Genomic DNA, 71,160 nt, shown 5'->3' on the forward strand with positions numbered 1-71,160 from the left:
CGTGGCCTACCCCATCCACTACAAGCTGAGGCGCCATTCGGCTTACGCGGCTGTGGCCAGCCTAGGCCTCTGGGCCTGCTCCTTTGCCCATTGTAGCATTGTGTACATCACTGAGTTTCAGCCATACAACAATACAGAGCCAGACAATGCCTCCCATAAGAACTGCTACAAGAACTTCACAGATCTCCAGCTCGCCATCCTTCTCCCCGTCCGCCTGGAGCTTGGCATCGTCCTTTTCCTGGTCCCGTCCTTGCTCACTTGCTTCTGCTACTTCGGCTTCATGAGGATCGTGATCTCCTCGCCGCACATCCGCAGGAGCAAAAAGCAGCGAGCCGTGGGGCTGGTGTCGGCCACGTTAGCCGTCTTCATCGTCTGCTTCTCGCCTTACAACATCTCCCACGTGGTGGGCTTCATCCAATGGGAAGATCCACGGTGGAGGGATGAGGCCTTGCTCCTCAGCACCTTCAATGCCAGCTTGGATCCAGTCATCTTCTACTTTTCTTCCTCTGCAGTGCAACGTTCATGCTGGGGCTTCCTGACCCGGGTAGAGAGGGTCTGTGCCTTGCCTTCAGTGATCCGCAAGGTGTTCTATAGAGAGAGTGAAAAACTGGGGCGAGCAGGTCCCCAGGAGCCAGTTTGCTGTTCCAGGTTATGACCATCTACATCTATGGACATGCCCAGAGACTGAGACTTTCTTTGAGGGCCAAGCAGATACTACAACATTTGCTTTAAATCTGACAGAAATGGCTCCAGGCCCCCGAAACTGAAATCTCAGTATCATGCACCTCTGCGGTTTCTGCACCTCTGAGGCTAGCTGGACTGTGCCCAGAGAAGCTCCATAAGTCCTTTTCCATGCTGGGTTGAGGAATCATGGAATTGTAGAGTTGGACATCTAGTCTAACCCCTTGCAATGCAGGAATCTTTTGCCCAACATGGGTCTCAAACCCGCAAACCCGAGATTAAGGGTCTCATGCTCTACCAATTAAGCCTCTCCCCTCTTGGTTCTTGAAGCCTAGAAGTAGCGATGGGTGAGAGGCACTTCCCTCCAGTTTTATTTCGAATATGTTTTGAAGAAAATAAGTTTAATTTGGTGAGTGCATGTGGGATACAAGATCATTCTGACTCTAGGCTCCACTGTCATGAGCTCCACAAGGCATGGGGCTCTGCCTTCTCCATCCACTGAGCTCCTATGCCACCAATGAGCTTCCCCCCATGTCTTTCTTCTTGTCTGTTTTCCCCAAAGTCAGCCAGTGGTGAATGTGGTCCTAGGTCCTAGGCCAGGCATAGGCGAACTTGGCCCTCCAGATGTTTTGGGACTACAACTCCCATCACCCCTGACCACTGGTCCTGTTAGCTAGGGATGATGGGAGTTGTAGTCCCAAAACATCTGGAGGGCTGAGTTCACCTATGCCTGCCTTAGGCACTGCTCTGATAGTTATGGAGGAGACAAATAAATCAGGAGCCATGAGAAATGTTCCCATAGCTCCTGATATCCTGGATGCTGCTCCACATGTTCCTAGTGGCATTGTGGAGATGGCTCACAGCAGGGCGAGGTGCTTGGTGATGCCCGGCGGAGACTCGTACTCTCCAACTGTTTCCAGAAAAGGGATGATGTGACACTGAGCTCCTATTTTCCTTGCTCTGCTGGAGAAGGGGCATATATGTGCTTTTCGGCACTCAGACTCATTTCTGGAAAATGATTTTCTGAAGAAACAAAGACTCTGTTCGCTGCCTCAAAGAACGCCAAGTGTTAAAACTGTAGAGAATCATGTTCCATGTTTATTTTGCATGTTAACCCATCAGTGCCAGAAGAGGAAATACGATTCTACAGTTCATGCCTTGGCACTTTCTTTCTTTTTTTCATTTTTTGTCATGTTTGAAGCTGCTCTCAAGATGTGTGAGAAATCTAAGAGGCCCTCTGGGCAGCCAGGATGGTCCCAATGTGGCCTGTTAACACCTCCCAGAGGACATGCGAGGAAGCCCATCCTTTTTACTGAATGCAAGTAATTTGAAGTGGCAAGATGCAGTGAACCCATGTAACACAAGCAGGAGTTGCTAAGGAGTGTGGGAATGCTCAGGGTGGCAGGAGAGGATATATTGTTTATTAATATCCTTCCTAACTTGTGCTAGCAAGTCCCTGTACTTAGCAGAGTTTACTTTCCCCTTCTAACATGCAGCAGATAGCTGGTTGCAGGCTTGTGTAAGCCTCTCACTATCATACAATTCAGTATTGAATTGTATGTTCCTGGTACGTTCCCTTTTATCCCTCTTAAAAGAATAAAGACATGACAGTCTTATTGAAAGTCAATAAAATAAGTTTACTCACATTCAGTTCACAGTTGGATTCCTGAAGACAGACTTAGTTACAAATATGTACATGTGGATCTACCCCATATTGAGGGGGTTAATTCCAGTGACTGCATACTGGCTTAAGGAAGATGGAAAAGAGAGAGAGTGGTAGCATGCCTTGTTCTTTTGTTACCTGGACAGGTAAGGTCACACCCACATCTAGTCACATGCAAAGGAAGGATGCTCCAGCCAGGAGGAAATAGGAAGTGTTTGACTGGCTGGACCAAACATTCTCCCGCATGTCTTCTCTAGGAAAACAAAGAATGTTGTATTTGACTGCTCCCAGTGGATTACATCCCACAAGGATTGATGGTTAATGTTAACCATAATGAATAAACCATAGCTAAAACAGACATGGATTATCATAAAAAAAAACAAAAAACATGACCAGCAAGCTTTGAGAGTTTTTTTTTTTTGAAACCTTTGCTGCTTCTCACTCATAGCTCTGTTGTTTTGGGGGCAGTGATAACTCCTTAACTATTGTTCAGTGAAAAGGCCAGGTTTACATGTAAAATGAACTTTATGAACCAAATACAACCCTTGGTTAATAGTTACTCAACCATTGCTAAGCTACTGTGCTAGGTTCACAAAAGCCATGGTGAGGACCAGGGGTAAAACATGGATAAAGAACAGGACTGGTCTACAATTAGGCAGAGTGGGGCAGTTGCCTCAGGTGGCAAATGCTGGAGGTCCACCAGCCATTGTCCCATAAGGGAACCTGTATTTTCTGTGTTTGTGCTTAAGAGCGTTACTTTTTATTGTAATAATGTGGGTCTCCTTTATAAAATAAACAAATAATGACCCCAAAAACATCCCAACTCAAAGCCATTTTTTTTCAAGGCCTCCTTAAAAGCCAGAACTGATGGGGTTAACTATATCCTTCAGGAAGGTGTTCTACAGATTGGAGGACACCACCAAGAAAGCCCTGCTTCAGCTCATCAATCTGAATCTGAACTTGCAGCACAAACAGCAGTGGCAAACCTGAGGATGACTGGTCTCTCTCCCTCTTAACAGTATAATTAATTCAGCCAGAATGATGAGCTGTAAGGGCTGGGTCAGGCTTGGAGAGATTTAGTTCACGGGGATATATCTCTGCTTCCCCTGAAGTTTAAAGTACCTAATTACAGTGGTACCTTTGGTTCTCAAACTTAATCTGTTCCGGAAGTCCATTCCAAAACCAAAGCGTTCCAAAACCAAGGTGCACTTTCCCATAGAAAGTAATGCAAAATGGATTAATCCAGACTTTTAAAAACAACCCCTAAAAGAGCAATTTAACATGAATTTTACTATCTAACGAGACCATTGATCCATAAAATGAAAGCAATAAACAATGTACTGCAGTCACACAATCAATCAATCAGTAGTTGAACTGGGTTCCACACAGTCACAAAAACAAAACAAAAAGGGCCGCAAAAACAAAAACGCAAAATAATTAGCAAAAACAGGCAGACCTCAGTGTAACACTCAAAACAGAAGTGTGGCACTTAAATCGGAAGCATAACACTCAAAATGGAGCACATTCGGTTTCCAAAAAAAGTTTGCAAACCGGAACACTTACTCCCTGGTTTGCAGTGTTTGGGTTCCAAGTTGTTTGAGTGCCAAGGCGTTTGAGAACCAAGGTACCACTGTAGTGATTTGACAGACACCGCTGAGCCAGGATAGAGGTGACAGACTAAAGAGGTTGACACACACAGAGACCTTTGGAAAACAGCCTTTGGAAGCCAAATGTTTATTATCCTAGAGATCATAACCCTTTCATGGCGATGCAGAGTGGCTCAGGGAGTGATGCATAAGCACATCAGAGGGTGAATATGGGGGTAGCAGTATTTCCTCTTTTTTGTTTCTTTAAATTGCATTTAAGGCAGTCTGTTTGGATGGAACTGGCTGGGACCAGGGCAAGGGGGTGGGGAGCTTGTGGCCTGAACCTCCTGGCTTTCTTCCTTTACACCTGGAAGCCGATTGAAGTGACCAAAGGTGAAGGATAGAACAAGGGTGGGTGAAGAGAGAAGAGGGATGATTTCTAGCTTCATTGATTCCCTTTATCTCTCCTCCCTTCCTGAGCCTCTCTCCCATTGTACACACACAATTCAGCTGTCGCAACCTCCAGGGGAGGTTAAGAAAATGCAATTAGCTGATGTTTGCAAAGCACTTGTAGCTCTTAGATGAGATGGTAATGTGATAAAGGCTGTACTGTTCTCTCCGGGAATAGAAAAAGGCATGGGCACCCCGGGGATGGAGAGGGAGCCAGCTGCCCACATCTGCAACACAGACAGACATGAGGGGGGACCACAGTTAGGGATACTTGGTGCTACACTTTGCACTTTGAAACAGAGGTGGAGGCCTGGAGGCTGTGGCCCTCCACACCTCTCTTTCTGGCCCTCAGAACTCTCCCTAGGCCATGCCTCCTCTCTAGGTCAAACCCTTCACCAGCCCTGCTTCACACCATCCTTGAGTGTTTTTGTCTGGCTACAACATGTCATTGAACTGTGATAATGCCTCTCACTTGCCTGGATGGAATTTGTGTGTGTGCACAGTAACTTGTAGGGACGCGGGTGGCGCTGTGGGTTAAACCACAGAGCCTAGGACTTGCCAATCAGAAGGTCGGTGGTTCGAATCCCCGCAACGGGGTGAGCTCCCATTGCTCGGTCCCTGCTCCTGTCCACCTAGCAGTTTGAAAGCACGTCAAAGTGCAAAGTAGATAAATAGGTACCACTCTGGTGGGAAGGTAAACGGCATTTCCATGCACTGCTCTGGTTCACCAGAAGTGGATTAGTCATGCTGGCTACATGACCCGTAAGCTGTACGCCGGCTCCCTCTGCCAATAAAATGGGATGAGCGCCGCAACCCCAGAGTCGGCCACGACTGGACCTAATGGTCAGGGGTCCCTTTACCTTTACAGTAACTTGTGGCTTTTGTGCGGTTGGAAATGTAGCGTCATATCTAGCCACTTTTGCTTCTGGCCACACCCACAGCTGGGATGCAGACCCCAAGAGGGAATTTGGCCCCCTGGGCTGAATAGATCCCCCCCATACCTTTGCTTGACATTTTATACAAAAGCCACCATCCCCTCTCCTTGAGACTCCTAAAATTGCCTGGTAAAGTTGGTTGCATCATATTAGAGTTGATTAAAATATCATTGGTTTGTCCAGCATTTGGGAGCCCTAATATTTGACTCTGGGATTAGGCAACCACTATAAGCTATCAAGAGTCATGTTTCCAAGCCAGGAAACTCAAAAAACCTTGAGGAACCTTACATCTGTCCTAAGCTTGGAGCATAATTTCATCCATTGTAACAGTGACTCTCATCAGGTCCTTCATTGCAAGGTTGCTTGCGTAATGTACAGAAGAGTCTGGCATAAACCAGGGCTGGTGAACCTGTGGCCCACCAGATGTTGTAACATCTGGACAGCCATGGCACCAACCCTTAAGAATAAACATGAAAGAGGAAACCCACTTAGGCTGGCTAGTTTGCATGCTCTGCCACATTCCCAACAGCTGTCAGGAGGAGAGATGTTAAGCAGGAGCCTGGGCTGGATAAGAATATTTTTAGCTCTGGTGGTCAGGGCAGCAATTGCTGATTGAAGAAGAACCCTGATGAGAAAAAATATGGGAATGTGAAAACTTCCAGGAATGTCCTTTCATCCTCCTATTAATAAGATGAGGGATGAGCAAATCATCCTGGAAGGAAATGACAAGACGGATGTTTTAAACAGGAATTGAAGACCTGTGGCTCTCTGGATGTAGTTGGACTACAACTCCCATCATCCCTCTTCCCCTCCCAGAGCTAGCCAATAGAAGTTGGAGTCAAGCAGCATTACTTTAAATTCTGGGGAAAGAATGAAAACACAACATTACTTTTCAAAGGGGTGGCCATTTTTGGTCTGCAGCAAAATAAGGGAGTCTTAAAATAAGGCATCTTAATAATGAAGGCAGCAGCCTTAACCCCAGTTACCTGGGAGTAAGCACCATTGCATTCAACAGGACTGACTTCTGAGTAGGCATACTTAGGCTTGAGCTGTGACAATTGTATTATGGCATAAGGTTCAATATCATCAGACACATGAATAATAATCCTAAATTAGAAGACATAATCATGTTTTGGGGTGGGAATAGCAAAGAGTGAAGCCAGAGGATAATGAAATACACAAAGGACTGGGATAATTCTGTAAAAGGAAAAATGTTGCAGTGAACCTTAACAAGGGAATCCCAACAGCAAAAGGTTGCATCCAACTCTGTTTCACTAAGAGTAAACCCACTGAAATGACTGAACCTAGTCATGTCCATAAATTATTCTGCAGATGACTAATGTTTGGATTCCACCCGGAGAGACTTGCAGCACATTATTTATTCACTGACTTATTTATTATGGCACAAACGTTTGTGGAGTCAAGCCCACTTTGTCAAATACTAGGCAGTGTGGAAGATAACGCAAACATCCTGGCACTGGCCAGCTGATTATCTAACGTAAGAGATAAACTCGCAATCTCAATTCAAGCCACATGTGATTAATTTAATTTCCTGATCATTTGGAACTTAGCAGCTTCACACACGGCAGTCTTCCTTGGAAGATCCACTGTTAAAGTCTGCTGCAGACTGCCCAGTGAGGCTGAAAAGCTTTCTGAGCATTGCCAAATCTGATATGTGCCCATTTATTCTGCTTGTCCAGCGAAGAATGGCAAAGGGCATTGCCGGCAGATGATGGCATGAGGGACGGACAGACACATTCAGTTCTGGCGACAGGACTAAGTTCATCTCATTTCTACCAGCCTTTAATAGCCATGTGCAAAACCAGATCCACACAATACATTTGCAGCATTATGATATTACTTTAAACAGTCATAGCTCCCCCTCCCCAAAGAATCCTAGGAACTTAAAGCTGCTGAGAGTTGTAATGAGAACTCTCTTCCCCTCACAGAGCTACAGTTTTCCAGAGTGGTTTATCAATCTCTCTCCCCAGAGAACCCTGGGAATTGTAGCTAAGTGAGGGGAACAGATGTCTCTCAAGAACTCTCAGTCTTAAACTACAGTTCACAGGATTTTCGGGGAGAAGCCATGACTGTTTAAAGAGGTGTAATAGTGCAAATGGGACGCGGGTGGCGCTGTGCTCTAAACCACAGAGCCTAGGACTTGCCGATCAGAAGGTCGGCGGTTCAAATCCTCACGATGGGGTGAGCTCCCGTTGATCGGTCCCAGCTCCTGCCAACCTAGCAGTTTGAAAGGACGTCAAAGTGCAAGTAGATAAATAAGTACCGCTCCGACGAGAAGGTAAATGGCGTTTCCATGTGCTGCTCTGGTTTGCCAGAAGCGGCTTAGTCATGCTGGTCACATAACCCGGAAACTGTCTGCGGACAAACACTGGCTCCCTTGGCCTATAGAATGAGATGAGCGTGCAACCCCAGAGTGGTCCATGACCTGACCTAATGGTCCGGGGTACCTTTACCTTTACCTGTGCAAATGGGGCTTATGTTATTATTCTTTTTAGAGTGTACAAAGTAGTTTCAGGACTGCATCTTTTCCTCTGCTCCCTTCTTCCCCTAAAAGAGATTTCTGTTCTTTCAGATTTGTTTTTTAATGGTCCATTAGTCACTCGCAGCCCTGAGCAACTAATGGACAGGGCTGCTTGCTGTTGCACAATTTGATGGCAATTTAACTAGTCCCCCTGGGAGCAATGGATGGTGTCCCATCACTCTTGAGAACTATATGGGTGGGGGTGGGACAGGGGACATGTGTATGACAGTAGAAGAGAAAGCGGTTCCCAGAGAAGGAGTGCTGGAAGACGTAGAGCACGAGCACCATGCACAATTAAACTTGGGTCCCAGGTTCTCTGCACCAGCTCTAAAGCGATCGCAATTCCTGAAGGTTTCCTGTTAAGCAGACTATTTGTTTTTCTAGTAGCTCATTAATGAAACCAGAGCTAAACAGCGACTTCTCTGGAAAATGCTTGTGTACCTCTTTAGGATTCAATGTCAGGTTGAGCGATTCAGCACTGTGTCTCTGAACGTGCTTTTCCACCCCCTCTAAACCAAGTGTCCAAAGCGGATTGTGTAAATATAATCTAGTTCCCAGGAAAGACAAACAACCACATCCTAATAAAGTTTATGTGTTTTGAAGGAGCTGGATCCATATTATTCTGCTCTATATTGTTTTGAATATCCTTCATTAATTTCTACTGTCTCTAAGGTAGGGAAAGACTCCTTTAGATCAGCTGGACTGATCTGGCAATTTCAGCTCCCTCAAGTTGTTATTTTCCTAGTCTTAAAGTCACTTCTACACCTTTCCACATCAGCTTGGGAATTTGTTTTCTTAAAGTCCTCATGAGAACAAAATTGGGTGAAGGAAGCATAAAACTGGATGAAACCAGAAGTCATATTTGAAAGAGAAACCACAGAGATTTATTCATCTGCATGTGAAGACACATAGCTAATTTGCAATTTCACAATTTACATTCTGGTGAGTTGAATTCTTCCACCCATGCTGCAATTGGACAGTCTACTTTTTTTAAAAAATAAATCACCACCTATATATTCACCAGTCCCTATACGTTTAAATGAAAACATTGTAAACACAGCTACAAATCTTCTCCAGCAGGTACACGGAGAAGTGCCTTGGCAACATGACTGGCACTAGCCAATAGGTGCTGTCCACAGCTGGATTTTGCTACAAATATGCAGAGCGATAAATCTCTCATCCACACTGACTTCAGCCCTGGAAATGAATAGGTATGCTTATCTGGAATGCTGAGGAGGTCCTTCCAAACTGGCTTGATTCTTCTATAAAAACTATATCTGCCTCTGCCCTTAGAAATAGCCCTTGATGTCAGATCTTAGGACCTGATGTTGCAGTTCTGTAGCCTGACCTACCACAGATCTTCTCGAATGCTTTTTGCAACAATCTATGCACCCTGTGGAAGAGAAACAAAGACAATATATGGTCAGGGGAGCAAGTACCCATATGTGCTTTAGAACTGAGCCAAAAGCACCAAGAAAAAAATGCTTTCTGCAAACTACTGTATTTTTCGCTCTATAGGATGCACTGGACGATAAGACGCACCTAGTTTGGGGGGGAGGAAACAAGAAGAAAATAATTCTGAACCCTGGAAGCCAGAACAGCAAGAGAGATCTGGCTTTTGGGATAGCCTCTTGCTGTTCTGGCTTCAAGGACAGCCTGTGAAGCCTCCACAGGGCAGCGGGGTGCCTTCACCCCGCTGCCCTGCGGAGGCTTTGTGCAGCCATCCCCAAGCTAGAACAGAGAGATGGAGCGCTGCGCAGCGCTCCATCTCCCTGTTCTGGCTTTGGGCTTAGCTACACAGCCTGCAGTTGCTCCATAAGATGCACACACATTTTCCCTTACTTTTTAGAAGGGAAAAAATGCGTCCTATAGAGCAAAAAATACGGTATGTGGGCATTGCTGAAAGCCATCTCCCCTCCTTGCCAATTTCCCTCCATGCATGTGCTGTGAAAGGTTTGCTAATTAATTGTGACCCCCCTCACTTCTCAGTTGTCTTCACTTGCCCTAGTGATGTCCTCAAGTCTAGCTATGTATTTGTGACCTCATTCCAGAGGTGCCAGGTTGCTGAGGTGACTGAGGAGGCCCGTCGAGCGTTGAACGTGCATGACGTTATGCACGTAACATATGCACGTAACATATGTCATGATGTTGTATCCTCCAGAGGAGGAGCTAGGAGCTGAAGCTGCGATGCTCAATGTGTGTCACATGTAACAGCACATGTGTGTGTTGCATTCTGGGTCCCCTCAACATTGAGAGGGCCTGGCCCCATTCCAACAAATATTAAGGGCACCGGACACCCCAGCCTCCTAGAGGTGTTGCGCCTGCCTCATTCTGTTTATTGTGTGTGATCCCTGATGGAGCAGGATTGCCCACCAGAACTATTAAGGAAGGTAGAAAGAATCATAGCTGGAAAAAATTGTGTCAATGCAGTATACTCAGGGAAATAAAGAAGAAAACTCAACAAGGAGAGCAGTCATGCTGTCAGAGGAAAACCAGATCACCTGATAGACCTAAGCTGAGTGCATGCTGGGAGATATGAGGCAAGAAAGGAGAGAGGGTTGTCACATACCTGGTGCAAGAAGGGCGATGGTGATGCCAAAGATCACCCCAATCTTCAGCAGGTTCAGAACTTCAATCACCAAGGGAGGGGAAGAGAACCGAGTCTGTGGTTCTGGAAGGAGGAGAGTATGATTGGTTAGAGTAGAAACTATTTGTGTGTTCTGGATGTAGGATTTGCCTCTGAATAATGGAAAGCAACAAAGGTCTGTATAGTTTAAGCTATGGTTTTCCCAGTAGTGATGTATGGAAGTGAGAGCTGGACCATAAAGAAGCCTGATCGCCGAAGAATTGATGCTTTTGAATTATGGTGCTGGAGGAGACTCTTGAGAGTCCCATGGACTGCAAGAAGATCAAACCTCTCCATTCTGAAGGAAATCAGCCCTGAGTGCTCACTGGAAGGACAGATCCTGAAGCTGAGGCTCCAATACTCTGGCCACATCATGAGAAGAGAAGACTCCCTAGAAAAGACCCTGATGTTGGGAAAGATTGAGGGCACAAGGAGAAGGGGATGACAGAGGACAAGATGGTTGGACAGTGTTCTCGAAGCTACCAGCATGAGTTTGACCAAACTGCGGGAGGCAGTGGAAGACAGGAGTGCCTGGCGTGCTCTGGTCCATGGGGTCACGAAGAATCGGACACGACTAAATGACTAAACAACAACAACAAACAATGGAAAGCAATTTGGAGTTGCAACTTTAAATGCCCCTTTCCCCAAGGGAAGGCAAATTAATGATAAAGTGATGCACCACAGGGAGAAGCAGTTACCAAATAATGGTACAATGAAAATCCCTGTAATAGTCTATAACAGAGTTAGGGAACATCTTGAGGGCCACATTGCCTCATAGGCAACCTTCCCAGGGCCACATGCTAGTGTTGGGCAGAGCCAGGGGCAAACATCAGTGGAGTAAAAGGTGGGACACTTTCTTTTATACCATGTTTACACACATACCAGCACACACCACCCAGGCCAGTGAACAGCATTATGCCACTTCAAGCCTGGCAAAATCACTTCAGGTGATTCACAAAGCAGGACTAGTGAAAAGGAGTGTGCCCTGAGTTCCAGATAGGGCTGAAGGGCTGAATTTGGCCCTTGAGTTTGAGGTTGCCAACTCATCCTTGACAATAAAATCGAGGATTCTGATTCTTGGCACTTTTATGCTAGTTTTAACTTCTGGACAAATGACTTTGCCAGATGAACTGGCACATGAGTCATTATTCCTCCTGTTTTCATTGCCGCGTGTATTCTTTCTTTTAAACATTTTATTTATTATTTTTATCTTTAAAAAGTGCTGTGGTGATGGATTTTAAGGCTATTGCACCAAGTACAGTCTGCTAATAAAAACAGTTTTCAGAACTGGAACTGTTAAAAAAAAACAACTTGTTTGAGGAGAACATAAATTAGAGCTTTTGCAAGCCAGTTTGAATCGGGTGTAACCAGGGCTTCTTTTTTCAGCCAGAGCTCACAGGAGCTCCGCTGCGGCACCTCTCAGGTGGGCACCATTGCCATTCTAAGAGAATGAGGGAGAAGTTCATGGTGAGCCCTGGAGCCTCTTTTTCTAGAAAATTAGTACTGGGTGTAACTCAGGGCCAGTTTTAGGTTTGATGGGCCCTAAACTACTGAAGGTAATGGAGCCCTTTATATGCCCAGCTGTCCTTTGTCCACAACAAATTGTTGCTGTTTTTTGTGTTGAATATATGCTATATAGGTATCTAAAGACATTTGCACATAACATGCAGAATGTAGGCACCCTATATATAGAAATGAGCAAACGAGTGATATTTTAGGGAGCAGGCTAGCAGGCGGGGCCCATTACTTACATCATAGGAGCCTACACAACACAAAAGACTATTGCTGTATGTAGGTTTTATTTTATTTGTTTTTTATCTTATATTTTGGAAATGTACACCCACGTTTTTCCCCTTTAAATTTTTTGGGGCCTCCAAGAGAGTGGGGCCCTAAGCTATAGCTTGTTTAGCTTATACGTAAAGCTGGCACTGGTGTAACTGCTTGAGAAGAACCACAGTCCCTAATACAGTGGTACCTCTGGTTACGTACTTAATTTGTTCCGTAGGTCCGTTCTTAACCTGAAACTGTTCTTAACCTGGGGCCTCCCACTGCCGCTGTGCCGCTGCTGCGCGATTTCTGTTCTCATCCTGAAGCAAAGTTCTTAACCTGAAGCACTATTTCTGGGTTAGCGGAGTCTGTAACCTGAAGCGTATGTAACCTGAAGCGTATGCAACCACTGTATCCTGTTCTCCAAGGCAAGTGAGCTCCGAACCTTCTGTACATCCTCAAACGACCACAAGGAGGCACAAGTGCCCTGAGCAATTCTGGCTGCTCCTTACCCACTCACCATAAGAGTACTGAACGCTTATCGGCTCGGGCACCGATGGGTGCTCCACGCTGCAAGTGTAGCTCGCCCTCTGGTCAGGATCAGGCAAACCTAAGAAGCTAGAAGCCTGGGAGAACCTGGTGGGATCTGTACAATCCTGCTGGGAGGAATTCAGCTGGAGTCCAGAATGATACCATGTGAGCCTCACCGGAGCAGGGTAGAAGCCTCCCGTTCTGCAAACGAGGGTCCATTTGGATTCAGGCTCAGTCTGGAGTTGCAGGAAAACGACCGGCTGGGTGGGGCGAGCTGCGGGAGGCAAAGAGAGAAGGAAGGCAGTTGCCAGCAGCACAAGAACACTCTCAGCTCCAGCAGTTTCTAGCAACAAGTACTGTATTCAGAAGCAGCTTAGAGAGTGGATGACTTTTCCTCTCCGTGCCCAGGAACAATGAGATGCAAAAAGAGGATTTTTGGAAGGGAACGTGAACCCCAGCAAAGGGCATTCCGTGGCATCAAGGCTGGAAGAGAGAACTTTAAGAGGGCAATGATTGTTTCATCATAGCCCTTGTTTATAATAATAATAATAATAATAATAATAATAATAATAATAATTTAAAAAATTATTATTTTACCCCGCCCATCTGGCTGGGTTTCCCCAGCCACTCTGGGCGGCTTCCAAAAATACACTAAAATGTCACATATTAAAAACTTCCCTGAACAGGGCTGCCTTCAGATGTCTTCTGAATGTCAGGTAGTTGTTTATCGCTTTGACATCTGATGGGAGGGCGTTCCACAGGGCGGGCGCCACTACCGAGAAGGCCCTCTGCCTGGTTCCCTGTAACTTGGCCTCTCGCAGTGAGGGAACCGCCAGAAGGCCCTCGGAGCTGGACCTCAGTGTCCGGGCAGAACGATGGGGGAGGAGACGCTCCTTCAGGTATACTGGACCGAGGCCATTTAGGGCTTTAAAGGTCAGCACCAACACTTTGAATTGTGCTCGGAAACGTACTGGAAGCCAATGTAGGTCTTTCAAGACCAGTGTTATATGGTCTCGGCGGCCGCTCCCAGTCACCAGTCTAGCTGCCGCATTCTGGATTAGTTGTAGTTTCCGGGTCACCTTCAAAGGTAGCCCCACGTAGAGCGCATTGCAGTAGTCCAAGCGGGAGATAACCAGAGCATGTACCACTCTGGCGAGACAGTCTGCAGGGAGATAGGGTCTCAGCCTACGTACCAGATGGAGCTGGTAAACAGCTGCCCTGGATACAGATTTGACCTGTGCCTCCATGGACAGCTGTGAGTCCAAAATGACTCCCAGGCTGCGCACCTGGTCCTTCAGGGGCACAGTTACCCCATTCAGGACCAGGGAATCCTCCACACCTGCCCGCCTCCTGTCCCCCAAAAACAGTACTTCTGTCTTGTCAGGATTCAACCTCAATCTGTTAGCCGCCATCCATCCTCCAACCGCTTCCAGACACTCACACAGGACCTTCACCGCCTTCACTGGTTCTGATTTAAAAGAGAGGTAGAGCTGGGTATCATCTGCATACTGATGAACACCCAGCCCAAACCTCCTGATGATCTCTCCCAGCGGCTGCATGTAAATGTTGAAAAGCATGGGGGAGAGGACAGAACCCTGAGGCACCCCACAAGTGAGAGCCCAGGGGTCTGAACACTCATCCCCCACCACCACTTTCTGAACACGGCCCAGGAGGAAGGAGCGGAACCACTGTATGACAGTGCCCCCAGCTCCCAGCCCCTCAAGACGGTCCAGAAGGATGTCATGGTCGATGGTATCAAACGCCGCTGAGAGATCCAGCAGAACTAGGAAACAGCTCTCACCTTTGTCCCTAGCCTGCCGGAGATCATCAACCAGTGCGACCAAGGCAGTTTCAGTCCCATGATGAGGCCTGAATCCTGACTGGAAGGGATCCAAATGGTCCGCTTCTTCCAGGCGTGCCTGGAGTTGTTCAGCAACCACTCGCTCAATCACCTTGCCCAAGAATGGAAGATTTGAGACTGGGCGATAATTGGCCATCGTGGCCGCATCTAAAGATGGTTTTTTAAGAAGCGGTTTAATGACCGCCTCTTTCAGTGGGTCTGGGAAGGCTCCCTCACAGAGGGAAGCATTCACCACCCCACGAAGCCCATTGCCCAGTCCTTCCCGGCTAGCTTTTATAAGCCAGGATGGGCAAGGATCCAGGAGACAGGTGGTTGGCTTCACTCGTCCAAGCAGCCTGTCCACATCCTCGGAGGTAACAGATTGGAATTGATCCCACACAACTTGACCAGACAGGACTCTAGCACTCTCCCGCCCCGGCCCTGCTCCCACGGTGGAGTCTACTTCTTCCCGAATCTGAGCGATTTTATCTGCAAAAAACTTTGCAAAATCATTGCAGGAGAACATGTGGCCCGTACTGGGCCCCGATGTTACAGGTGGTTCCGCTAAATTGTGAACCACCTGAAAGAGTCTCCTGCTGCTGTTTTCTGCAGATGCAATAGAGGCAGTGAAGAAAGTCTTCTTCGCCGTCGCTATCGCCACTTGGTAGGCTCGACGTTGATCTCTAACCTGTGTCCGGTCAGATTCAGAATGTGGTCGCCAGATTGATGAAGGAGGTACCTGGCCAGGAAGACAGTACACCACTGTTAAAACAGCTTCACTGGCTGCCCATCTACCATTGAGCCAGGTTGAAGTTATTAATTTGCAGATCTCTGCCTGCGCAAATTAGGTCCAGGGTACCTAAGGGATCTCCTGAACCTTTATAGCCCAGCTCAGTCCCTGAGATCATCAGCAGGAGCATCGCTGGTTGATCTCCTTGTTGGCGAGGCTCACTTGATAATAACAAGAAATAGACCCAGTCCTGTGTACAGTGTGATACTTTGCTGACAGGGATTCAGCAGGCGCCTTTTGTGCCAAGTTTTTAACATCTGCTGAAAACTTGTCTATTCTGCCAGGCCTATGCAGGCAACTAAGAATACATCCTTCTACAAGGGTTAATTGAGGTGTGGTTTTAACCTTTTAAATATGTTTTTACTGTGTGTTTTTATGCATTTTTGTTGTAAATAACAGTATATTATTAATAATAATAATAATAATAATAATAATAATAATAATAATAATAAGTTATTATTTATACCCCGCCCATCTGGCTGGGTTTCCTCAGCCACTCTGGGCGGCTCCCAACAGAATACTAAAAATACAATAAAACATCAAACATTAAAAACTTCCCTAAACAGGGCTGCCTTCGGTTGTCTTCTAAAAGTCAGAAAGTTGTTTATTTCATTGATAAATAAATAGTCATATATGTGTATATAATTAAGACAGGAATTGTTTCAAGAGCATCCGGAGGATTCCCCTCTCCCCCCCCCCACCCCGGGGAGAGAGGCAAATTAAAACAGTGAACAGAGTGGAGAGGGCTGGTTTCTCACAAAAAAGTGAGAAGAATTGTGTCTGCACATTTGACTTCATATCTCAGGTTCTGCAAATGCTAAACACCTTCTCTTTCTTTCTTTCTTTCTTTCTTTCTTTCTTTCTTTCTTTCTTTCTTTCTTTCTTTCTTTCTTTCTGTCTCTCTCATGCTCTCTCTCCCCCCCCCATGAAATATGGAAAATTGGGGATGATGTTTCAACAGGAAGGGGGGACTGCTTCCGTACCCCCATGGAAGGCCATGTATTCTTTATGAGTGTTATTTAGCTTGGCAAGCACAATTGGGTGCTGTGAGACCCTCAAGCAGGGGATGTTGCTGTAGTCCACCAGTCCCCAAGCCAACATGCACAACAGCCAGGGGTTATGGAATTTGTATCTCAACAACATCCAGAGGTTGCAGCATTGGCTATTCCTGCCATCCAGACACCCTGACCAAAGAACCTTGGTTGAAGTATAGACATGCAGAGGGACACAGAGATTCTTGCATTGCAGGGGGGGTTCGTCCCGTACTATTCTATGAGCATTTTCTGAAGGAGAAAGGCTCAATGCCCAACAATGCCCTACCTGTCGCTGGCCTATCTTACCATAAACATGGAGCTTGACCCCATTGCCACACATCTCCTCTTCACCCAACACCATCACTTGGCAAGTGTAGCTCCCAGCATCCTCCAAGGAGACATTGGTGATGAGCAGCAGTCCCTCTCCTGGGCTGAGGAAGGTGTCTGGATAAGACAGGCTGAAGCGAGGTCCTGGGACCACCACAGATTCTGCCGTCCTTGGGCCTTTCAGCCAGGACATGCCCCCCTTGGCTGAAGTGGGCTTCCCAGTCTGGATGGAGAAGGCACATTTCAGGGTGACGTTGTCTCCCACGATGGCAGTGACCTCTGCTGGAAACTGGACCACCGAGTAATGGACGCCGAAGGCTGAAAGGAGGCAGTGGAAAGGGTAAAAGAGTATTGGGAAACGATCTGTAATGAATTGAAAAAAATGTTTAAAAGTACTTCCCCACCACCAACCCCCCCCCCCCCGAGTCCTTTCTGTTGGGGATAATTCAGACTGAAATTCCCAGGTGTCAAAAAAGGTTATTTATGTTTGCTACTTTGGCTCGTGTTTTGTTAGACCGAAATTGGAAAACGAGCGAGGTCCCAACGAAAGAAGAATGGCAACTTAAGTTGACAGAATATGCACAACTCGCAGACTTAACATACAGAATAAGAGAGCAAGAAGAACATACGTTTAGAGAAGATTGGAAAACGTTTATTGAATATATGGGAAATAACTGTGTACAGCTGAAAACGCTGGCAGCATTAAGATAAATTCAACAGTGTAAACAAGTTTTGATGGATACAAAAATGGAATACTGAATGGCATAGTTTTTGTAAAATATGTAGGGATTTATGATATGCAGAATGAACCATGGAAGGGGAAGAAGGGAAGTCATTGATATCTTAAGGATGTAAAATGAGTCTTTTAAATTGTAAAACAGAAAATTTAATAAAAAATATATATATAAAAAGAAAGAAAGGCGGCAATGGAAACTACAGTAAATGATAACATATATACACACCTGTCTGCAGAACTGGAGAACCATATTCATAGGAAACAAGAACATTCTTGCTAAAAGGTTGCAAGTGGAGAAGCCTGTGGAACTCATCTTGCAAATGCAAAATCTGGATTGAAATTCATTTGCTAACATGTAATTCCTAAACTACGGTCATCAACAGAAGAATAAAAATGTATTTTTGAGGAATCTCAAGTTATGTTCATTTTGCAATAAATCTGCTAGACATTGCTTCCTTCTCAGAGCAAGCGACTCAATTCAAAAGACTTGGGCTCCTTCCGTGCCAATACTAAATTTATAGCATCTCTACTTAGGGATATCCCACATCAAAGCAGGCATAGGATTTTCCCATCATCCCTCAGACTCACCTGCAGGAAGGCTTGAGGTGCAGAGCAGGAAGGAAATTCCCAGCAGGAGATAAACCTGGTTCAGCTTCATTGTTTTGTGGCTGCTCAGCTTTGCAGTTCAGAAAAGACAGAGGTTCCCCCCTCAGAGAAGAAGCAAAGAGAGACTGCAGAATCACATGATACAAAGCGCAGCAGTTCCTTTTCAGGTCAAGGCTGTGACTCTCTGTGCTGTTCTCTTTAGGTTGAGAACCCCTGTGGGATTCTTATAAAAAAAGGCTTGCTTAGAATCAGGGCTGGCCCACCAAAAGCTCATCCTGTAACTTGTTCTATACAAACCAGCTTCAGAAACCATCCTTGGAAGTAAGGGTGGAAGGATCTATTAATTTTGATTCTCTCAGTTTCTCATTTTCCTCCCAATTAAAATTCAGTTCTCTACAGTTTGCAGCAATTTTTAAAATATATATTTAATCATTGTGAAATTTCAATTCTTCCTGAGGTCATATTCCCCCCCCCCCCCCCGTTCTCCAGTTAGCAGCAATTTGCAAATAAAGAAAATAGTTGTGGCAATTCATTAGCATTTTAGCAAGGCTTTCTCCTAATAAACACATTTTATGTGAAAATTTGACCAATGTACACGTTTTCTGCAAGTCGTTTCCCCTAATATAACGCATTTGAGCAGGCTATTTTCACTATTTACATTTTTATTTAAAATGTTCAGATTTAAGACACTAAAACCTGGTGGGCAGGGGCGACTCATCTTGCTTTGCCACCTGAGGTGAAACAGGAAAGTGTCGCCATTGTCAAAGCTTCGCTTATTGGAGTTGTACTACGACTCCCAGGTTCCAGTGAGATCTCATGAGATTTCACAGTGCTCTCATGATATCTCACAAGAACCCAGAAGCTGCCACCACCACCGGTTCTCTTTGTTTCCCCATTGGCAAAGAAAGCATCCATGGTGGCCACTCATTAGATTCTGCTGCCTGAGGCAGCTACGTCTGTCCACCTCATCGATGTGCCGTCCCTGCTCTATGATCACACTCTATGATTTCTAAAAGCTATGAGATGAAGCCATATTTGTGGCTAGGGACAGGGTGGGATCCTCTTTTAGTTCCATTTAGTTCTGCATATCAGGTATTTTTTCTACTATACCACAGTGGGTGGGCTTCTTTTCTACAGACCCCTCCATACAGAAATTTGCCCTTCAGTGCATAACTCTTTCCTTTATAGTCCCTCCATCGTTCTCCACATCTTATCCTGGATCCAAAGTCCTCAGAATTCTCAGCACAGAATGTTATCTTGGGTGGTGTTGGAAATCCAAACAGACCATATCTCCGTGTCCTCTGGAGCCTCCTCCCTTGAAAAATTCTAACTGGGCGCGGGTGCTAAATATCTGGCCAAAAATGAGCCATGCCTAAAATAAGACAATAGGCCACTGCTGCTCCTTATCGATTCTTACGTATCTGCTGGTTATCAGGAGCTTGAAAACAAATTTATATTTTCTCCTGTACACATCAGTTGCCCCACAGAGCACACCATTTTCAGAGCAGCACTGGCTTCAAGTTTGCAAGAAAGTAAGAAGAACGTAGTGGATCAGGCCAATGCCCATGTAGTCCAGCATCCTGTTCCCACAGTGGCCAACCAGAAGCTAATAATAATAATAATAATAATAATAATAATAATAATAATAATAATAATTTATTTATTTATACCCCACCCATCTGGCTAAGTTTCCCCAGCCACTCTGGGTGGCTCCCAATCGAGTGTTAAAAACAATACAGCATTAAATATTAAGAACTTCCCTAAACAGGGCTGCCTTCAGATGTCTTTTAAAGATAGGATAGCTGCTTATTTCCTTGACATCTGAAGGGAGGGTGTTCTACAGGGCGGGCGCCACTACCGAGAAGGCCCTCTGTCTGTTTCGCTGTAACCTCACTTCTTGCAATGAGGGAACTGCCAGAAAGCCCTCGGCGCTGGATCTCAGTGTCCAGGATGAACGATGGAGGTGAAGATGCTCCTTCAGGTATACAGGAGAATCTCAGCACTAGAGCCCTCTCCCCCTTCTGCAGTTTCCAGCAACTGGTATTCAGAAACATTACTGCTTTCAACCATGGAGGCAGAGTGCAGACATTGTGGCTAGTAGCAATTGGTAGCCATCTCCTCCAGGAATTTGCCCATCCCTATTTTAAAGCCACCCAGGTTGGTGGCCTATCACTGCCTCCTGAAGAGAGTGAGTTTTATAGAAGCTGCATGGAGAACTTCTTTGATTGATGTGTCTTGGATCGTCCAACATTTAACTTCATTGGGTATCCATGGGTTCTAGCGTTAGGCAAGAGGGTGAAAGGGCCTGTGCCTCAGCAAGGGGCCTGCTGCTGACCCCGGGGACCCTGTGGCGCTGTTTCTGCCCCTCTGGCTATAGCCATCAGCTTGCTTCCTCCGACCCAGCCAACAGTAGGGGTGAGTGATTAGAAAGTACAGCAGCTGCCATTGTTGGCTCCCTACCTGGGGAAGGCTGTGCTCAGTGGTGGGACATTTGCTTTGCATACAGAAGGCCCCCAATTGAATCTCCAGCCTCTCCAGGTAGGCTTCCTTTCTGATGCCCCGGAGAGTCATTGCCAGCACATATAAACAATACAGATCTTGATGAACCAAGGGTCGGAATCCATACGAGGCAGATTCCTATGTCACAACAGCTCTGTTGGCTATCGGTCCATCACTGGACATCATTCCAAGGGTTGATTATGGTCTATAACACCCTAGAAGGCTTGGGTTCCAGCTATCTGAAGGACCATATTTTTCTATATGAGCCTGCTCAGGCTTGGAGATCTTCTAGGGAGGCCTTTTCCCTCTGCTCCACCACCTTCACAGGCATGGTTGGTGAGGACACTAGAGAGGACCTTCTTGGAACTCCCTTGCATGGGAGGCTTGGCTGCCCCCCACTCTGTTTGCCTTTCATCAGCAGGCAAAGATATGCAGGGCAGTTCTATCCCAAGGGAACCTACTGAGAAACACATTGCAGAGGATAAGGCAAAAATGGGTGGTCCAGAAACTTGTCTCCTGGGACCTCCTGCTGATGAATATTTTCTGCTTTTTAATTATTATTTTACAGATGGCATCTCCTGCTTCTTCCATGGATTTTTTCCTTTGGTCATGCTCCAGAGAGAGGGATAAAGGTCACGTTGAACTGGATCAAATCATTTCCCAGCCAGTTGCCATAGAGGAAGCATCCTGATGATCCACAGCAACAATATTTGCTTAATTGTCTCTCCTGGTCACTTGCCATTTCTTTCTTGCTTACAGCTATCCTTCCGAATTCAGTGGAATTAGAATCACAATTGCCCAACTGAGCAAATGAGCCTATTCTTAACCACAGGTTTAACTTGGTTCCCTCCAGGGATGTTTGTCTTGAGCTATAATGATTGTATTTTGATGGATTAACCATTTAGCTAAATGAAGTTACGCCTGCGTGGAAGCAGGGACCCATATACCTCCCAGCCTTTGGCATTTCATAGAATTGTTCTTTCAAATTGATTTTTTTAGAAGCAATAGCTGAAATAACCCATTTTCTTTTCCTGGAAAACAATTACACAACTATGGTTTGATCAGTCACCCTCTTGCTGTCAACAGACCGCTGGGTTTCCATTCTGCAGAACCAGTGAAAGACATGTCTCCTGCTTGAGACAATCGTGCCTCCCTCTCCCCCATCCACCCACTCACCACCAGATCAGCTGCTTGCTGCTGACAAACATGACATGGGTGCTCCATGCCTTGCTCTGAAGGTTTTTTCCCTCAAAAAAGGCATTGTGAGTGAGGTTGCCCAGAGGGCACCTGCAAGTGTGTTGCTTAACTATTGCTTATAATAATAATAATAATAATTTATTATTTATACCCCGCCCATCTGGCTGGGCCTCCCCAGCCACTCTGGGCGGCTTCCATAAAAACCAAAAATACAGTAAAATATCACACGTTAAAAACTTCCCTGAACAGGGCTGCCTTAAGATGTCTTCTGAATGTCAGGTAGTTGTTTATTGCTTTGACATCTGCTGGAAGGGAGTTCCACAGGGTGGGCGCCACTACCGAGAAGGCCCTCTGCCTGGTTCCCTGTAGCTTTGCTTCTCGCAATGAGGGAACCGCCAGAAGGCCCTCGGCGCTGGACCTCAGCGTCCGGGCAGAATGATGGGGGATGAGACGCTCCTTCAGGTATACTGGACCGAGGCCGTTTAGGGCTTTAAAGGTCAGCACCAACACTTTGAATTGTGCTCGGAAACATACTGGGAGCCAATGTAGGTCTTTCAAGACCGGTGTTATATGGTCTCGGCGGCCGCTCCCAGTCACCAGTCTAGCTGCCGCATTCTGGATTAGTTGTAGTTTCCGAGTCACCTTCAAAGGTAGCCCCACGTAGAGTGCATTGCAGTAGTCCAAGCGGGAGATAACCAGAGCATGCACCACTCTGGCGAGACAGTCCGCAGGCAGATAGGGTCTCAGCCTACGTACCAGATGGAGCTGGTAAACAGCTGCCCGGGACACAGATTTGACCTGTGCCTCCATGGACAGCTGTGAGTCCAAAATGACTCCCAGGCTGCACACCTGGTCCTTCAGGGGCACAGTTACCCCATTCAGGACCAGGGAATCCTCCACACCTGCCCGCCTCCTGTCCCCCAGAAACAGTACTTCTGTCTTGTCAGGATTCAACCTCAATCTGTTAGCCACCATCCATCCTCCAACCGCCTCCAGACACTCACACAGGACCTTCACCACCTTCACTGGTTCTGATTTAAAAGAGAGGTAGAGCTGGGTATCATCTGCATACTGATGAACACCCAGCCCAAACCTCCTGATGATCTCTCCCAGTGGCTGCATGTAAATGTTGAAAAGCATGGGGGAGAGGACAGAACCCTGAGGCACCCCACAAGTGAGAGCCCAGGGGTCTGAACACTCATCCCCCCCCACCACTTTCTGAACACGGCCTAGGAGGAAGGAGCGGAACCACTGTAGGACAGTGCCCCCAGCTCCCAGCCCCTCAAGACAGTCCAGAAGGATGTCATGGTCGATGGTATCAAACACCGCTGAGAGATCCAGCAGAACTAGGAAACAGCTCTTACCTTTGTCCCTAGCCCGCCGGAGATCATCAACCAGTGCGATCAAGGCAGTTTCAGTCCCATGATGAGGCCTGAATCCCGACTGGAAGGGATCCAAATGGTCCGCTTCTTCCAGGCGTGCCTGGAGTTGTTCAGCAACCGCTCGCTCTATCACCTTGCCCAAGAATGGAAGATTTGAGACTGGGCGATAGTTGGCCATTGTGGCCGCATCTAAAGATGGTTTTTTAAGAAGCGGTTTAATAACCGCCTCTTTCAGTGGGTCTGGGAAGGCTCCCTCACGGAGGGAAGCATTCACCACCCCACGAAGCCCATCGCCCAGTCCTTCCCGGCTAGCTTTTATAAGCCAGGATGGGCAAGGATCCAGGAGACAGGTGGTTGGTTTCACTCGTCCAAGCAGCCTGTCCACATCCTCGGAGGTAACAGATTGGAATTGATCCCACTCAACTTGACTAGACAGAACTCTAGCACTCTCCCGCCCTGGCCCTGCTCCCATGGTGGAGTCTACTTCTTCCCGAATCTGAGCGATTTTATCTGCAAAAAACTTTGCAAAATCATTGCAGGAGAATATGTGGCCCATACTGGGCCCCGATGTTACAGGTGGTTCCGCTAAATTGTGAACCACCTGAAAAAGTCTCCTGCTGCTGTTTTCTGCAGATGCAATAGAGGCGGTGAAGAAATTCTTCTTCGCCGTTGCTATCGCCACTTGGTAGGCTCGACGTTGAGCTCTAACCTGTGTCCGATCAGATTCGGAATGAGTTATCCGCCACCGGCGCTCTAGCCGTCTCAACGATTGTTTCATTGCCCTCAGATCCATGGAAAACCACGGGGCTGTCCGGGCTCCATGCAATCGGAGAGGGCGCTTCGGAGCCAAACAGTCAATAGCCCTGGTTAACTCCGCATTCCAGCGGGCCACCAGGGAATCAGCTGAAAGGCCGTCAACATGGGATAAAGCATCCCCTACCACTCTCTGGAAACCATTTGGATCCATTAAGTGGCGGGGGCGGACCATCCGAGTTGGTCCCACCTCCCTGCAGAGGGGATGGGTCGCAGAGAAGTCCAGTTGCACCAGGAAGTGATCTGACCATGGCACTTCTTTTGTTTCACTTTTACTTAGTGTCAGATCACCAACATCCATAGAGGTAAACACCAGGTCCAAGGCATGTCCGCGGCTATGGGTTGGGCCAGACTTATTCAGGGACAGCCCCACGGAGGCCATGCTTTCCACGAAGTCCCGAGCTGCCCCTTGTAAGGTCGTGTCGGCATGGATGTTAAAATCCCCTAGGACGACCAAGCTAGGTGTCTCCAGGAGAACATCCGCCACGACCTGAAGCAGCTCGGGCAGGGAATCCTTGGTGCAGCGGGGAGGTCGGTACACCAAAAGGAATCCTGTACTGCCCCTATTGCCCAACTTCCAGAACATGCACTCAGAAAACTGGGTCTTCCCAATAGGACGCCTGGTGCAAACTAATGACTTTCTAAAAATCACTGCAACCCCCCCTCCCTGCCCACATGACCTGGGTTGCTGTGCATAAGAGAAACCTGCTTAAACAGGCACCCCCAACCTTCAGTCCTCCAGATGTTTTGACTACAATTCCCATCATCCCTGACCACAGGTCCTGTTAGCTAGGGATCATGGGAGTTGTAGTCCAAAACATCTGGAGGGCTGCAGGTATTAAAGTATTAAATTATTAAATGAGCAATACGCCCAGCTTAATATAGGAAGGATTTCAGTTTGACAGTTCAGGGAAGCTAATCAAGCAAGGATGGAGACATCTTTCCTTTCCTTTGATGGAGTAGCTTTTGCTCTTCGTGCTAGTAACTTAGATAGCAATGCTTCTTTGCAAGGTTCTAGAGGACTGAAGATCTTTGGTTAAAGCTCAATGTTGTACCTATGTAGTCAGAAGAAAGCACCACTGAGTTCAATGGAGCTTCCTTCCAGGAAACTATGCAAGGGATTGCAGTTATGCCGATTCTAAACAACTGGGTATTATACTATATGCTGTGTTTTGTGTGCGCATGCACACATGCACACACAATTCTTATATCTCTTTCTGTTTGCCTATATATAATGGGTCAATACAAGTACCTGCATTTTTGGGTGTGGTTATGGGGGCTTTCAGGATGAGCTCCTGCAATTCAGAATTGCAACATCTCTGGAAACTTGCCGGTTGCACATCATGCGCATGGCTGATTGTCGCCAGCATTCAGTCCTCAGAAGAATGCCCTATTAACCCATTTTGCTCTATGACATGCTATCTAGGACACACCGGGTGTGTGAGAGTGTGTGTGTGTTTCCATTGGCTAGGGCCGTGACACAGATGCAACAGCTTCAGCATCTATTGATTGTCATGCAGCTCTGTTTGCTGTGTGGCTGCCAGTCCGCTGGCGCAACTCAGAACTTTTTCTGGTTAGCGAAGCAAGCCGCTTCGCTAGACCCAGGCCCCAGCCTAAACCACAACCACTCTGATGGCCTAGATGTGGTCTGAGATATAATCGCCAGAGAGATCACTGTCTCAAGCTCTCAAGATCTATGGAAATATGCAGTGTAGGGACAACTAGGGAACCCAGGTGCAAAGGACAGCAGAACTCCAACGTCCTGTGTTAGTGAGGAGTGGATTTCAACACACATATCTTCTCACGCAGGTGAAACTAGGATAGGGGAGAAATTTGATTCAATTTGGATTTAAAGGTGAACCTACCAAATCCACACTTTTTCAAATATGAGAACCAAGACCCAGCAATCCTTTGAACTGCACACTTCTCCAAATTTTGCAGTGCAGTTCTCCAGCAACGTGATGTGGACAAACAAAGTGTATGTTATGGTAAAGTGTGTGTAAAAATGCATGTATTGGTAGAGATAACATGCAAAAATTGCAGTATTTTAGGGAAATTGCTTTGCAAAGTTGTGCATAATGGGAGAAGTGCTCAGTAAGGGCTTGTCCATGCTTCCTCTTTTCCCTCTGCCTTCCCCCAGGGAAAACTGCTCTTTAGTGCTCAGTCGGAGCAAATGGCAATTCAGCTTTTTACCCAGATGGCCGTTTCCTCCAATTTAGAGCTAAGGAGCAGATTTCCCCTGGGAAAGGAGTGGGGCAAGGGGGAGAACTGCTTGGACTTGTGTCTAGAAAGTGTGGATCAAGTGGACAACTGATCAGAACCATGCTTTTTTAGGCACAGGGCAAGAGCAACCCTAAGTTGCTAGTGGGTTCTCATGAGGACTTTTTCCAAAATGAACTTGAATTTAAGATTGGGAAAAGGAGGAACTGCATTGCAGGGAGGTTGGACTAGATTACCCTTGAGGTCCCTTCCAACGCTACATTTCTATGATTCTATGAAACTGACATTGTCAAAAAAAAATTGTCCATCCTTGATTTCAGCACAAGGTGCTTCAGTTGCAAGAGGCGAGTGAGCAAGTTCTGTTATGGACAACAGAGCTTTGAGAAAAACACAACTCAAATCACTCCAAAAAGAAGACATTGGAGCACTCCCAATCATTTGCCCACGTGCATGTACAGAAAATAGTTGATCCAGGTGCGAAAGAGAGCATGTGGAAAACTGTGCTGATCATTGCAACGCAGCAGGTTTTCATTTGTAATCTTGTGGACTATATTGTTTCAAAAGCCCAACAGAATATCCCACGTTATCAGTGAGCCGTCCTGTTCCTGCTCAGGCCTCAGTGTTCAAATCAAGCTCCTAGCAGTCAGAGTGGGTCTTGCCCACAGCGTGCAAACAGGAATCCCATCCACCTTCAGCAAACAAGAATCACAGCCAAATGAACATACAGTGGTACCTCAGGTTACAGACACTTCAGGTTACAAATGCTTCAGGTTACAGACTCTGCTAACCCAGAAATAGTACCTCAGGTTAAGAACTTTGTTTCAGGATGAGAACAGAAATCAGGCGGCGGCGGTGCGGCAGCAGCCGCAGGAGGCCCCATTAGCTAAAGTGGTGCTTCAGGTTAAGAACAGTTTCAGGTTAAGAACGGACCTCCGGAACGAATTAAGTACTTAACCCGAGGTACCACTGTACCTTGTTCAACCAGCCACTTGCTTTATATTTGTGCCTTGGTGTGCATCAGAGAGAGCTCAGCCCTGTGGCAAGTGCCTCTAACTAATGGTGGACAATCAGTTTTAGTTTCTATCAGTTCCTCATATTTCCAGTCTTAAGCCCAGTTCTTTGCATGTTTGGGAAATTGACAAATCACCTGTTCTGGCTGGGATCACATCCCCCCTGAAGGAGCAAGTGCAGAGATTGGGGGTACTCCCAGATACATCTTTGTCACTAGAGCATCCTCTCTAACCTTTTGCCTTTTGCCAGCTTTGTCTGGTTCACCACCTACAGTCGATCCTGTAGTCCATGCATTGGTCTTCCTGAGGCTTGATTACTGCAGCAGGTTCTTTGTGGGGCTCCCCTTGGACTTGGTTCTGCTGGTGTAGAATGCAGTGGCCAGATTGCTGATGGGGGTATCTGGCTGGGAACACCATTGATAAAACATCTGCACTGGCTTCCCATCTACTACTGAGCCAGGTTCAAGGTCCTTGCATTAACTTGCAAAGCCCTGAACAGCTTAGGTCCAGGGTACCTCATGGATCACCTTAACCCTTACATCCCAGCTCCATCACTGAGACCATCTGCAGGAGGGTCATTCATCATTCCCAGACTTGGTGAAGCTCGTTTGACAGAAACGGGAAACTGAGTCATTGGCCCCTATTGCGGAACATTCTGAATATTCAGCAGGTGCCTTCCGTTTCAACCTTTAAATGCCTGTTTTCTATTCCATCATGTTTATGCAGGTGGTTAATAATTCCTCTTTCCATAACAGTTTGTGGATTTCTCATGTTAACATTTTGTTTGCTTGTGTGGATTTATGTATAACTGTCATACATGGCTCAGATTTTTTTATTTTTTAAAAAGCCAACCAGTGTAAATATTTTATTCTAAATGAATAAAATAAATATTGCTGAGCCCGAGGTTCCCCACCCTTGGGAGAGGGAGCTGCAGGCATGAGTCACTGGGCTTGGCCCACAAGTGTGGCACTGCCCATGATAGGGCCCAGCATAAATAGAGCCCCACAATACACCATTATTCCCAAGCCCAGCTGAGAGGGAGAACAAAGCACGAGAAACCCAAAATGAAGTTCCAGGTCGCAGCTGCTTTCCTCGGCCTCTGCCTGCTGTCCCTGCGCAGCACCCAGGCTGCACCTGCGGTAAGAATGAACAAGGCAAAATCTTGAGAGCCCAGGTGGTGCCCAGGGAGGGGGGGGGGTCAGTGTGTATGCATAGATTGCTCAAACTTCCTGATGAATCTGTAGAAATCAGGGCTGTGTTTCACAGTGTCGGCATTTGCTAATGTTGTGCTTTGGGGCACAGGAGCCAATAAAAAATATTGGGCAACTCTAAAATGCAGTTACTGAAGTAGTACATTCCACGAATGACCATCCCAATTTGCTATTTCTGTTCTTGTGAATTCACTCTTCTTCTTCCTCCTTTTAAGGGTTACAGTGCAATGCTCTACCTAATCTTCATATTTATCATATTCTAAAAAGAAGAACCTGAAACTCTTCTACATAGCCCTGGAAGCACAAAGTTAATTGCTGGCTTCTCCTGGGCTCTCCACTGTGATGGAGTTTTGTATGCCCCCCCCAAACCCTCTCAAAACTTGTCTTGTAGGTTTCCTCCTCGAGATACTTTGAGGTTTTTATGGCCTCCTAAGACACACAACCCCTTCATGGATCACTGCCTTGTCATGGCGAAGGGACTTGAATAACTCAGAGAAGCTATGAGCTATGCCGTTCAGGGCCACCCAAGACAGACAGGTCATAGCCGAGAGTTTAGACTAAATGTGATCCATCTGGAGAAGGAACTGGCAATCTACTCCAGTATTTTGCCAAGAAAACTCCACAGACATAAAAAAGGAGAAGCTCGGAGAAGAAAACGAGAGTTTCCAAAGCATGCTCTGGTTCATGGGGTCACGGAGAATCGAACATGACTAAGACGACTAAACAACAACAAAGACTCACAAATCTCATTTCCCACTTAAAGATAAATCAATAGATGACAATGCGTTTTTCTGAAAGCACTGCTAAGATTTTTCATTTTCTCACTGCATTTGGAATGCCTTTTTGCAGAGTTCACCCAAATGTCATTTTTTTTTGGGGGTGGCACACACCATTCTCCCTCTGCTTCCATTGGCTAGCAATGCTGCCTGGTCAGGGATACTTTGGAAGATGCAAAGGCAGCTGCTGTTAGCAGCACATGCAGAAGGAAGGAAGGAAGGAAGGAAGGAAGGAAGGAAGGAAGGAAGGAAGGAGGAAGAGACATTTTGTTATTGGCACTGCTGCCTCACTTTTGAGAAATTGGTGGAGAATTTCCCCTTTCTTGGAAGAAATTTAATGAAACAGTCCCCAAGAGGGCAAAGCACTTCAATAGGTCACTTCTGCAGCATCTCACCCCATGTATGAAAAGAGGCAGGGATGAGGTCGCTGGCCAGCATATTACAACTGGAGGTCATGATACTATTTATCTTCCTCTTGAGCAAGTGACCATGAATTGGCTTGTTCTTAATGTGTCTAGTTTGCTCTTTTGCTTTGCTGAGGCCTCACATCCCTTATGGAGTGCAAATTTGCCATCTGAAGCTTTCCTTGACTTGAGAGTAAAAATCATCAGAGCAAACTTTACTTGCCTGGCAGACCACTAACTGCAAAGGGTATGGGAGCTCCACCAGGATCACCGTAGCCTTCTGTGAGCCCTCACTTCTTCTCTGTTTCCCTTGCTTGGTGTTTGCTTCCCCTGCACCCCTACAACCACAAACACTTCTCTGCCTTTAGCTCCACGTGCAAATCTTGCCCACACTTTCATCCAAGACCCCAATGCAGTCAATGCTGCTTTAGGGAGATGCTAGGTGGCGCTGTGGGTTAAAGCCTCAGCGCCTAGGACTTGCCGATCGAAAGGTCGGCGGTTCGAATCCCTGCGGCGGGGTGCGCTCCCGCTGCTCGGTCCCAGCGCCTGCCAACCTAGCAGTTCGAAAGCACCTCCGGGTGCAAGTAGATAAATAGGGACCGCTTACCAGCGGGAAGGTAAACGGCGTTTCCGTGTGCGGCTCTGGCTCGCCAGAGCAGCGATGTCACGCTGGCCACGTGACCCGGAAGTGTCTCCGGACAGCGCTGGCCCCTGGCCTCTTAAGTGAGATGGGCGCACAACCCCAGAGTCTGTCAAGACTGGCCCGTACGGGCAGGGGTACCTTTACTTTTACCTTTATAATCCTCCACCTAACAGAATGCTCATTCTGTCCCCTTACAGAATGGAGGCAGCTTTGATGGCAACAATGTAGGATCTGGCAGCTTCAACAACAATGGAGTAAGTACCCCAGAACTCCTCTGTGTTTATCAGTATTCCCCTTTCCACTATATGTATAAAAATATTTTAAAGAAATGCTAGCAAACATTTCCACTGAAATGTTTCCTTTTGTTAGGTACCCTGCAAATTGCTATATATACCATATATATATACCATATATTATATATATATAAAATAAAAAATAAAGGATGCATTTGCTTAATATAAGGATGCATTTCCACTCAAGCTTAGATCTCCATTCATACTAGTCCTTCCATTGTGCTCTAGCATGTTGTTCCAACTCAGGGAGGGACGTCAGCTCACTGCTTGGTGCTTTGCATGCAGAAGGTCCTAAAGTCAATCCCTGGCATCTCCAGGTAGAACTTGGAAGCTCTCCAGCCTCAAGCCCTTGAGAGATGCAACCAGTCAGTGCACAAAATGCACTGTGTGGGTGGATGATCGGGAAGGATGTGTGCATGTCAAGAAACTAAGCTCATGTAGCAAAGTAAACAAAACAAAAACTCCACATATTTATTTCTATGCTCAATTTTGTCTCTGGCCCCGCCCACCACTTGCACTTGGCCCCTGGAAGGTTGCCCAGAATGGAATGTGGCCCTCAAGCTAAAAGTGTATTCCAGCCCCAGTGAAGACAGTATTGAGCTAGATAGACCAATGTTGGGACTCAGTGTAAGGCAGCTGTCTATCTATGTAGAATGGATAGATCAGATAGCAATTTTGATGTCTGAGAGACGGAACTTGTAATCCGGTGAAATGTGCACTCTCCCAATTATAAATCTGGTGGATGTTTTTAATTTCTGGTTTTTCTTTTTCTTTTATGTTTCAGAACGATTATGAGGGATTAGGAGGAGTAAGTATCAGCAAGGGTATATACATGATCCATCTCATGTAGCATTTCCCTAAAACAAAGCTGGAGAACCGGTGGGGCTCCAGGTATTGTTGGACTACAATTCCCATCAGCCTTGACCACTGGCTATGCTGAGCTAGGGCTGGTGGGAGTTGGGGTCTGCCAGCATCTAGAGTTGGGGTCTACCAGCATATGTCCCCAACCTGCACTCAAATGTTATCAGTAGCACCTGCTCATTGAATTCTAAAAAAATATTCAAAACCCCAATGACAGTTCAAGTAGCAACTGAACAGAGAAATGTTGGCTGTTCCTTTGGATTACTCAAGCCCTCTAGAAATCAAAAATACATCAAAATTTGGGCAACGGTTGGCGAGTACCCACTGCGCTGGGTTGGGATCCATATGGAGAGTTGAGGTGAATGTAGGGATAGGAGAGAAATATTATTCCATTCTCATTTAAAGGTAAACCTACCTAATCCATACTTTCCTAAACACTATGTAGTCCAAAACACAGCCATCCTTCAAAATTCTTCAAATTTTCTTTCTTTCATTTCTCCAAAATTTGCAGTGCAAAAAACCACATGCCAATGTCAGCTGTGCATATACATGCATATTTTAGTTAAAGTAGCATATGCAAATCATTCTGCTACAGAACATTCCCCCCCCCGAAATATCTGTAAAGCAAAACTGTGTGCAATGATTCAGAGAAAAAACACCAAAACGCTGATTGATTCTCATGAGAGCTGCTGTTGGCTTTTAAAATGCAGATTAATCTGGAAGAATGGGGAACTGAATTTAAGAAAGCAGGAGAAACCAAACTTGACAGAGGTTGGCTTTAAAGGGGGATTAAACAAATTGATGGAGGAAAAGACTATCTGGAGCTAATAGCCATGAAAGGGTTACTCTTGCTGCCCAGACTTCCATCCCAGACCCGGATCCAGTCATTGCTGTTTTAGGAAAGGGCTTCTCTTTCCAGCCCTCCACCTAACAGGATGCTCTCTTCTTGCAGAATGCACACAGCTTTGATGGCAACAACGCAGGATCTGGCAGCTTCAACAACAATGGAGTAAGTCATAGAATTCCTATGTGTTTTCTGCTGATCTGTATTTCCTCAGCCAAATAATGGTCTTAAAAAAAAAAAAAAGTAGCAAACATCACCACTGATTGTGCTTCCTTTGGTAACCTGCAGATGATTTTTTTTCTTAAAGATGCATTGGCTTAATAAAAGGATGCATTTCCACCGAAGCTTAGATCTCCATTCATGTTAGTCCTTCTATATTGTTGCAGCATGTTGGCCCAACTCAGGGAGGGACCATGGCTTAATCTTTAGTGCATCCACTTTGCGTGCAGAAGATCCCAGGGACAATCACTCAGATATTCAGGGAGGGCTTGGAATGTGCTCTGTATGAAACCTTGGAGAGCCACAACCAATTAGGGCCCACTATACACTTCCTGGATGGAAGATAAAGGGCTGGTGAATGTGAATAGATTAACACAATAATAAAGTGCACATTTATTGCTCTGCCCACTTTTGTTTCTGGCTGTGTCCACCACTGGCTTTTGTCCCCTGGAAAGTTGCCCCGAAAGGAATGTAACCTGTTGTAAATAGGGTATCTGGGGATGCTTTTACTTTATTAATTTTCTCCCCTGTTTTCTGTTGCAGAACGAGTTTTGGGTGTATGGAGGAGTAAGTATCAGCAAGCATATGCATGATCCATCTAGCCTTGCCCTAAAACAGAGATGGAAAACCTGTGGGCATCCAGATTTCATTGGACAGTGGCTCCCATCATTCCGGACCCAGGGATCATGGGAGCTGGAGTCCTTCAGCATCTGGAAGGCCACAGGTTGCCCACCCCTAAGTTAAAGCAACCCTAATCCTACAGATCAGCTGGTGGTTAGAACACGAAAAGACCCTGTATTGACTCAAAAGTGTTCAGCTCTGGGTGCACCCAAAGTGCTTGAAACTGAAGCCAAAGAAGATATTTGTTTAAGTTAGCATTGCTGTTCAGTGGCTACTACGCATTCCACTTGTTAGGTGACTCTGATGAGAAACAGTTTAACAGAACATAGATAGAAAACCTGAGGTTTTCAGGTATCCATGGGTCCTTGCTCTCAGCTTCTTATCTGCTTCCCTTCCTAACTGCTTGACACACACACACACACACACACACAGAGAGAGAGAGAGAGAGAGAGAGAGAGAGAGAGAGAGAGAGAGAGAAGACGGGGGACTTTTCTACCTTTGGGTCCACATCCAAATCCTGTCCAGAGTTCCATCCCCGATCTGATCCAGTTATTGCTGTTTTAAGAAGGGGCTCCTCTTTCTAGTCCTCCACCTAACATTATGCTATTTTGTTCTCTTGCAGAATGGAGGCAGCTTTGATGGCAACAACGCAGGATCTGGCAGCTTCAACAACAACGGAGTAAGTCCCCTCTGTCTTTTGTGATGATCCATATTCCCCTCTGTCTTTTGTGATGATCCATATTCCCCTTTCCTCAAATAATGGTCTTTTTAAAATCAATGGTAGCAAACATTCTCACTGATTGTGCTTCCTTCTCTTTGGTACCCTATTATTTTTTAAAAAATAAAAGGATACATTGGTTTAATAAAAGGATGCATTTCCACCCAAGCTTAGATCTCCATTCATACCAGTCCTTCTACAGTGTTGCCCCAACCCAGGGAGGGACCATGGTTAGTGCTTCTGCCTTGCATGCAGAAGGTGCCAGGGACAATTGCTGGCATCTCCAGGGAGGCCTTGGAATGTGCCCTGTATGAAGCCTTGGAGAACCACAACCAATTAGGGCACAATATACACTGCTTGGAGGATGGATATACAAGGTTGTATGAATATGAAGAAAATATATTATAGTAATAAGGTAAAATGTGCACTCATTGCTCTGTCGACCTTTGTTCCTGACCTTTGTTCCTGTGTCCACCACTGGCTTTTGTTACCTGGAAGATTGCCCAGAAAGGAATGTAGCTGTTGGTTTGAAGAAGGTTCCCTGCCCTGGTGCAGACAATATGGAGCTGGATGCACTAATAATCTGATTTGACACAGGATAGGGCTGCTTCCATAGAACCATAGAATTCCTAAGTAAAATGGGTAGATTGCATAATAGCATTGCAGTAAGAGAGCTATAACTTTTAGCCCAGTGAAATGCCTTCTCTGCTTGTTATAAATTAGGTATCTGGGGATGCTCTTAATTTATGACTTTTCTCCCCTGTTTTCTGTTGCAGAACCAGTTTGGGGGGCATGGAGGAGTAAGTATCAGCAAGCATGTGCATGATCCATCTAGCCTAGCATTGCCCTAAAACCAAGATAGAAAACCTGTGGGCATCCAGATTTCATTGGACAGTGGCACCCATCATTCCAGACCCAGGGATCATGGGAGCTGGAGTCCTTCAGCATCTGGAAGGCCACAGGTTCCCCACCCCTAAGTTAAAGCAACCCTAATCCTATACATCAGCTGGTGGTTAGAACATGAAAAGAGCCTGTATTGATTCAATAGTGTCAGTGCTGGGTGCACCCAAAGTGCTTGAAACTGAAGCCAAAGAGGATATTTGTTTAAGTTAGCACTGATGTTCAGTGGCTACTACCTGTTCCACTTTTTAGGTGGGTGTGGATTCTGATGAGAAACAGTTTCAGAGAATGTAGATGACCTCAGCTTCTTCACACACACACACACAGAGAGAGAGAGAGAGAGAGAGAGAGAGAGAAGGTGGGTGGGGAGCTTTTCTACCTTTGGGTTCACATCCAAATCTTTCCAAGCGTTCTATCCCTGACTCTGATCCAGTTAATGCTGTTTCAAGAAGGGGCTGCTGTTTCCAGTCCTCTACCTGACACTATGCTCATTCTGTTCCCTTGCAGAATGCAGGCAGCTTTGATGGCAACAGCGTAGGATCTGACAGCTTCAACAACAATGGAGTAAGTCCCCTAGAATTCCTCTGTGATGATCCATATTCCCCTTTCCTGAAATATTGGCCTCTTTTTAAAAAATGGTAGCAAACATTCTCACTAATTATGCTTCATTCTCTTTGGTAACATGCAGATTATTATTATTTTTAAATACATTGATTAAAAATAAAAAATGCATTCGCTGAATAAAGGGATGCATTTCTACCCAAGCTTAGATCTCCATTAATGCTAGTCCTTCTACAGTGTTGCAGCACATTGTCCCAACTCAGGGAGGGACCATGGCTTTATGCTTAGTGCACCTGCCTTGCATGCAGCAAGTGCCAGGGACAGTTACTGGCATCTCCAGGGAGGGCTTGGAATATGCTGTGTATGCTTCTGCTTCTTGGAGAACCACATCCAATTAGGGCACAGTATCCATTGTCTGGGTGTAGGTAGAGGAGATGGTGTGAATATGAAGAAACTACTTTGCAGTATTAAGGTAATTTACACACTTATTGCTCTGCCCACTTTGTCCCCTGGAAGGTTGCCCAGAAAGGAATGTGTCTCATCAGCTGAAAAATGTACCCTGCCCCAGTGTAGACAGTATTGAGCTAGATAGACCAATGGTCTGAGCTGATACAACAATAATAATTTATTTAGATTTGTATAATATCCTTCATATGAAAATGATAGAATGATTCACAACATAAAAATAAAAAAAAATAAAAAATGGGAACACGAGATGCATTTTAAAGCAAAAATAGAGATGGAATCTCTATAGACTACAGCAACTCCCCCTCCCTGACCCTCAAGTCTGCCCTGATGCTGCGCCAAGTACCTAGGTGGGCACAGCTGGGTGTGACCAACTCCATCTACTTATCCACCATCACTGGATGCAGACCAGGTCGTCTTCTTCATCTACAATCAGATTGTGGATGAGGGAGGTCTGATTCAAAGCTGACCTGTCATTCAACAGCATCAGCCACAGACCCAACGGCTAGATGATAGGACAACCACAATTCTCCAGGTTGGAGGGAGGGCTGGCACATAGCACCATCACTAACTGCCTGTTCTGTTTGCCTGGCAGTTTCCTGCGTATAATGGATAGATCATATCGTAGATTCTCAGTGATAGAACTATTGCTTTTAATCTAGTGGAATATGTACCCTGCTAATTATAGACTGGGTATCTGGGGGGTGTTCTCAATTTCTGGTTTTTTTTCTGTTTTCTGTTGCAGAACCAGTTTTGGGCATATGGAGGAGTAAGTATCAGCAAGGGTATACATGATCCGTCTAGTCTAGCATTGCTCTAAAACAGATGGAGAACCAGTGGGCATCCCGATAATTGTTGGACAGTAACTCCCCTCATTCCTGACCACTGGCTGTGATGGCCCAGGGATGTTGGGAGGTATAGTCACCCAGAATTTAAAGGGTCACAGGTTCCTCAACCCTGGATTAAAGCAACCCCAAACTTATACAATATTTTTTTTGAGGGGGGACTGTATAGCTTGAGTCAATAGTGTGAAGTACTGGGTACACCCAAATTGATTGAAACTGAATCCAAAGAAGATGTTTGCTTAAATTAACATTGATGGCTGGGGGCTGCTACTTTCTCCACTTGTCTGGTGGGGCATGTACTCTGGAGAGAAAGAGTTTAGCAAAGAGGAATGCAGATAGAAAACGTGAGCTGTGCATCTGTCTAGGAAGCTACAAGCATGTGCCTTTCTGCCTCTGAAGGAACTCCCCCTGCTTTAAACACTGCCCTGGCACTCTCCCCCCTTTTTGGCCTGTGTTCATTCTTGCAGGCAGGTCCCAGGTTGAGGTGTCCCTGGCAAGGTGGCCTCCTCCTGAAGTGGAGGACACCCTGGCTGCCCTTTTAAAATTCCTCACTCAGTGCTCCAAAGCAAAGCTATGCCAGCACTTTGCAGCAAATTGAAACAGTGGGCAGTTCCCAGTCACAGCCATCCACTGTGGGGAGCCTGGTTCCAGTACTGGTGACAGGTACAGGCACCTCCTGCACCTCCTTGCTGAACTTGTATATTTGTAGGTATTACCAAACGCCATAAGGGTCTAATGCTCTCTCAAAGGAAACTGACCCCGTAAAGCTCCTTGCCACGAGAGAACTGCAGATCACTAATATATTCCCTTGTATTCTGTTTATAGAACAGTGGAAGTTTTGATAACAACAATGCTGGTGACAACAGCTTCAACAACAATGGAGTAAGTACCAGAGATAAGCCAACTTGACCATCTTGCTTGTACATTCGCTTGTCACACCAGTTATTCTCTTGGGCTGGCAACTGGCTACTTACACAGGGGCGGCCCCCTCTTGCCTTCCCAATGTTGCTGGACGACAGCTCTCATAATCCCTGCTCATTATCCATGTTGACTGGTACTGATGGGAATTGGAATCCAACAACATAAGGGCCTCAATCCTGCCCTAGCATTTGAAATCCCCATGGGGAATACTTTATGGAGTCATTTGCCTTCTCTATAATCAAACACACACACCTCAGCCTGCAACAAAATATTTCACAGTATCTCTTGGATGATCTCTGACATTGCCAGTTAGACAGCACCCCCAACACAAATGTTGACAGCAAGCCTGGGCATTTCCAAGAGAGCAATGAGACTGAATGGTTGTGAAGCAGCAGTTCTGTAGGGATGGAACAAACAGAAGTTCCCTCTGTCTAGTTACATGGATCCATGCACCCATGGATTCTCTCTCTTCCAGAATTCTTCTGCCACACATGAATTAAGGTTTCTATAACAATTCAAAACATAGCACTCCCTTGTGGAGCCTGGCAGCGCTCTTCTTTTGATATTCCCTTTCAAATGCTCTCAGTTACATCAGATCACTATCTGTTCAAATGTCAAGCCTGTTTGTTCTTTTACAAGAAGCAGCAGCAGCAATTTTGACAGGCAGTCCCCAGAGTCCCACAGCCCAGCCATGTAGCATAACCACCAAAGCAAGATCTCATGTATCACATGGATGCCTATCTTTTTACCCTGAGTACTTTCTAAGTATTACCTTTCTACCCAAGCATTTCCCAAGTACTCCATTTCTACTCTTTGTACTTTATTCTCCATGCTGGGCATAAAGGGTAACACTTAATGGCGTCTCTTTATGCCATATTCCAAAAAATCTTGTGAGTGAGAGGAACTAGATCAGAGGTGAGGAACCTGTGGCCATCTAGGTATTGTTAAAATCCAACCCCCATCAGGCCCAGCCAGCAGGGCCAGTATCCAGGGAAGATGGGATTTGCAGTCCACCAACATCTGGAGGACCAGAGGTTTCTCCTCCCAGGTCTAGATCTTTTTTTATGGATGCTATCTGGAAAAGAACCCTCAAAGTGATTTCCCTCCCTCCCCTAACTCCAAATGCATACCTGAACATGCCGCCTAAGAGTCTGTAACTACATATTGAAAAACCACAAATTTGGATTAGTAGCTGAATGATCTGTCAATGTTTTGCCTTGCAGAATAATAATGATGACCCCATTGTTTGGGTGAGTATTAGTAATGCTGAATCTCTCCATTAGGAATAGGGTTTGATGGCATGGCTGTGTCATTTTGTTGCCACAGTATCACTGGAAGCATACAGGGTTGCCTTTGCATAAACAGGAGAAATGGATGCATCATGCCATCCCAGCAGAGTGTTATGGGATGGGGGCAGAACTAATGTATTATAAGAATGTAAGAGTTGCCTTGGTGAAATAGGTCGAGAAATAGGCTAGGTCCATCTAGCTTAGCATTTTGTTTCCAGTGGTGACTGGGGAGTTAATGTAAGGGATGCTTGTCAAGTCAAGCTCCCATCTAGTCTGGCATTTTCAGCCTAATAAGGGAACAAACAGAGGATGCTGTCTTATACCAAGTCAGTTACTTTGGCCCACCTCCCTCCCTATTGTCTACATTGACTGGCAGTGGCTGCCTGGGGTTTCAGAAAAGGTTTCTCCCAGTCATATATGGAGATGCAAGGGTTTGAACATGAGATCTTCATGCAAAGCAAATGGCCTACTATTGAGCAATGGCTGTTCCTTGGAAAGCTTGTTGTGGGGGAAATGGGAGGAAAGGCAGCCACATATCTAAGTCTGTCTAAGCACTTTGAGCCCACCTTGAGAGTGGGGTAAGAGTCTAGTAGCTAGCTAGAAAGACACATACCTTCTCCAAATATTCAGGGAAATGTATGAGCTACAGATTAGTACCCTGATTTCATAATATGGTGGTTTTACTGAAAGAAACACCTTTTTGTACCTGTGACAGACATGTGCTGTAGCGCCCAGTGGAATGTGAGATGAGGAGATTTAGAGAGACAGACATATTGGGGAGAGCTGCCCTATGGGTCTCCCTTGGCATTTGAATTCTAATGGGTGTTCCTTTTCTTCTTTTGCAGTATTAGACACCCAGGAAACCACTGCAACACAGTGCCTTCTGCCCCTTTTTGTTTCATAAATGATTCTCTCTTGTGGGATCTTTCATTGCTGCTGAACAACCAAAACCTTTTATTGCAAATAAAGAACCTCGGCGTCACTTGTTGATCAATAAATTTGTTTGAGTGTTCAGTTATTCCATAGCAACAAACCCAATGCGTTACATGAAGACTGAGCCTTCCTGGATTAATCCAAAAGTATATCTCAGGGTGGAGTCAAGTGAATTGGAGTGGCCAAATTATTTTGGCCCTTGAGACAGAAAAATCCTGCAATCCAGGCAGTTGGACATAGGTTTCATGAAAGGGCAGCAAATTGTTAACTGCTTAATTTAATACTAATGTATTCCATTGATACTCCCATGGAGAGCTAACAATTTGCTGCCCTTTCATGAAATCTACATCCAACTGCCTGAAGTGGTGACTTCACTCTGACTAATGCTAGGGTCAGCCTTGCATGCCTCTCTATGAGTGAAAAAAATATATTTCTGACATTCTCCTTCTATGTAAATATAACTGAATGACTGGAGAAGGAGATGAATGTGGCAACAACTCTGGCCCTAACCTTTTCCCATTTTCCTTCTGCACCTTCCTAGTTAATCAGACAATAATACATCTTTATCAATGTCCAAACAAATCCAGCCCTATAGGTGAATTTGCTGACACCCTTCCCCAAGCTTTTTTTCACCTCTGCCTTCCACAGACCTTAATCTCCACATCAAGTTCCTCACAAACACTCAGTTTGGTCTTACGCAAACCAGCTTGCCGCCCACCTTCAGCAAATAAGAGAGACTTGAACAAATAAGGAAATATGAGAGGTGGAATGGTTTGAAAGTCACATTAAGGTGGCAACCCTAACCCCATTTATAGGGATGCAGGTGGCGCTGTGGGTTAAACCACAGAGCCTAGGACTTGCCAATCAGAAGGTCGGCGGTTCGAATCCCCGCGACTGGGTGAGCTCCCATTGCTCGGTCCCTACTCCTGTCAACCTAGCAGTTCGAAAGCACATCAAAGTGCAAGTAGATAAATAGGTACTGCTTCGGCGGGAAGGTAAACAGTGTTTCCGTGTGCTGCTCTGGTTCGCCAGAAGCGGCTTAGTCATGCTGGCCACATGACCTGGAAGCTGTCTGTGGACAAACACTGGCTCCCTCGACCAATAAAGCGAGATGAGCGCTGCAACCCCAGAGTAGTCTGCGACTGGACCTAATGGCCAGGGGTCCCTTTACCTTTACCTTTAAGGCCCATTGAATTCAGTGGGACTTCTGAATAGGGATGGGAGAGAGAATTGTTTCATTTCGTATTTAACTTTGCACTTTATGAAACAATAACCAAACAGAAACAGCCCCCTCTTTTGAAATCTCCACTTTCCTGAATTTTGTACTCCAGCCATATAGTTAAAGGACCCCTGGATGGTTAAGTCCAGTCAAAGGGGACTATGGGGTTGCAGCGCTCATCTTGCTTCAGGCAAAGGGAGCTGGCATTTGTCCACAGGCAGCTTTCCAGGTCATGTGGCCAGCATGACTAAACCGCTTCTGGCACAATGGAACACTGTGATGAGTGCCACAGTGCACTGAAATGCTATTTACCTTCCTGTTGGTACCTATTTATCTACTTGTGCTGGTATGCTTTGGAACTGTTAGGTTGGCAGAAGCTGGGAAAGAGCAATGGGAGCTCACCCTGTTGTGCAGATTCGAACCGCTGACCTGCCAATCAGCAAGCTCCATGGTTTAGACCACAGCACCACCCACATCTCCTTTCTAGCCATATAATGCATGCTCAAATGCAAATAAAAGTGTGCATACAAATGTATACATCTGTGGAAGGCAATGTACAAAAATTCATTATATTAGGGGCCAGCTAATCCCTGCTTGTGAGTAGACACAGTGAGACTTGCAGCCTGAAACCAGGGAAATGTGAATTCATAGACTTGCTCAGTACAAACAATGTCAGGAGCTGGCATCATCAGGCACCAGACAAGGTCCATGCCTCTGAACAGGGTTGACTATTGGAGCCTCCTGGACTTGGTGTTCCTCAACCTTCATTTTGCTGCCTGTCCTCTCTGAGCATGCGAGCAGCATCCTGCATAAGGAGATGGAGCACCAGCTCCCATTTGCCTGGAATGTCTTCCCTGGGAAGTTGTGTAGATTGGGCACAGAGAGGGAGGGCAATTGAATGGCCCATTCAGAAGATGGCACTCTGAGCATCTTGGAGCCATCATTACCATTCACCCATGAAGCTGACTAGATTAATAGGCCATTCTCTCTCTCTGTGTGTGTCTCCATTTCTCTGTTTCTCTCTCTCTCTCTTTCCCACCATCACTTAGCCCATCTCTTAGGATGGTTGTGAGGGCAAAAGGGGCCAGAACCCTGCACACTGCCTTGAGTTGAGAGAGAACCATCTCTGAAATTCTTGAGAGACATCGCTAATCAGGATAGGCAGGTGATTGAGCTCGATGGACTAAATCTCTGACTGTGCTGTTCTAAGGGTTGCTGGCCTCACTGTAATCTATCATCTCATCTCTGGGGGAGGCAGGGTGGTGGTTTATGTTTGTTTCACTGTTCTTTAAGGATTTGTAATCTGTAATAGCAATAAAAATATTACTTTAAAAAAGGGGGGGAGAAAGTGCCTCTGACTCATCAAGGTTGTTCAGTCCAAATTCTGCCCAGTTGTTCACCCCAGATCCCAGCAGATCCCAGTGATACAGAGTAGGAACCAGAGAGTTGGGTCACTTTATCCAGCCATCCACCTGACAAGACGCTCTTCCTGTTCTTCCTGACTGAGCATGGGTCAGTACTCGTGTGCTTCCCAGCATTGCATTATAGAATTTTAGCAGTGCTGAATCTATCTCTTTGAAGAACACCATTATCCTCATCCATGTAGCACTAATTGCAGCTCAAAGTTATGGGGAAGCATTTTCATGTGCTTAGAACCTGAACAGCTCTGATAGCTCAATTGTTGTTGTTGTTGTTAATATATATATATATATATTGATTTTCCAATATAGTTCCAATAACAGCCTCATTATAACAATAACAATTTTATCAAATTAATACAATTATTAATGCCATTTATTCAATGTAAAATTATACAATTTGCCGTGCTTTTCTGTGTATAACACGACCCCATGTATAAGACAACCCCTATTTGGGGGGACTCAAACTTACAAAAATGGGGGGAGATTGCCCTGAGTTGTTGGGCTTTATTGTGGAGGATTGCCCCCAGAGTTTTTGAGCTTTTTCTGGGGGGTGGGGGTGGACCAGAGTTGTGGAGCTTTTTTTAGGGGGGATATTGCCAATAATCGCTCACCCATTTCACCTGCGCTGCTGCGCCCACCGCCTATCAGCTTTTCCCTTACGCCCACCCTATTGCTGCAGGAACACCAAATAGACACTGGCCCTTGTCGCAGCCACCTATAACACCACCAACAATCTCTGGCTAGCAGAACCAACCAATCCCATATCAGCAATAATTTTTGTGGGGGGAAACCTCTTCTAATACATGGAAAACTACAGTACTTAAACTGCCCCCCCCCCGCATGCTAGAGTTGATGAGTTCATTCTTCTACATTCCAATTAGATATAATAATCCCTAACATAACAGCTACAATCTTGTGATTTCAATTCATGTTGGTCTAATAGGTAAATTCAAGTGAAGAACTTTAGCTGTAATCCTTCTTCTTTCCTGTGTGTGGCAATTTCCTTCATGATGTTTTCCCATCCATCTATGGTGTCATATCCTTTATTCCTGCAGCTGTTGATGGTTCCCGTTATGTCTCGGGAAAAGCAGTTATCCCAGAGTTTCCAAAGGTCACTGCATCGCTTCATCCCATGATTCAACTTCCAGTAAGCAAGCCATCTCCGCCATTTTTCCCAGCCTAGGAAGAACAGTCTGAATCCAGACTGCAAATTGTTAATCCAAAATTTTCTATTCTCACAGCTGGTAGACTCCTTTCTTCCCTGCTGCTAATTTATGGCCATTTATCCTTATCTCAAACACATTCCTTTGTGGATAATAAAGGTTAGGGAGGATTTTGCTCTATATTTTCTTTTTTTTTATAATATTTTTTATTAGTTTTATGAAATACAGAAAAAAGAATAAAGAGCATATTATAAAAGTAGAAAAAGAAAGTTACAAATTTTCTTATTCTTTTTTCCAAATCTACTGGACTTCCCCTCGTCCTCCCAACCCTGCATTCTCTGTGATACATAACATCTGCAATTTGTTAACTTGTTTCAATACTTATTGTATCTTCCATTTTATCATGTTACCCAATTTCAAATATACTATGACCCAAATCATGTACGTTTTCATTTTAACACAATAAAGTTGTTTCATTATTCTATCTCTGACTTCTTGTACCTTAATTTCCATTTCTTTAATTTAACATTACTGAAGCTAGAATTTCCTAACAGGTGCGTTTTTTAGCATTCATACAACTTATAATGTTTTTCCAAGTAGTCTTTAAATTTTTTCCAGTCCTCCTCGATTGTTTCTTCTCCCAAGTCTCGGATTCTGCCAGTCATTTCGGCCAGTTCCATATAGTCCATCAACTGCGTGTGCCATTCCTCCAGTGTGGGTAAATCTTGTGTCTTCCAATGTTTTGCAATCAGGATCCTTGCTGCTGTAGTAGCGTACATAAAAAAGGTTCTGTCCTTCTTAAGCACTCTCTGGTCCACCATGCCCAGGAGGAAGGCCTCTGGTTTCTTAGGTAAGGTAAATCTAAGTACCTTTTTTAGTTCATTATGAATCATTTCCCAAAAGGCCTTCACTTTCGGGCAGGTCCACCAGAGGTGAAAGAATGTCCCTTCCGCCTCTTTACATTTCCAGCATTTATTATCAGACAGGTGATATATCTTAGCAAGCTTGACTGGGGTCATGTACCACCGGTATATCATTTTCATAATGTTTTCCTTCAAGGCACTACATGCCGTAAATTTCATTCCGGTGTTCCATAACCTTTCCCAGTCTTCAAACATAATGTTATGCCCCAAATCCTGCGCCCACTTTATCATGGCGGATTTGACTGTCTCATCCTGAATATTCCATTTAAGCAGCAGGTTATACATTCTCGAAAGTAGTTTACTTTTTGGTTCTAACAGTTCTGTCTCTAGTTTTGATTTTTCCACCTGGAATCCAACCTTCTTGTCTACTTTAAAGACCTCTTGAATTTGTGCATAATGCAACCAATCTCGCACCTTGTTTTTTAGTTTTTCCAAGCTCTGCAACCTCCAATTGTCTCCAATCTTTTCAATAATTTCCTCATATTTAGGCCAATTGGCTTCCATATTAGGTCTCTTACGTGCCTTGGCCTCCACCGGTGAGAGCCACCTCGGAGTCTTACTCTCCAATAAGTCTTTATATTTTGTCCAAACCATTAAAATTGCTCTCCTGACAATGTGGTTTTTAAACAATTTGTGCACTTTAACCTTGTCATACCACAAATATGCATGCCACCCAAAAGCGTTGTCAAACCCTTCCAGATCTAGGACACCAGTGTTTTCCAGTAAGATCCAATCTTTCAGCCAGCAGAAGGCTGCGGATTCATAATATAACCTCAAGTCTGGCAGGGCAAATCCCCCTCTTTCTTTCGCATCAGTTAATATCTTAAACTTTATTCGGGGCTTTTTGCCCTGCCAAACAAACTTAGAGATATCCTTCTGCCACCTTCCAAAGCATTCCACCTTGTCCACGATCTGTAGGGTCTGAAACAAGAATCACATTTTTGGCAATACATTCATCTTTATAGCTGCTATTCGGCCCAACAAGGAAAGTTTCAATCTTGACCACGTTTCCAAATCTCTTTTGATTTCTGACCAACATTTCTCGTAGTTGTCTTTAAACAGATTCAAATTTTTGGAGGTCAGATACACCCCTAGGTATTTTACTTTTTTAACCACATTTAATTCTGTTTCTTTCACGAACTCATCTGTTTCTGTAATTGTCAAATTTTTTGCTAGAACCTTAGTTTTTTGCTTGTTCAACTTAAATCCCGCCACCTGACCAAAGTCCAAAATTAATTCTAACACTCTTTTAGTACTAGAGACAGGCTCCTGCAATGTTAATACCAGGTCATCTGCAAATGCTTTCAATTTGTATTGTTTCACTCCGACCTCAATTCCCTGTACCAACCGGTCCTTTCTAATCATGTTCAATAGCACCTCCAGAACTGAAATAAACAATAGGGGGGATAGGGGGCACCCCTGCCGTGTCCCTTTTTCAATTTTAAACTCCTCTGTCACCACATTGTTTACTATCAATTTCGCTTTTTGTTCTGAATATATTGCTTCTATTCCATTTTCAAACCCCCGCCCCACTCCCATCCCTTCCAAATTTTTCTTCATAAACATCCAGGAAATATTGTCAAAGGCTTTCTCCGCATCAATAAAGATTAGCACCGCTCTAGTGTTAAGCTTTGTTTGTAAAAGTTCCAAAATATCAATAATGTTTCTTGTGTTGCCAAACAAATGCCTACCAGGGAGAAAGCCAGCCTGGTCCTTATGGATCACTTCATTAAGCACTTTTTTAAACCTACTTGCCAAAATGTCTGCAAAAATTTTGTAATCCACATTTAGGAGTGAGATGGGGCGGTAGTTCTTAAGCTGGGTCTTTTCAGTTTCTAGTTTGGGTATCAATGTGATGAAGGCTTCTTTCCACGTTTCCGGTGCCTTCCTCCCCTCCATAATCTGGTTACAAACCTCCAACAAAGGTTGTATCAAATAGTCCTTCAGAACCTTATAGTATTTGGAGGTAAGTCCATCGGGGCCTGGAGATTTGCCTAATTGGAGGTTCTGAATGGCGCTTTCAATTTCTTGCTGTGTGATATTACTATTCAGGGTTGTTCTCATTTCCTGAGGTATTTTCTGTAATCCGTTGGTTTTAAGAAATTGGTCCACCTCCGAATCTTTCTGTGGCCCTTGTGAATAAAGCTCTTTGAAGTATCTCTGGAAGGACTTTCGAATTTCCTCGGGTTTCTGTACCATTCTCCCTTCAATCTCTAGATTTGTAACTGTATTAAGTTTTTGTCTCTTTTTCAACTGCCATGCTAGCAGTTTCCCACACTTATTTGCTGATTCAAAAGATCTTTGTTTCATTTGTTTAATTCTCCATTCCACCTCTTGATTTATCAATTTCAAATATTGTGCTTGGAAAAATTTCACTTCTCTCAGCACTTCCTTCGACTTGGGCCTGGATCTTAGTTTTTTTTCTCCATCTCTTATTTTTTCCAATATCTTCTCCTTCTTTTCATTCCAGAGCTTTTTCTTGATCGTGTTTTGTTGTATTAGAAACCCTCTCATAACTGCTTTACTTGCGTCCCAGATTATTCTTTTTTCCACAGTAGTATTTAAATTTATCTCGAAATAGTCCTTTAACGTTTTTTGGGCCTTCTTAACAATCTTCTCATCCCTTAGTAGGGTGTCCTTCATTTTCCATCTGAAGGATCCGGTTGTATTTAGTCTGAGTTCCATTTTCAAAGCATTATGGTCGGAGCAGGTTTTTGGGCAGATTTCCACCTTTCTAGTCTTAGGTGCCAGTCCTCTAGTTATCCATATTTGGTCAATTCGTGTCCATGTCAGATGAGCTTCAGAAAAGAAAGTCCCTTCTTTTCCTAGGGGGTTCTTAACCCTCCATATGTCAATTAAGTCCACATTGTCAGTCATTTCAAAAAAAGTTTTAGGTAGTCTGCCATCTTTCGTTATGTTGGTACTTTGCGACTTATCCATATTTACAGACGCAACCCCATTCATATCACCCATCATGATGATGTTGTTGTAGTCTAGGTAGTCCAGCATAATCTCATGCAGCTTCCTGAAAAATTCCGATTTTCCTTCATTTGGGGCGTATATTCCTAATATCAAAAATTTTTCTCCTTGTGTCTGAATTTCAATCGCCAAAATTCTGCCGTGTTCATCTTTAAATAAGAATTTCGGTGACAGGCTCTCCTTTGCATATATCACCACTCCTCTTTTCTTCACTTTGTCCGAAGAGATGAATTCTTGGCCTAGTCTTTTATTAATTAACACTTTTCTGTGGAGCCTTGTCACATGCGTTTCTTGCAGGCAAATAATGTCCAATTGTTCTTTTTTCAAGATATGAAATACTTTTCTTCTTTTTTCCGGAGAATTTCCGCCATTTATATTCCAACTAAGAAGCTGCAGCGACATCCTGGTCTAATTGGTGGGTCTACAATGGGGTGTCTAAGTTTCCCTCCGATCCCGGAGGTGGTAATGTTGGTCCAGATCCAGGCGGTGTAGGCTTTGGAGATGGTACCGGTGGTGGTGGAGGCCAAGAAGCTGCAGCTCCTTTCTGGAGGTCCTCCTCGTGGTCGTGTAGGAACTTCTGTTGGTCCTCCGGTGTTTTGATTCTTACTTTCCTTCCTTTGTAGGTAAATGATAGTCCTTGCGGAAACTCCCACCTATAAGGGATTGTGTTGTATCTCAACAGTTTGGTCAAATCTGTATAAGTGGTCCTAAGATCCAAAAGGTGTTTAGGTATATCTCTGTAAATTTCAGCCTTTTTACCTTCTATCTCCAAAGATTTTTTGAAATGTAGGCCTAGTATCTTGTCTCTTTCCTCTCTCGATCTCAAAATAACCAAACAGTCTCTGGACTTGTCCTTCTTTATCAATTTTCCCAGTCTAAAGGCAGTCACAATTTTAAAGTCCTTATCTTCCTCTATCCCCCAGAATTTGGAGAACAAAAGTGTTAAAAATCCCTGTAGATTTCCTTCCTCCAGTTCTGGGATAGCCCTTAATCTGAGATTATTTTCCTTACTTTTCAATTCAACCAATGACAGGTAGGCTTGTTGTTCCCCTACCTGTCTTTTCAGAGGCCTTACTTCCCCCCTAATCTCATCAACCTTTTTGTTCACCTGTTCTGCTTTTTGACTAGCTTCCACAGCGAGTTTATAATTTTCAGTCGTTGCCCCTTGCAATTTTTCAATTGCCTGAGTGTGATGAGAAACTTGCTCGGATAATTTAGTAATAGAGGATGTAGCTTGGTCAATTTTTGATGATTGATTGTCCACTTTTTGGTTTAAAATTGCCAGTTGTTCCAAGATTTGTTTCAGGACTATTTCAGATCCTCCAGTTGCCATATCTTCTGCAGCAGGCTCTACAGCAGGCTCTTCAATTTCCACCTCCTGTGCTGTCAGCACAGTTGGGACGGATGATCTTCGTTGATGAGATAGGGTTGTTTGAACAAGTTGCCCTGGTTTCTTTTCTTTTTCTTTAGCTTTAGCTGCTCTTGTTCTCCCTGTGCCACTCATTCCACACCTGCCTCTGTTCAAGGTCAAATTTTCTTTTGTTTCATAAGTTAGACAAGACCAGAGTGTAAACAATTTAACCACAGAGAATCACAATAAAGTACAGTTCCCAGGCCTCTATATCTCCACAATCCTCTAGGTGGGGGTATTTCAAAATTTCAAGGAAGGAGAGAGCTCTTGTCCGCCATTGAAGTTCTTATATTCCCTATGTTAAATCTTTAGTTGTTCCAGAGCACAAAAGGAAGTTTCCCCAGGCTTTCTTTCTCCTGAAGAAAGGCCACAAGGTGTCAAGAAAGGTCCCAGCAACAATGTTTAAACTCTAGTGTCTCAGTCAATGTATCAGTTTAAATAACAGTATCAGCAGTTTGACAGTTCTCTTTTGCACACTGACAGCCCGATAGCTGGGTTGTCCCTTTTAACTCCACATAGCTCAAAATTAGGAAGAAGGTCCCAAAAATAAAATCCACAACTTTTGCAAAGATTTCCAACTTTCACTTCTGTCAAATGCACCCTCGTTTTACTTTTTACAGTCCCTTTTAAGCGCTTCAGCGCTCTTCTGCGCAATTGCTTTAATCTGGTTAGCAGGATCGGGAGGCGGACTTCCTGTTACTCGCCTCCCGTTTTCAGCCGAATTTCAACCAAATTCCCAAATTTTTCCGATGTTTAACTCCCCTTACTCACGGGTATGTAGCAGCCAATTTTGATGTTTTCAAGAAGAAAGGTCGGCGCTCATCAGCAGCAGCAGCGCGGCTTTGCATCCACGAAAAGAGCGATGAACTCACAGCGCCGCTCCCCCTTTCGCGTTCCGGAGCCCCTTACGGAGCTCCTTCTTCGTTTCCGGGGGGGCTTTGGGCGCCCGCCGAGTCCCACGGCCGCAGGCTCGCTCTGCCTGCGGTTTTTCTTAATGGGTCTCCGCTTTGCCGTAGCGGACGACCCTTTTTCGCGGAGCCCCTCTTCACTGAGTAAAGAGGACCGCCATTGCTGTTTTGCGCCGCCTCCGGAAGTCTCCGATTTTGCTCTATATTTTCAAAGCATAGCATTTATTCCCCCCTTCCCTCTCAGTTCGTCTCTCACACACAAACAGTTCCAATTTTGTTAAATTCCATATGATATTAAGATTTCTTCCATCCTCACTTGTGAAGATATTTTGAAATAAAACTTGCATGGGGGGGGGGTTGCTGTATCATAAATGCAGAGAAAACCTTAAGAAAGCAAACTGTGGGCTCCCCTCCCCCTATCATCTTTTTGACCGAATGAAATCTGCTCTCAATCCAAACCTTTCACATCCTTGTAGCTGGGTTGTTTTCCCAGTTTCTTATCTCATTGTCTCTGGCATGGGCCTTTAGTTTACTCCAATTAAAACCCAATTAACAGGATAACCTGTGCTTCCAGGAATGGGTTGGGGTGGGGTCGCAACAGCCAGAGTGTTGCGTGCACCCAGTGCCTTTGCCTGCCCTCGCATTCCATGGGGAAGTGAGTGCCAGACCACCAGGTAAACTGCGGATCAGAGCCTGGTTCCTCTTCCAACCAAAGAGGAATGCAGATACAGTAATGAAATTCCGTTGCTCCCCCAGCACTAGTTATTTGGAGATATAGTGTCACTGAACATGGAGGTTCTATTAGGTTGTTACATAGGATAGGACCTTGATTCTGAATGGGTAAGTGCAGTCTCAGCACCTGCGAATGGGCTTCACAGACCTAGCAAGAGGCAGAATTCCAATGGAGGAGGTGCAGCTGCTGTCGAGCCCTTTCTCCTTACTGATGCTTCAACCTCAGTCCTAGATCGCAGGAAGGAATAATAGGAAGTGCCTCAGAGACAGCATTCTCTGCCCCACTGAGGGCCTCATCACACTTTAGGAAGTGGATCGGCACAGCTCTGCTGTTGCGGGAAGCACTCAAACAAAGCCTGATGAGAAGACTCATGTCTTCTCCAAATACTCCAGGAAACAGTGAGGAAGGAAGTGACCAAGAGGACACAGGAGCACCACCACATCATGTTACAGACCTGTGCCTCCCTGTCATAGGAGGCTGCTCTGTGCCACAAAAGCATAGTTAAACTATGGAACTCATTTCCATGGGTGGCAGTGATGACCACCAACTTAGTGGGCTGTAAAAGAGGGCCGAACAAATTCATGGTGCATCAGCCTGTCAACGGCTACTAGCTTGGAAGGTTGTCCATGGGGAAATGTATCTCTGATAAAGGTTCCCCCATTCCTGTTCTGTGGGGACACCTACAGTCAGAAGCAAACATTTGGTCTTTAGAAATGCCAAACCCAGGACTGTAAGTGGATGATTTCCTGGTTGTCATTGCTCAGTTGCCTCCAGGAGATTTGGTTCAAGAGATTTTGTTCTCCATCCCACCTTGGCTCTATGTATCACAAATGACTAAGGTGGGAGCACGATCATTTCTGTTGCTGAGGATTTATTTGGCCATATTCATACAGTTGTGCCAAATAAACAGACCCCACGCATTGGAAATTGGATGCTTGCTATTTTTTATTGTTTTGAAGCTTTCCTCAACCCAGCAGACAAGACGGAACAAAAACCATTCATGAGCAACTGATGATCACCATCACCACGACAACTCTGGTTGTTTCACGATGCGATTTATTGTCTTTGATTAGCAGGGAGAAGGATAGCTGGTCCAGTGGCCAATTCTTGCTTTAGATTTAAGTGAATGCTGAAAAGAGAGAAAAAGCAGCAAGCTGAGAGTTGTGCAAATAAATCTCGGTTCTCAGAGATCTGCACTTGTTGACGGTTTGCTACTAGACCAAGTTCAAGTTGTTTCTATTAATATATAAAACATTTAACAACTTGGGACTGGTTTACCTTCAGGATTGCCTTACCTCGTATATTCCCACTCAGCCCCTTTGATCTGTGGGACTGGCACTGTTATGAGTGTCACATGATATCCACTGCTCATTTACTGTCCTCTTTTTAGTGTCTGCTACAAACATTTTTGTTTAGACAAGTCTACCCAGACACATAGAACGTTGATGTATGTCTTAATTTCCTTTTCATTTATAGCTGATTTTATTATTTATGTTTTAAATACGTGCTTTCAACTGTTTTTGCTGATAATTTTATAGTTTTTCTCTCTCTTTGTAAACTGCTTTGAGATGTGTGTGTTTTTACAATCAAGCAGTGTAAAAATTTGAATGTGGGCAAAAGGGTTCTCATTCATGGTTGATCTGGGACTGTCAGCATAAATCATGTTTAGGAGCCATTTGCTAGAATACACACATCATCCTTCTGTTCATTTCCAGTTTTCAGGCTCTGAGTGCTGTTGCTTATGCAAGAAGAAGGAATCAGCAGACTTGGGAAACTCTTGAGTGTTTTCAAAAGCACATAAAAGCTTAGGGGAGAAAGACCCTAAAGGGGAAATGGACCAATAACTTTGCTCATGGTCAGGGGGTACATGATTCAGAGTGACTGTTGTGGGCAAAACTGGGTAGGGGGCAAAGAACAGAGAATATGATGTAGTAACTCGAATCCTAGAGAGCAGCATTTTATGCAGCCTTTCAGGTTTGCCTCATCTGCAACAGAAGCCATTTCTGGTGATAAGAGTCATTCTTTGGCTGTTCCCGTAGGAACCCCAACTGTGCTGCCCCCATGGTAGAAGAAAGGAAGACACACAAAACACAAATATGTAGTACGCACTGGCTCTGTACTCATTTAACAGTCATAGCTCCCAGTGTCTCACAAAACAATGCTCACATCCTGAGAACTGTAGTTTAGTGCTAGGAATTCTGTAAGGTATCTCATCTACCCCACAGATCTGCCGCTCCTTTGATGCTGTAGGGAGAAAGGATGATGTCTTAATGTCAATACGCATTGGGGTTTGGGGAAGGCAGAGCATAAGAATGAATGAAGTTTGTTAAAATACAATTAAGCTGGGTTTAACATTGAAGGCTACTGGATTTATTTTTATTTTAAGCATCTGTATTAGAGAACTTACAGGTGGTGGGGTCCTTTCTGCTTACTCCTCATTCTCATTTACTGGTTCCACCTAAAGAGAGAACACAAGTTTTATTACATCCTCATCCTTATCTCTGGTCAAGCAGACTTGAAAATTAATTTTTTAAAAATAACTAAGAATTAATTGACAGGCCTACTGGTATCTTACAATTTCTCATTTTAAAATAATTAAGAAGCATCTAGTAATCGCCAGCTGAGCAATCTCTCCCCCCCCGCCAGCTGCTCAACAGATGTAGGGCTGCCATACGTCCTCAACAACATGGGGGGAGCTCAACAACTTTGTCCGGATTTTCACTTTTAGGAATACGGAAACCCTATTATATATTTAAAGGTAAAGGACCCCTGACAGTAAAGTCCAGTCGCGAACAACTCTGGGATTGCGGCACTCATCTCGCTTTACTGGCCGAGGGAGCCGACATTTGTCCACAGACAGTTTTTCTGGGTCATGTGGCCAGCATGATTAAGCTGCTTCTGGCGAAACCAGAGCAGTGCATGGAAACGCCATTTACCTCCCCGCCAGAGTGGTACCTATTTATCTATTTGCACTTTGGTGTGCTTTTGAACTGCTAGGTTGGCAGGAGCTGGGACCGAACAAAGGGAGCTCACCCCGTTGTGGGGATTCAAACTACTGACTTTCCGATATATTTACTTCTCAGTAAACTTGCACTAACTCCCATTCTCCTCTCCAAATGGAGATGTTCAAAGTGGTTGATGAAACACATTCAAAACAAATACAATTCAGCCTGAGCAGCGCTAAACCCATCTACCAGATTCAAGCACCTGCTGCTCTATTACCACCACAAAAGAGACAGTCATTTTTCCACAACTGCTTCCTGATGGTAGCACCAGAGTCTGATTGTGGCATAGCTGCAAGTGTATGTTTATTAAGATAAAATAAATGCTTTTAACTTTATAGAGTGGGAGCACCACTTTCTGGCATGACCTCCCCCTAGATCAGAGGAGAACCTCAAGCCAGCAGTCAGGTGTCCGTGTGACTTTACAGAAGTTAGCCCTTCTGGAATTTATAGTCAAAGCAGTGGCGTAACATGGGTTGCCAGTCCCCGGGGCCACACGGAGCTGGGGTGGGAGGGAAATGGATGGAGTGCCCATGTGCATTCAACTGCCTAACAATGTCCGTGTCATCCAAGAAATTGAAGCTGCAGAGATAAGAAAAGATGAGTCATTCCATTGTCTGCAGAGGTCACTTTCTGCTTTTCATGGAGAAGCTGTTTTCAACAGAGCCCAGCAGTGGAAGTGCACAGCTGTATTGAGGCAGCACTGGGTGTTGAAATTTTGCACCCCTAACAATTTTGTGTCTGGGGTGACTGCCCCTGTGCTCCACCCCCATGCTATGCCGCTGATTCATTATCCTCATTCTTTTTTATTAGTTATTTCCAAAAAGAACACAAAGTAACACACAAATACAAAGAAAATACACAGAAAAGAAAAATTAAAAATAATAAACAGCAATTATCATTTCCATATCATCCATAACATAGTTGTCTCTTACGGGGCTTCCTTCAGCCTGTCCGTAAATCATTCGAAGCAATAAATAAAATTACACGTTTCATTACTTATATTGTCATTATACCGATTCCTAATTCCTGTTTGCTTTGCACAATAACTCTTAGTCTTTCACAGTGCGTCTCTAAATCCCTTTAGCGTTATTTGCCCTTCACTAATACATTCCAGATAATCTACATACTTTTCCCAATCTTTGGTGAACACTTGGTCTCTTATGTATCTAACTTTTCCTGTTAATCTATCCAACTCTGCGTAATCTGACAACTTAGATCTCCACTCCTCCACCGTTGGGGTTTCCCGTAGTTTCCACTTCTGGGCTAATACTACCCTTGCTGCCGTAACCGCATAGTATACCAATCTGCGATCTTCCTTTTTTATCTCTTGTCCTAATATCCCTAGAAGAAAGATTTCTGGTTTCTTTATGAACGTGTACTTTAATATCTTCTTCAATTCAGTGTGTACTTTCTCCCAAAATTGTTTCACCCTTCGGCACTCCCACCACATATGGTAGAAGGAGCCCTCTATGTCTTTACATCTCCAGCACTTATTATACATTTTTGATAATTTCATGGGTGTCAAGTACCACCTATAAAACATCTTCATGACGTTTTCCCTTATCGAAGTACACGCCGTAAAGTTTACCCCCTCCTTCCAAAGTTTCTCCTAATCCTCAAACTGTATACTATGACCTATATCCCTTGACCAATGGATCATCACCGATTTGACTTCCTCATCGCCTAAATTCCAGTCCAACAACATCCTATATATCTTAGATATAATTTTCACTTTATTGTTTATTATTTCTGTCTGGAATTTTGAGTCTTTATCTGCATAGCCTCTTTCTTTGATATCTCTACTAAACATCTGATTCACCTGATGGTGATGTAGCCAATCGTAAACATGTTCCTTTGTTTGCTCATACGGTTTTAGCTTCCATTTCCCTTCAACCTTAGTTAGTAGCTGATCATAAGTTGCCCAATTGCTTCTCATATTAATGGTTTTTGTACTCATTACTTCGAGAGGTGAAAGCCAATGTGGTGTTTTCGGCTCTAACAGATTTTGATATCTTTCCCAAACTTCGATTAGCGGCCCTCTAAAAATGTGATTCGCAAACCCCTTGTGTTCTTTCCTTTTGTTCTTCCATAAGTACGCGTGCCAGCCGAATCTATTATCGAAGCCCTCTAAGTCGAGCAGCTCCGTATTCACCAATTTTACCCATTCTTTTATCCAACATAGGCATGATGCCTCATAGTACAGTTTCAGATCCGGCAGGGCAAAGCCCCCTCTTTCCTTTAGGTCTGTCAGTAATTTAAACTGAATTCTGGGTTTTTTGCCCTGCCATATGAATCTTGAGACTATCCTTTGCCATTCCTTAAAGATTCGACTCCCTTTGATTATAGGGATGGTCTGGAATAGAAACATCAACCTCGATAAGACATTCATCTTGATTACATTAATCCTTCCCCAGAGTGACAATTTTAGCCCTCCCCATTTCTCTAAATCTTTCTTTATTTCCTTCCACATCGGCTCATAATTATTTTTAAATAAGTCTATGTTTTTAGGTGTTAACCAGATGCCGAGATATTTGACTTTTTTGACCATCTCTATCTGCGATTGTTGTTGGATTGTTTCAATTATCTTTGGGTCCACGTTTTTTCCTATCATTTTCGTTTTTGTCTTGTTTAATTTAAAGCCTGCCACTTCTCCAAATTGTTCTATTTCCTTTAATATTTCCCCTATTGCCGTTGCTGGTTCTTCTGTCATTATTACTAAGTCGTCGGCGAAGGCTTTGGTCTTATAAACATTCTGTCCTACTGATACTCCTTTTATATTATCGTTTTGTCTTATTGAGTTCATAAGGACTTCTAACACAGTTATAAATAGTAACGGAGAAAGCGGACATCCTTGTCTTGTTCCCTTCTGTATCCTTATCTCCTCCGTCACCATATTGTTTATGATCAATTTGGCCTTCTGTTCTGTGTATATTGCTTTTACCCCATTAAAGAAATTACCCACATCCATGTGTTCTAAGTTCTTCAACATAAAGTTCCATATCACGTTATCGAATGCCTTCTCGGCATCTACAAACACCATTATAGCTTGTTTGTCAATCCTAACAGACAGGTATTCTAGCATATTAATTATATTTCTTGTGTTGTCTCTCATCTGCCGACCTGGCAGGAATCCCGCCTGGTCCCTGTGAATAATTTCTGATAGCAAAATCTTCAGCCTTCTTGCCAGAATTCCTGCAAATATCTTATAATCTGTGTTTAGGAGTGAAATTGGTCTGTAATTTTTAACCTGGGTTGGATCTGCATCCTGTTTGGGGATAAACGTAATATATGCCTCTTTCCAGGTCTCTGGGGTTTCTCCTTTCTTTAAGATATTGTTCATAATCGTTTTTAGAGGTCCCACCAAAATAGATTTCATTTCCTTGTAGTAGCCGGCTGTGAATCCGTCAGGGCCTGGTGCCTTACCCCTCTTTAAATCTTTAATTGCCTCCTCTATTTCCTCATTTCCAATTGGTGTATTCAAACGTTGCTTTTCCTCTATTGAGATTTTTTGCACCCTTTTATCCTTCAAGAATCTCTCTATCCTCCTTAAACCAACTTTCTCTTGTTCTTTATACAAATTCCTGTAATAGCTGAGGAATTCGCTCTTAATTCCTTTGGGGTCGGTTCTTTCTACTCCCTCCACTGTTATTTTATTAATTACACCTTGCTCCTTCCTTTTTTTGATTTGCCAGGCAAGCCATTTGCCTGATTTATTCGCAAATTCAAAATTTTTTTGCCTTAGTTTTTTAATGTTCCACTCCACCTCTCTATTTATTATTATAGCAAACTGGGCTTGTAGAATCTTAATTCTTTCCTTCGCTTTTTGACAATTTGGTTTTTGTGATAGTTTTTGTTCGTTAACCATTATCTGTTTTAGAATTTCCTCTTTGTTTTTCTCTCTATTCCTATTTTTGATTGCATTCTGTTGGATAAAAAACCCTCTTATTACAGCCTTACTCGCATCCCAGACAACGCTATCCTTTGTTCCTTTATCACCATTATCTTTAAAATAGTCTATCAGTTTTTTCTGTGCCTTTTCCACAACTTTCTGATCATCTAAAAGGTGGTCTTTTAATCTCCATCTGAAGGTTCTTGTCTCTAGGCTTTCCAGTTCCAGCTCTGTTGGGCTATGATCTGAAATTACTTTTGGTCTTATTTCTATTAATTTAACTCTTGGACACAGTTCCTTTGAGACCCATATCTGGTCTATGCGTGACAGCGATTGGTTAGGCTCAGAATGAAAGGTGAATTGTTTGTCAAACGGGTGTCTGAGACGCCAGATGTCCACCAGATTACAATTTTCTACCATGGAGAAGAAGGTTTTTGGTAACTTTCCTTCTTTGTTTGTTCCTTTTCTTTGTCTATCCATTTCTAGTGAAACAACCCCGTTCATATCCCCCATTAAAATTATTTTTTGGTCCACAAATTCCGTCAACTTCTCTTCCAATCTTTTAAAGAATTCCGTTTTACTACCATTTGGGGCGTATAGCCCCACTACCATCAGCTTTTCACCTTGCCAGTTAATACTGACCCCTATCATCCTCCCCTCTTCATCCTTGAATATTGTTTTAGCTTCTATATTATTTTTAACATACAGTACCACACCTCTTTTCTTTACCTTGTCTGAGGATTCAAATTCCTTTCCCAACCTTTTGTTAATTAACACTTTCCTATGCCTTCTAGCAACGTGCGTTTCCTGTAGACAGATAATGTCCAAATTTTTCTTTTTCAGATATTGCTCAATTTTATTCCTCTTATTTTTATCGTTCATCCCATTAATATTCCAGTTCCAAATTTTTAATCCCATGATGCTTAACTCTCCCTTCGGAAGTTAAGTTTTCGCCTGAGTTTTATTCAAATTCTCTTTTCCTTTAAGGATTCCCTGAGTCCTCCGCTTCCTCCTCTGCCTCTTTGCCCGATCTACTTCCTCCTTCCTCCTCCTCATCCCCTTCTCCTGAGTCTCCTGATGGGCCCCCCTCATCTCCTCCAGCCCCCGTTCCATTTACCTCCACTTTAAGTTCCTTATACTTCCTCAAGAACTTCCCGGTTTCTTCTTGACTTGACAACTTGTGCCTCTTACCTCTATATACAAATGATATCCCTTCCGGGAATTCCCATCTAAATTCGATCTTATTTCTTCTCAGTACCTGCACCAAGGATTTATAGTGATCTCTTCGTTTGAGTAGTCTGATCGGGACATCTTTAAAAATAATTATATAATTCCCATCTATATTCAACCTCTTTTCTCTATTCCTTTGAAGGATCCTATTTCTCATTTCTTTATCCTTGAATGTAATCAGACAATCACCTATAAGTTTCCTTCCTCTTGTTGTGTTAACGCGCATTCTGAATGCATTTTGTATATTATTGGCCATTTCCTCCGCTGGTAAACCCATCCATTCTGCTAACTCCATTGTCAATCTCTCTTTAATATTTTCATTTTGGGTCTCTAGCACAGCTCTAAATTTCAGATTAACCTCCCTCTGCCCCAGTTCATTCATCGCAATAATGTCCTTCATCTCTTCCTGAGCCTTATTTAAGTCCATCATTTCAGTTTTAATCCTTTCTTTATCCCTCTTAATATCCTTTAATTCTATCCTTGTCTTCTTTAACCCTTCCTCTGTAAGCTGCGTTCTCCTAAATATTTCTTTTATTTGGCCCTTAAGTTCGTTAACAGTCTCATCCATTTTTTTATCCATTTTCCCGATCCTGTTATCCACTTGCTCTAATTTATATTCTAAGTTGGCTTGGCTTTGTTTGATCTCTGTAAACATCTTCAAGATATCCGACTTAAAGTCTACTTCTTGCTTAGAGCCCCTCCTATCCCCAGGGGTCCCACCATTCGTTCCTTTTTCCCCTGTATGTGACATCTTAAATACTTATACACTTTTATCTCCCCTTAAATACTTATACACTTTTATCTCCCCTTGTCCCCGATAATTTCTCGCCCCCTGAGTTTGTTTCAGATGATTTCCTTTATACCGCCCACTTTGTCCATTTTTGTAATACCCTCTTTCTTTCTTTAGTGTTACTGTTCAGAATTCCCAATTCTATATATATGTATTTTCCCAAAAGTCAGTATCGAAGTCTGTATATATAAAATCGATGTCAAGTTCTTACTGTACAGTCCTCTTCCTTCAAGGCGGAATGCTCCAATGTCGGGGGTTTGTCCCGCCTCCAATCAGGCTAGTCCATGTTCCATAGTAGATATACGGGGGGGGGGGTCTTAAAATAGGGGGTGGTGAATAGAAAAAGGAGGGGAGAAAAGGGCAGGGGGAGCGGAGGCCAGTCTCAGATCACACCAACCTCATTTTAACACAAGAGGCCGTCAAACCAATATACACTGACGCCAGTTCCCAACGTGTTCCCAAAGTGTTCCCAGGAGCTCCCAGAAGTTCAAAAACCCTCGTCTCCAACCAAGGGAAAAGAGATGGAGAACAATATGCGTATTAGCTCCAATATAGATATTATCACTGTCCTCTTTCTGCTTTTCACAAACTCACGCACAAAAAGTCTCAAATGGCGGCGGGGGTTTCTCTTCCGGCTTCATTCTCCTAAATTCTGACGCTAAGATAGAGAAACACCCCTTCTCCTCTTCACAACCTCCAGTTCACCAAAAACGCCAAGTCCTAATGCTTTGTCTCTGGCCCCCTTTCTTCCCTCTTCCTCTCCAACGTACTTTTCCTTCTATTCGGCTTGTTTGGAGGGAGGAATACAGAAAGGGAAACAGCGTAACCGCTGAGGCAACTCCCTTTCTCTTTTCCCCGCACTGGCGTCTTTCCGCGTCTAAATTGATTTCGGCTATCAGCTGAACTCCGTTTGTTTCTCTTTACTCCCTCCGAGGCTTCCTTGTTCCTTTTATCTTAATTACAAAGTTGCAAGTGTCGGAGTTCTTTGTTCTGAGAGCGTACTGCTCTCCCTGCAAGCTCAGGGCTTCGCTATCTGAAGGTGAGTAATGGCTCCCCCTCGACCGCTAGACCTCTCCGCCCACGCTCTTCGCCTCTTCCGAGGTTACCTGGCAGCCGGTTTGGTCTTTCTCTGGCCGTGCCGGGGACTAGACTCTCTGAACACCCTTCAAGAGAGTTTTGGGGGGTCTCCGCGCCCTAGAGTTGCCCCCAATCCTTCAAAATAGCTCGAGTTCTCCCTCCCGGTGAGAACCCTGCTTGCACTGAGATCGCAGCAGCCGGAAGCTTCTCCGCTATGCCGCTGATTCAAAGCAGTCCTCTGCTTGCACGGTTGTCTGGTCCAAGCCCCTTCTAAAGATAATCAATGAGATGGGCTTGCAGAACAGTGACTGTGGTTTGAAGCTGCCCATTACGTTTTGCATGCACACATTTGAATGCCCATTTTGTTACTTCTTTTGTTCTGTTTGGCAGGGCTACATTTCCTCCCTGGCCAGCAGCATGTGAGTGACCTATGCCTGCACCTGATAGCCAGAAGAGAGCCCCAAAAGCCAAGGATCAGAAGGAAAGGTAGGAAAGAGCGATCCATAAAAATGTGCCCTCATTTCTCACCTCATTCTTTTTGCCTTTGCCTTTGCCTTTGCCTTTGCCTCTGCCCCTGCCCTCGCCTTTGCCATGGCCATGGTGATGCTCATGGTGATGGCCTTGGCCTTTGCCTTTGCCTTTGCCTCTGCCATGGCCTCTGCCGTGGCCACCTTCAGGCTGAATTAGCTCTTCTTCACTCTAGGAAGCAAAGAACAATTACTATTAAGGATGGAATGGGCAGCTGATTTGGTCCATCGTTCCTGGTTCATCATGCCTGGATCACAGGTCTGTTCCCATCCTGTCTTGATGTTTCAAAGGAACACATTAGAAGTTTGCATTTAATTGTATACATTTTATATGAAATTTCTTAAGAACATAAAAACACCCTCCTCTCAACACATTCAATGCATTCAATAACTTTCTGATAGTAAGAGCTGTTCAACAGTGGAACAGACTCCCTCGGAAGGTGGTGGACTCTCCTCCAAGGGTATATAAGCAGAGGTTGGATGGCCATCTGTCTGGTATGATCTAGTTGAGATTCCTGCACAGCAGGGGGTTGGACTAGACCCCTGGGTTCCCTTCCAACTGGATGACTCTATGAGTCTATGATTCAACAGTAAGGTACATATTTTTGAATGCCTCTTTTATGTTATAGCCATAATTTTCTGCACACATTTCCTGCACTGGAACCTGTGGTGCTTGAGATGTTGGACTTCAAATTCCCTCAGTCCCCACCAAAGTGGCAAATAGTCTGGGGAGGTGGGAGTTGTAGGTGTCCAACAACACTTGGAGCATTGTAGGTTCCCGATCCCTAGCTTTGGGGAATATTAAAATTCAAATTTTCGCTGTTTTGGGGATCTGAATATGAAAGCAGCTGTGTCCATCAAGGCAAAGAATCTCAAAATAGCACACTCTCCTCCCCAGTCAACCAAACTTCCAATCCCCTCCACAGCCTAACAAGCCTCTCCCTGCCTCTCGTGGTCCAATGGCCATGTCAGCATTTTATTCCCATTCCAGGTAGTTTCAACCAATTGGGCTATTTGGAACTGTCCAAGGTCCTGATTTTGCCTACCTTCTGCTTTGGCCTGACTTAGCTTGTCTTCAGCAGATGCCACCTGTTGCCCTGGAGAACATCAAGCTACAATGGAACCACCCTATTCTCATTTCTTAGTGTTGCTGATGCCTAAGGATTTTGTAGGTTAAGTGGCATATAAATAGAAACCTTTACATTCCCTATAATGCTCCAGATCTCCACTGGAAGCTGTCCTTACATGTTCCCACAATGCCCCAGAATAGTGGGCACTAGGGGACAGAGTAAGAAAAATAAACAGCCCACAGATATGTACTGTCATTGAGTCAACCACATATTTGACATTTTGAAAGAGAAAATTGCTTTCAGTTGGCATAATGCACAATGGGATTATGTAAGAGAAGACTATGATGAGAGGGATAACAGGAAGGACTGCTTAGATCTGCCAGCCCTTTTGGTAGTCACTAGGGGTGCTACACTTGAGGAAGAAAATTGGGCTGTTCCTGTGCAGGTGTGTGTCATTTGCCAATGTGCTGCATTGCAACATGTTCACAAGATCTCTTTTTACCAGTGAAAGGGGGTTCTGAGGGATGAAAAATAAAACAATCCTGCTTTCCCATATACAACAGACAGGCAAGACTCTCTTGGCAGATGTTCTGAGTCACTGGGCATGAAAATCCCATCCTTGAGGTTGAAAGGCCTTTGTTATGTCAAATCCTGCATGCTAGACATTGTGGGAAATTAAAATGGTGGCTTGCAGATCCAGATATCAAGGCAGTGCTGGTGTTTCAGCGATACCGCCTGAGAGCAGGGCTGGCTCCCACAGGATGGTGTTGTATTAATGCCTGTGGATTGCCTCCTTTGGAATCATGGAGTGGAAATTAGGTCTTTTACTCCACCAATTAAAGGATAACTTGTATAATACTACATTGAGCCAATATGCACTTTGGACTAATGGTCCTCTTTCCCCATTGCTCAGCTGTGTTCAGGCTTACACTCTTTTTCAGGATGCCAGGCAGATTGGCACAGCTCCACCCTGGGTTCTTTTGTGCCTTACTAACAGAGCAGTGTGAATTCACTCTTCCATTATACAGCTGGATGTTCTTCCTCCTCCTTACATCTGTTGGCTTTTAAAAAATTCCATGGAAGCAGAATTCAAGGGAACCACAAAAGAGTTCCTCTGCCAGTTTTTTTTTTTTTACACCATTGCAGTCCATTCATGACACAAACAGAGAAAACTCACAGATACTACCGCCAATGGATCGACCACATCCTGAAAGAGAAAATTGCAGACAATGTATATAGTGCTTAACGCAGCTATATGACAGAGGAAGGTGATGATGAAAATGACAAGAGGATAAGGGCGTGCTGGCCTCTGCCCCCCAGGAGCTTGCAAATCATAGGTCTACAACTGGTGGCAGTGACAAAGAGACACAAGCAGGGCTGGTCTAAGATGTTTTGGTATCTGGGCAATCTGCAAAATTCTCTCCTCCCCACCAGGGAAGGAGGGGTAAGTGAAGATCCACATTGGGAGCAAGGAGAGGATTAAAATAAACTACACCCAACAACTGAAGTGGGAATCTGAGGCCACTGCTGGGGTGGGGCTCTCAGTGTCACCAGCAGACAGTGCATTCCTTGGATGCCAGACCTTCTGTCCCTGTGGATCCTGCTGCCCAAGATTGTCACCTCACCTTGCCTAGTGGTTGGGCTGGCCCTTGGCAGAAACATATCTCAAACTCAATGGATCGCCACAGTTGATCACTGTTATTGGATCTCTGTGGAAGCCCACCTGAGACAAGGAATGCTCTTAATAACCTAGGGCAGTTTCACACCCTAGATTTAAAGCACATGACTTCCCCCAGAGAATCCTGGGAACTGAAGTTTCCTCTTCTCAGTTCTGTCAGTTCAGCCTTCCTTTCTATGGATAAATGGTCTTCCTCCTTCAATGACTTTTTTAAATATTCTGTGGTAACCCAACTAAGGGAAGAGAACAAACCAATGTGTTATTCTGCTCCTGAGCCTTTTGGTGCTACTCTAATCCATTAAATAGGATACAAACACAGAAAGCCCCACAGATACTCACCTCAAGTACTACGTCCTGGAGATCCTGAAAAAGGAAATGACCATCAGTCCCCATAGCGCCTACCAGAGTCAAACACCATGATTTCCTTGCCCCAGTGGATTTACGTTTCATAAAGCTGTGTGACCTAAGCTTACTGTAGACAGTCTACATCTTGGCTACCTAAAGAAGGCTTTAAAGAGACCTTGGGGAAGTTTTGGAGGCTGTTTGAGAAGAGGCAACCTAGGAATTAATTTATCTCTTATTTGGTGGTGGCAAGGGCCTCAAACGAAGAAAGGCAAGGTGCAAGAAAGAGGTACACTACTTAACAGACAAGATACTAAGCTTTTCCTATATGCAACAACCACAGCAAGAATTTTATTAGTACAGAAGTGGAAACAGGAGGAATTACTGACAAAGGAAGAATGGCAATTGAAGTTAATGGCGAATGCGGAACTGGCCAAAATGAAGGGAAGAATCCGAGAACAGTGGGACCAGAAGTTCATCAAGGACTGGACTAAATTTGTAAATTGTTTGAAAGACAATTGTAGTCAATCAAACACATTGGTAGGATTGCAAGAAGCTTTGTAAGGAAAGGTATAAAAATCACCGCAGAGAAGAATAAGAAAATATGGTGCTTTGATGTTTTTGATTTGAAAGCCATGGTTAAGTAATGAAAATGCAGAAATTTGAAATGAAAGGTAGAAAATCATAAGGAAGGTTTGAAGGAAATCATGGCCCTAAAAAGCCAAATTGTAAAATATAAGAGGAGAAATTGTAATGGAAAGCATTATTGTAAAATTAATAAAAATGATATGGCGAAAAGAAAAGAAAAGAAAAGAAAAGAAAGGGGTACACTAATGCCCGTCCCTCAGGCAGCACTGGACCCAGGAAGGTGGGATATGGTCATTTCAAGGTCAGTTTCTGAGCCCTGGCTCAGGTGCACCTAGAAGTAATGAGCATGTTTTGCTCCCTAGGCTGTATTCCAACTTCACACTCCTTTTTCAGAATTCTAGGCCTATTGGCACAGTCCACCCTGGGTATTTCTTCTTCATCTCAGTTATAGTGCAGCGCGCATTTACTCTCTTATTACATGGATAGAGTCTGGTGTCCTATCTAGCCTATTCTCACAATATCCAACCAGAAACCTGCAGGAAATGCACAAGCAAGATTTGAGTCCAAGACCCCTCTCCTCTTCTGTGCATTCCGGCATAGAATGTATTCAGAAGAAATGCTGCCTCCATCTGTGGAATTTTAAGTAATGCCTCTGAAGCTTAATTAGAGGGGGGCAGAGAACCAACAAGAGAGTATTTCTGCAAATTAAGTTTCTTGACCCTGTTGTGGTCCTTACATGTCACAGAGAATGCACATACTTACACCTACATCCTCACCCAAAGTCTCCTGAAAGAGAAAAATGCCAGCAATCTTGAGAGTCATTTATTTTTATCTGCAGTATATTATTATTATTATTATTATTATTATTATTATTATTTTGGCATAATGTACAATAGGGTTATATAAGAGAAGGACTGCTTAGATCTGCCAGTCCTTGTCATAGTGACTATAGTAGTCATTAAAGGGGCTGCACTTGAGGCGGAGGATCAGGCTGTTCCTGTAGTGGGGTGTGTGTATGTGTGTGTTTGTGTGTGTGTGTGTGTGTGTGTGTGTATGTATTGGTGTCTCACAACTTTGACCTGTTGCAGGACCTTAGCCAGACCTTAGCAGAGCATACCCAGAGTTCTAGAAAGCAATCAGTTGCAGGCAGGATGGACGAAGCAGGAACAAAATGCTGTTACTAGTAACTTGGTTACTTAGAGGTGTTTATTATTTACAGCAGGCTCTACAAGTTACTATACACAAGAACAGATACAGATATGGATCTTAACTAGCTCTCTCTGACAAACTCCAAATGACTCTCAGAACTCCACACTGACCAACAAACACTTCAGTCAGTAAGGTCATAAGTCATCATGCCTGTGTGAGACCTCAACCAATGGTAGAGCTGTATCCAAGGTCCCATATCTCCAGGCAGATAACTCCTCTCTGCTCAGTCATCCTTGGCCTTCAGCCAACTCTTAGTTGATTCTGTGTGAAGCTGCACAGAATGGCACGTAGTCAAAAATCCCAACAGTATGTGTATGTATGTTTGTGCGTTGCCAATGTGATGCATTACAATATACTCACAAGATCTCTTTTGCTGTGCACATGTTTCTGGGGAATGAAAAACAAAACAAGGGTGACTCAATTCTGCTTTTCCATCAACAAACCTTGGGTACACGAAAGATTCTCCTGGAGGATGCTCTGGGTCACTGGGGTTTGAACGGACATGGAAATTTCATCCTTGAGCACAGAAGGCTCATTTGTTACAACCTGAGACCAGGGCAGGCTGCCATTTTGAGGTAGCCCCTAGGAAAGCAGCAGAGTCCTGCCTATAGCAGTGGTTATTGTAAGAGTTTTCGGTAGGCATTGGAGTTTCCCCATGATGCCTTGCAGTGACACTCCATCATTTGGGGGAAATCAAAGTGGTGGCTTGCAGATCTAGACACCAAGGCAGTGCTGGTGTGCACTGACAAAACCTCAGATCAGGGCTGGCTCCCATTTGAATTTTCGCATCTTTTTAAATTGTAAGCCTGAAGGCAGTGGTTCTGTTTTGTTTTTTCTTCTTGAAATTAGTTCTCTGGGAGTCACTTTTAGAGATAAAATAGAGTTCTTTTTTAATGTAAATAATAAACTGAGCAAAGGTAGGGCCCAATTACTCTGTGTCGGGCCTAGTAGGCAGGTTTATGCTTTGTTTTCCCACATAGCAATGAATGGCAGCTTTTCAACCCATGTGGGAGAGCTTAGGAGGAGTGGGAAACACTTGACCCTCCAGATTATGTTGACCTACAACTCCCATCAGCCTTCACTATTATCTATGTTGGCTGAGGTTGATGCATGAAGCAGTTCAACAAGATTTGAAGGGCTTTTGTCTCACTAATAAAACACTGTGAATTCACTCTTTCACTACACAGATAGATCTCCCTCCTCCTTAATCTTGGTGACTTTAAAAAACAAATCCACACAAGCACAATTAAAAGCAAGTGAAGTAACGAAAGCATTCTTTTGCAGATTAGGGTTTGGCATAGTCCATATTTGGCAGCCACAGAGAAGGACCACAGCTACTTACGTGCGCCTTATCTTTGCCTTTCTGAAAGAGAAAATTGCCATCAGTCTGCATAGTGCCCAACAGAGTTATATAAAAGAAGCTGATGAGAGAGTCAGAGTGATTAGATGGTTGGACTAGGACCTGGGAGACCAGGGTTCAAATCCTCATTCTGTCATAAACTCATTGGGTGACCTTGGGCCAGTCCCTGCCTCTCCACCTAACTTAATCCATTGAGTTGTTCTGGGGATTAAATGAGAAGGGGAGAACAATGCACACCAACCTGAGCTCCTTGGAGAAAAAAAAAGAGAGTATAAATGCAACAAACAAACAAACAAGGATGAATATGTCACAGGCTACAGTAGCAGAGAGAGCAGAAGAGAGGCATGACCACACCATCGCTACAGCTGGGAGGCCACTCTGATTCTGTGTCTCTTTGACCTATCCCTGTCTAGCGAGTCACTGGAAGAAGTTGCAGCTCATTTACATATTTCTTCCTCTGTGCCAATCCATTTTGTTTTGTTTTCAATTGCAAGCCAGAGGGAAAGGACCCCCCACTTTTTTGTGACCTGGGGACCAATTTTAGCTAAAAAGTGGAATAAAAAAAAGTGAAGTAACAAAAGCATTCTTCTGCAGATTAAGGGTTTGGCATAGTCCATATTTGGCAGCCACAGAGAAAGACCACAGCTACTTACCTTTAGCCCACCTTGGACTTTCTGAAAGAGAAAATTGCCATCAGTCTGCATAGTGCTCAACATAGTTATATACGATAAGATGATGAGAGAGCCAGAGTGGTTAGATTGTTGGACTAGGACCTGGGAGACCAGGGTTCAAATCCTCATTCATCCGTGAAACTCATTGGGTGACCTTGGCCCAGTCCCCGCCTTTCCATCTAACTTATTCATTGAATTGTTGTGGGGATTAAATGAGGAGGGGAGAACTATGCACACAAACTTGAGCTCCTTGGGGGGGGGGCAGAATATAAATGCAATTAACAAACAAACAAACAAACAAGGATGAATATGTCACAGGCTGCTCTAGCAGAGGGAGCAGAAAGAGGTAGGACCACTCCATCGCTGCAGCTGGGAGGCCACTCTGATTCTGTGTCTCTTTGACCTTTCCCTGTCTAGCGAGTTGTTGGAAGAACATGCACCTCATTTTACAGATTTCCTCCTCTGTGCCAATCCATTTTGTTTTATTTTCGATTGTAAGCCAGAGGGAAAGGATTCCTCCCCCCCCCTTTTTTTTGGTGACCTGGGTTCCAATTTTAGCTGAAGAGTGGAATAAATAAAGTGAAGTAACGAAAGCATTCTTCTGAAAATTAAGGGTTTGGCATAGTCCATATTTGGCAGCCACAGAGAAAGACCACAGCTACTTACTTCCAGCTTATCTTTGCCTTTCTGAAAGAGAAAATTGCCATCAGTCTGCATAGTGCTCAACAGAGTTATATACGATAAGATGATGAGAGAGTCAGAGTGGTTAGAATATTGGACTAGGACCTGGGAGACCAGGGTTCAAATCCTCATGCAGTCATGATACTCATTGGCTGACCTTGGGCCAGTCCCTGCCTCTCCACCTGACTTACCGGTAATTCATTGAGTTGTTCTGGGGATTAAATGAGAAGGGGAGAACTATGCACACCAAATTGAGCTCATTGGAGAGAGAGAAAAAGAGACTATAAATGCAATAAACAAACAAATAAGGATGAATATGTCACAGGCTACAGTAGCAAAGAGAGCAGAAGAGAGGCATGACCACACCAACCCTGCAGCTGGGAGGCCACTCTGATTCTGTCTCTCCTTGACCTTTCCCTGTCTAGCAAGTCACTGGAAGAACTTGCAGCTCAGTTTACAGATTTCCTCCTCTGTGCCAATCCATTTTGATTTGTTTTCAATTGTAAGCCAGAGGGAAAGGATTCCTCCACCCCCCACTGCCTTTTTTTTTTTTGGGTGACCTGGGTTCCAATTTTAGCTGAAGAGTGGAATAAAAATCCTTTAAACAAACAAACAAACAAATAAATAACCCAGGCAATGGTAGGGCCAGGGTTGGTGGGTAAGAGCTGCCCACTCAGCAAGATGCCTTTCAGAGATGCCTCCTTGGACCGAAGATTGGGGCCCCATCAGTGCAGCATGTCACACACACGTGTGTCATGTATGCATCATTGGAAGGAGGCACATCATCGAGACCAGGCTTTGCACAGTTTCATTGATTGCGGCTCTTCCTCTCTCACATTCAGGAGAAGCCTTCCTTTGATGCTCGGTGGTTAGACCTCCACCCCCTCAATATCGGGGGGGGGGGGGAAGGCTAAGTCCCCTGCTAAGGAATACTGAGGGGGCTGAAGACACATCCACCCCTTAGAGTTGATGTGTGTGGTGCCATCCCCTAGTGTAATGTTTTATAGCAGTGAATGGTGGCTTATCAGCAGATGTGCGAGTTGACTGGTGTCTTCCAGTTGTGCTTATGGAGCAACCCTGCCTCACTTGGGGACAAGATCTGACTCTTGCCCGGGGACTTTCCTGTGTCCCAACGCACAGCTCTTCTTATAGACCAGCTGATTGGCACAGACACACTCTGGATTCTAATTCCTGGTAACACATTACTGTGAATTAAGCCTTCCTTTCTCAGGTAGATCGTCCTTCTGCCTATGCTCAGTGACTTTTAAACAGTCTGTGGGAGCCCTATTAAGGGACAGGAACGAACAACAATGTTGTTCTGCTCCTTTGGTTTTGGGTGTTCTCTAGTCCATATAGGCAGTGCTTTTTTCTAAAAAAAATGTTTAGGGGTACTCTCATTTTGACTCAAGAAAACCACCATTTCCTTGAGACCCTGAAAAAAAAAGGCCATCAGGTTAAGAACTTAATTCATTCTGGAGGTCCGTTCTTAACCTGAAACTGTTCTTAACCTGAGGTACCACTTTAGCTAATGGGGCTGCCCGCTGCCACCACACGATTTCTGTTCTCATCCTGAGGTAAATTCTTAACCCGAGGTAATATTTCTGGGTTAGCAGAGTCTGTAACCTGAAGCGCCTGTAACCAAAGGTACTACAGTATTCAGAAGCATTGTTGCCTCCAATTGTGGAATTTTAAATAATTCCTTGGAAGTTTAATTAGAGCAGAGAACTGTTGCAGTCCATACATGTCATAAACAGAGAAAAGAGATACTTACGGCGCCCACAGAACCCTGAAAGAGAAAAATGCCATCAGTGTTCAGAATACTTTATTTTTCTCTGCTTTTTTTTTTTAAAAAAATCTATTTTTCACTTCGTTTTTCCCGAACAGAAACAAAACATACACAAAAATATCAATGCAACATGAGGGGCTTTTTGATGATAAAGTCAAAAGAAGGATTAAAAAAATAGGAGTAAATGAACGTGATACAATTATAAAATTAAAAAATTGTAAATGGGGCATAGAAACAACTTGCATTATACACTGAAGGGAAAAAGGAAAAAAGGTCTTAACAGTTTACAAAGGTTGTCAAATAAAATCATATTTCAAAGGGATTTGTCACCTGTATTGTTGTTTATTTATTATTTAATTCATAGCTCCCCAAGAGAGTACTTAACAGTGTTATATCAGAGAGGAAGATGGTGACAAAGATGACCAGGATGGGGGGGGGGGTAAGGGTATAGAAGAGCAAGTCTCTTCCCCCAAATCATAGATCTGGAAAGTGAAATATAATGGGAAAAGGGTGGGAAGGGGGTTGAAGCCAAAAGTACAAATCAACAAAGAAAGAAGGCAGGATGAGGGCAACATGGATCAATAAGTTTCATTGGAAATGCACGCTGAGAACATGGAGGCTGCTTTGTGTTGCTTTGGGCTCAATGCCAAACTGAAGCCAGTAAGCAAATTAATAATAAACCCCCAAAAGCTTAAAAGTAAATTTCAACAACCAATATAAAAGGGATAAGCTGGTTAACATCTGCAATTATTAGACAAAAT

The 71,160-nt window shown here is 44.4% G+C and overlaps 2 protein-coding genes, 2 long non-coding RNA genes and 1 pseudogene across 8 annotated transcripts in view; 3 read left to right on the top strand and 2 right to left on the bottom strand.

Annotated features, from left to right (window-relative positions):
- The window catches only part of LOC310850057 (free fatty acid receptor 3 pseudogene), a 21,831-nt pseudogene extending 18,672 nt beyond the window's left edge, over positions 1-3,159 (top strand). For 2 of the 3 annotated variants that reach the window (XR_014568732.1, XR_014568733.1), the window contains exon 2: positions 1-1,775. This exon is cut by the window's left edge and continues 328 nt beyond it. The product of XR_014568732.1 is annotated as a free fatty acid receptor 3 pseudogene (transcript). The other variant, XR_014568731.1, reaches the window with a different exon arrangement.
- A 5,554-nt stretch (positions 3,160-8,713) lies between these two features.
- LOC310850059 (tapasin-related protein-like) lies at positions 8,714-18,288 on the bottom strand. The gene is made up of 5 exons (XM_083751104.1): positions 18,097-18,288; positions 16,752-17,090; positions 12,771-13,055; positions 10,427-10,528; positions 8,714-9,250 (listed from the first exon to the last, which is right to left on the bottom strand). The coding sequence occupies exons 1-5, from the start codon at positions 18,164-18,166 to the stop codon at positions 9,147-9,149; spliced, it is 900 nt and encodes a 299-aa protein (XP_083607230.1). The 5' UTR covers positions 18,167-18,288; the 3' UTR covers positions 8,714-9,146.
- Positions 18,289-28,205: 9,917 nt separating this feature from the next.
- On the top strand, positions 28,206-33,810 carry LOC310850535 (uncharacterized protein; the record flags this gene model as incomplete). The annotated part of the gene is made up of 6 exons (XM_083752054.1): positions 28,206-28,374; positions 30,467-30,523; positions 31,347-31,370; positions 32,376-32,432; positions 33,030-33,053; positions 33,730-33,810. Exons 1-6 carry the CDS (start codon positions 28,300-28,302, stop codon positions 33,808-33,810), a joined length of 318 nt encoding a protein of 105 aa, XP_083608180.1. The 5' UTR covers positions 28,206-28,299.
- A 746-nt stretch (positions 33,811-34,556) lies between these two features.
- On the top strand, positions 34,557-39,804 carry LOC310851317. The gene is made up of 6 exons (XR_014567706.1): positions 34,557-34,625; positions 35,233-35,289; positions 36,497-36,520; positions 37,422-37,478; positions 38,741-38,767; positions 39,652-39,804. It is a non-coding gene; the product is annotated as an uncharacterized lncRNA (long non-coding RNA).
- An 11,619-nt stretch (positions 39,805-51,423) lies between these two features.
- On the bottom strand, positions 51,424-64,170 carry LOC310850079. Of its 2 annotated transcripts, none has more exons than XR_014567205.1 (5): positions 64,102-64,170; positions 63,268-63,291; positions 61,016-61,186; positions 52,904-52,954; positions 51,424-51,625 (listed from the first exon to the last, which is right to left on the bottom strand). It is a non-coding gene; the product is annotated as an uncharacterized lncRNA (long non-coding RNA). The 2 variants fall into 2 exon arrangements; XR_014567206.1 differs by having other exon boundaries at positions 61,016-61,290; positions 64,102-64,116.
- Positions 64,171-71,160: the final 6,990 nt, after the last annotated feature.

The sequence above is a fragment of the Podarcis gaigeae genome (assembly GCF_964106915.1).
Source record: "Podarcis gaigeae genome assembly, chromosome: 8".
In the NCBI taxonomy this organism is placed as follows: domain Eukaryota; kingdom Metazoa; phylum Chordata; class Lepidosauria; order Squamata; family Lacertidae; genus Podarcis; species Podarcis gaigeae.

What these genes read in the sequence shown, in the direction of transcription:
- LOC310850059 (XM_083751104.1), bottom strand. Translation starts at nt 18,166, where the DNA reads ATGAAGCTGAACCAGGTTTATCTCCTGCTGGGAATTTCCTTCCTGCTC. An exon ending in CACCTCAAGCCTTCCTGCAG is followed by an intron (nt 17,091 to 18,096) that starts GTGAGTCTGAGG and finishes GCCTCCTTTCAG; the next exon opens with CCTTCGGCGTCCATTACTCG. An exon ending in CATCGCCCTTCTTGCACCAG is followed by an intron (nt 9,251 to 10,426) that starts GTATGTGACAAC and finishes TCTCTTCCACAG; the next exon opens with GGTGCATAGATTGTTGCAAA.